The sequence below is a fragment of the Cyprinus carpio genome, unplaced genomic scaffold, assembly GCF_018340385.1.
Source record: "Cyprinus carpio isolate SPL01 unplaced genomic scaffold, ASM1834038v1 S000006580, whole genome shotgun sequence".
Classification (NCBI taxonomy): domain Eukaryota; kingdom Metazoa; phylum Chordata; class Actinopteri; order Cypriniformes; family Cyprinidae; genus Cyprinus; species Cyprinus carpio.
The window spans coordinates 117,545-189,633 of NW_024879235.1; the positions used below are offsets into that span (position 1 = coordinate 117,545).

The 72,089-nt window shown below is 38.5% G+C and overlaps 3 protein-coding genes across 4 annotated transcripts in view; all 3 read left to right on the forward strand.

The window, feature by feature from the left end:
- Positions 1-8,339: 8,339 nt before the first annotated feature.
- LOC109062843 (adenylate cyclase type 1-like) lies at positions 8,340-50,062 on the forward strand. The gene is made up of 21 exons (XM_042754671.1): positions 8,340-9,064; positions 14,329-14,478; positions 15,203-15,321; positions 18,756-18,867; positions 31,913-32,040; positions 33,608-33,766; positions 33,857-33,998; positions 38,116-38,142; positions 39,759-39,914; positions 40,073-40,267; positions 41,705-41,802; positions 42,165-42,249; positions 42,974-43,063; positions 43,209-43,468; positions 44,019-44,145; positions 44,518-44,634; positions 44,714-44,860; positions 45,734-45,832; positions 45,916-46,030; positions 46,193-46,317; positions 47,669-50,062. Exons 1-21 carry the CDS (start codon positions 8,507-8,509, stop codon positions 47,906-47,908), a joined length of 3,249 nt encoding a protein of 1,082 aa, XP_042610605.1. The 5' UTR covers positions 8,340-8,506; the 3' UTR covers positions 47,909-50,062.
- Positions 50,063-55,532: 5,470 nt separating this feature from the next.
- LOC109062858 (insulin-like growth factor-binding protein 1) lies at positions 55,533-61,124 on the forward strand. Of its 2 annotated transcripts, none has more exons than XM_042754670.1 (6): positions 55,533-55,730; positions 56,202-56,451; positions 56,717-58,195; positions 59,263-59,405; positions 60,232-60,360; positions 60,427-61,124. In XM_042754670.1, the coding sequence occupies exons 3-6, from the start codon at positions 57,859-57,861 to the stop codon at positions 60,544-60,546; spliced, it is 729 nt and encodes a 242-aa protein (XP_042610604.1). In that variant the 5' UTR covers positions 55,533-55,730; positions 56,202-56,451; positions 56,717-57,858; the 3' UTR covers positions 60,547-61,124. The 2 variants fall into 2 exon arrangements, with proteins under 2 accessions (XP_042610604.1, XP_018935476.1); XM_019079931.2 differs by having other exon boundaries at positions 56,720-58,195.
- A 4,057-nt stretch (positions 61,125-65,181) lies between these two features.
- LOC109062836 (angiopoietin-related protein 1-like) overlaps positions 65,182-72,089 on the forward strand; it is an 8,442-nt gene continuing 1,534 nt past the window's right edge. Inside the window, exons 1-3 of the mRNA XM_042754673.1 lie at positions 65,182-65,271; positions 68,819-69,639; positions 70,579-70,772. Coding sequence (XP_042610607.1) covers positions 68,850-69,639; positions 70,579-70,772 — 984 coding nt within the window. The 5' untranslated portion in view covers positions 65,182-65,271; positions 68,819-68,849. The remainder of the gene's footprint in view (positions 65,272-68,818; positions 69,640-70,578; positions 70,773-72,089) is intronic.

Consider the following 72,089-nt stretch of genomic DNA (forward strand, 5'->3'; position numbering starts at 1 on the left):
TGATGCTCTTTCTATTACATCAACAACATAGTGTAAAAAAGACCTATTTGAATTGGTTTTATGAATGCAGAACAATACAGAATCAGAGAGAGAGAAAATAATGTCTGGGAGAGGGAGAGGAGTAGTTGGAGGAGGAAGATAAGTAGTTGGATCAGAAAAAGGGAGACGGGGTATGGGAGAGAAGTGAGAATTCAATTCAGTTCAAGTTTATTTGTATAGTGCTTTTTACGATACAAATCATTGCAAAGCAACTTCACATAAAATTAAGTTTCTACAATTTTTAGTAGTAGCTTAGCAGTGATGACTGTCAGTTTATGTGCATACGGCAGAAATGTTCAGAAAAATCAATAAAAGAAACAAACAGACGATTACAGTTTTTTTTTTTTTCAATTGTTAACAAGCGTTTACCAAAACTACTTTTTCTAAACTCTTAACACAGCAACACACCTACATCACACAATTAGCCAAATTGTTCATTTTCTGGCCAAAACCACATTTTGTTAAATAAATACAAACTCTACATTTCAAAATGCTGAATACCTTTTTCTACATATACCATCTCTATCAAAATACAGCAAACTTGATTCAAAATCGAGTCATTCGCCAGATCATTAGCTCTACATTTCTATCCAATAGGATGTGGATGGTGCCCCACGGTAGCTGATGCCAGTGATCAACAGAAATTACAACATATATGGCCTTTGGTTACTATGCAAGCTTGTTTCCATCACAGGATAAAAAAGTAAAAACAGTAACTGTGTACTTTTTATCTCACAATTTGGGTTTTAATTGTGAGTTTACATCTTGCAATTCAGACATGATCAGAATTGTGAGATAAATTCACAACTGCAAGAAATAAAAGTCAGAACTGTGAGATGAAACAAAGTCACAATTACCCTTTAGCCTTTATATTCCATGGCAGAAATAAGCTTTCATAGGTTCCACATGTGTAAGAGGGAAAAACAAACAAACAAACAAAGTCCTGCACAGTCCAGCACACAGTCTTACCCCTCCCTTACCTCTTCTTCTCCCTTTTTCTGATCCAACTATTCCTCTCCCTCCTCCAACTATTCTTCTCCCTCTCCCAGGCATTATTTTTTCTCTCTCTGATTCTTTGTGTTGTTCTGCATTCACAAAACCAATTCAAAGAGGTATTTTTTTTTTACACTCTATCGTTGATGTAATGGAAAGAGCATCAACACCTGACTATTCCTCCAACTGAGACTGGAATCAGCTATTTCTACATATTTTAGTGATCTGTTACTTAAAAATGCTTATCAGTTGTTACAATATTTTATATAGAGATATTTTTTCAATACTTTTGAGCTGCTGTTGTTGCAGAAGTAGAGGCTTTACACTATATTTAAAGTTTGGAACATTAGGTCTTAATTTCTGTCATGCTGTGTTTAAGCATTTGTAAAAAAGATAAGAACGATCTATGAATTTGGTGTGGGGTAAGCTTGTGTGGAAAGAAAATTTAAGCATTTTAGAAACATGTTAATTTACTGAATATTGTGTGAAAACAACATGAATTGTGTGCTAATTGTGTTTAGTGTTTTGAAAATGTGACTACAGATTGGACAAAAGGATGTTAGCAATTGAAAAAAACTGTAACACTATTACAGTTTTTTACGATCTTTATGACAATTTTTTCAATACTTTTAACAATTTTCCTAAACTCTTAACACAGTTAACACAACATCCATCTGTGTATGCTATACAATTAACACATTTCTTGTTTCTCTGACACAAACTGCATAGAGTTGACACAAATTTAAAATGCTTGAACTTTGTTTACACACAAGCTCAACCAAGACCAAAACAATGTAATTTTACTGGCAAATTTTCGAATGCTTTCACACTGTATTTGAGAACAGATAACATCATGTTCTAATTTATGTTTCACATATTGTGAATTGAAGGACAAATATGTCCCCTGTATTTTATATTATTCCATAGCTGATTGCAAATATATAAGCTGATTCCCATATAGGAAACATACTCAGGTGTTGAGGGTCTTTCAATCCCATGATCATACGGTATACAGTAAAAGAGGACCTCTTTGGGCTGATCTTGTGTGGAAAAAAGCACTCCTGCATAAATGTGAGATTTTAGAAGATCTGTACCAAAGATTGGTAATAGAGAAAAGGAACAGGTGGGAGACCACTTGTCAAAATATGTGATCACACCATTCCCAGTGCAGTCAGAGCCTGGTTTGACACCCATTCGAGAATGATGTTTCTTTTCCTTGCCCTTTACTTCCCTTTCCTCAACCCCACTGAGGAGTTTTACTGAGCCCTGAGATGGAAGGTTTTTCACCATCGTCCCTCCAGATGTCCCTCCAGATGTCCCTCCAGGATGCAATGGATGCTGAATGCCAAGACATCACAGCTGAACAATACAAGGAAGGAAAAGGCATACCAAAAGATTCTTCCCAAGATGCCTTGCCAGAGAAGATATCAGGTGTGATGTGGATGAGAACATGTGACCAAACGCAGAAGACCAGGCAGATTAGATTACATTTATTTTTTTATATACATATTTTGTATTTTCACATAATACAGTTTTTTTCAGTCGCTAACAAGCGTTTGTCCAACCAGTTGTCACATTTTCAAAACTCTAAACACAATTAGCACAGCATCGGTCTTTTGTGGCTATACCATTCACACATTTCATGTCGTTTTCACACAATATGCAGGCAGTGAACACATTTCCACAATGCTCACATTTTCTTAACAGACAAGCTATACCTCCCAACAAAATTATGGACTGTTTTTGTAGTATTTACGAATGTTAAAACACAACATCCCACAATAGCAAAAACAATATTCCAAACCTTAGATACAGCATAAAAACCTCTGCTTCTGCAATGATATCAGTTCAAAAACAATATATCTTAGCTGATAATAAACAAACAATTGAACAATTTACACACAGCTGATTTATGTTGGGTAAATTGGACCAACCACAGCTGATTCCAGTCTGGCTTAGACTCAGTGGCAGGGGTTATATTTTTCTATTACATTGACACTTATACAGTAAAAGGAGGACTTTGAGGAGTGATGTTTTGGAAACAGAAACAGAAAAAGACAAACACTGTAATGTCTGGACGAGGAAGAGTAAGAGCAAGGGGCCCAGGGAGAAGAGCAGGCCCAGTGAGAGATGCAGTGAGAGATGCAGTGAGAGATGCAGGAGCAGTGAGAGATGCAGTGAGAGGTGCAGGTGCAGTGAGAGGAGCAGGGCCAGGGAGACGAGCAGGCCCAAGAAGAGGGCAAGGTAGACCATGTAATCAACCACCATGTAATCAACCTCGGTCTTTCACTAAGAGAGGCTGGTGAAAGAGTGCAGCCCAATTTGAGGCGGTCAACGGTTGCCTCCATTATACGCATCTTTCAACAAACCAGCAGGTAAGAATTGCATTGTACGTGGATTGTTTCTATTCTCACTTGACATGTCAATAATATCATGCAGTAATGCATATGTAGAATTTTTTGTCCCTCTAAAGAATGTGATATCTTCCACTCTCTGGGGGAAGAGGAAAGCTCCTCAATAATGATCAAGAGCTTGCCATTGTAGAAATGGTTCTTGCAAATAATGCAATAAAACTGCATGAAATTAAAACTAGAATTGTGTAGGACCATGAGATATTTGACAATATCCATAGCATCAGCCTCACAACCATTACGCGGACATTGTCCAAACACAGAGTGCGGATGAAGCAGCTCTACACTGTTCTCTTTGAGAGGAAGAGTGAGAGAGTCAAGGAGCTACGATGACAATATTGCCTTTCTCAATGATCTCCACCAGCGCCTGGTTCCAGAGCAGGATCAGGAGGAAGAAAACATGCGGACCTTTGTAATTACCTGGGACAATGTGGCTTTCCATTATTCACAAGCAATAACAACATGGTTTGAAGTCCACCCAAGACTGTTAAGTGTCTTCCTTCCACCCTATTCACCTTTCCTCAACCCCACAGAGGAGTTATTTTCTGCATGGAGGTGAAAGGTTTATGACCATCAGCCACATGACCAGATGTCCCTCCTTGAAGCCATGGATGCTGGCTGCAGGGACATCACAGTTCATGATTTCCAAGGGTGGATCCGACATACCAAGCGGTTTTATCCCAGGTGCATCACCTTGGATAATATCAGATGTGATGTTGATGAAAACATGTGGCCTAACCCTGAAGATTGCAGAGTTTAGATACAGTAATTTTGTGCTTTTTTAGTCCCCCCCCCCCCCTCCTTTTTATCTGGGCTTTTTGCTGTTTTATTTTTTATTTTTTTCTCAGAATGCTCTTGTGTGTTTCATGGATATTTTGTTCAGTGTAAGCAATACTGTAAAACTTTTTCTGTTCTATCATACTGTGTTTCTACTGTACCTCCTGTAGTAAACAGTAAAGGAAAAAAAAAACTGATTTGCTTTTTACTAGAATGCTTTTGAATGTGAACATTACTGTACATGTGGACATACAGTTCCCAACCAAGATATTTAGTGTAAAAATGGTGGATTGCATGTTTTTGCATGCAAATACCTGTAAAACTGAAACATAAAAGTCTATGCAGTTTTTGTAATGTCAACAATAGCCAGTATTTTGAAACCTGGTGTACTTTGATTGACTGCATAAGAGTTTAGAAAAAGTATCTAAAGTATGGATAAGCGCTTGTTAGCGATTGAAAAAAAACTGTAAATGACTGCTATATTGTAATTTTTTTTGTCATTGTTGTTGTTTTCATGCATTCTTTTTTTTTTTCTAATGTCCTGTTGCAAATAAAGCCTTTACTGCAGCAATTCTGTCTCTATCTTTGTTCCCCCCATAAACCGCTCATTCTATAAAGCTACTCTGAGATGGATCATTAAATTTTTGAATTGAATTTCTGCAGCAAAATCAACAGAATACATGTATTTACTAAACTCAAAAAGAAAAAGAAACTGTAGTGTAAAACACAATCTATGATCAATGCATTATGCTGTCTATTGTATAAGGTCAGACCTGACACCTAAAATAATGCAGTTTCTGTAATTCCATTTGATGTTAAGAGTTTTTTTATGATATTGTGTTATGATTGACTAAATGTTCCTGATGAAAGAGAATATGTGTTAGTGTTTTGGAATAATGATTTGATTTTGAGACATGTTTGCAGTGTTTTGGTATAGATGTAGTGTATTGTGTTAGTGCATTATTGTAATTTGAATATTAGTGTTGGAGTTTAGTTTGCAATGTGTGATTTTGAGCATGAAATTAACTGTTTTGTCAATTGTGTTGTAGATGTGTTGGTGCGTTAAGAGTTTAGAAAAATTGTTAGAAGTATTGAAAAAATGTCATAGTGATCGTAAAAAACTGTAACAGCGATTATGCAATCAAACTTATAGCAAAATGTGGTAGTTCTGTATGTTGTCTCTGGGTTAGCATCATCTGAGGTCCTCTGAGGGGTTGGCATCATCTCTTCTCAGGTTCAGACTTGTGTGAACGTGTGAATGTGTGCTGGACTGGGCATTGTTTTTTTTTGTTTTTCCCACATGTGGAACCTATGAAAGTTATTTCTGCCATGGTATGGGTAATTGTGACTTTATCTCAGAGTTCTGACATTTTTCTTGCAATTGTGAATTTACAGTATCTCACAATTCTGATTAAGTCTGAATTGTAAGATGTAAACTCGCAATTCCAATAAAAGAAGTTTGAATTGTGAGATAAAAAGGTCACAGTTACTGTTTTTAATTTTTTTAATCTGTGACAGAAACAAGCTTGCATATTAACCAAAGGCCATGTATGTTGTAATTTTTGTTGATCTCTGGATTCAGCTACCATCCACAAACCAACCCCCAACACTGGAGAGCAACTTCAGTCAAGGTTCCAGTTGACTTTCTGCATAGAGGACCCTATTTTTTTCTATTGTACATGGATGGATCATTAAATTTTTGTATTGAATTTCTGCAGCAAAAAAACAAAACAAAAACAAAATACATGCATTTACTGAGTCCAAAAAGAAAAAGAAACTGTAATGTAAAACACAATCTATGATCGATGCAATATACTGTCTATTGTATAAGGTCAGACCTGACACCTAAAATAACACAGTTTTTGTAAATCCATTTGATGTTAGTGTTTTTATGATATTGTGTTATGGTTGACTAAATGTTCCTGTTGGAAGAGAACATGTGTAAGTGTTTTGGAATAATAATTTGATTTTGAACACTGAGTTTGCAGTGTTTTGGTAGATGTAGTGTATTGTGTTAGTGTATTATTGTAATTTGAAAATTAAATCAAATTTGAAATTTGAAGTTTAGTTTGCAATGTGTGATTTTGAGCATGAAATTAACTGTTTTGTCAATTGTGTTGTAGATCTGTTGGTGCGTTAAGAGTTTAGGAAAATTGTTAGAAGTATTGAAAAAAATGTCATTGCGATCATAAAAAAAAAAAAAAAAAAAAAAAAAAACTGTAAGACTTGGTTATATTGATGGTTGATAGAAGAAAAAACACAACTAAGTCCAAAAAGCAAACAGCTCTAGGTGTATTATGCAACCAACAAAAGAAAAGTGACAAAAACACAGGCACCATATATACACAGTTTATACACAATTCACAACTTTATGTGTCCAATATATAAATGTGTTATAGTCTTGTGTGTGTGTGTGTGTGTGTGTGTGTGTGTGTGTGTGTGTGAGAGAGAGAGAGAGAGAGAGAGAGAGAGAGAGAGAGCTTGATCTCACATGCAATCACAAGAGTCGGTGAGATTGAAGGAACAGTTCTGTCCTGTGAAAAGAAACAATCATGTTGTTTAATTAGTATTTTACTGAATTTACACAAATTATTGAGGGGTTATTTATTTAATAATAATAATGACCTATTTATGTTTTTATAATAAATACATTATATGAATATTTATGAACTTTTTACCTTCAAATATATTGCACAATTTCCTCGAAGGGGCAAAAAAACATCAACAAAAAAAACAAACAAACAAACAAACAAAAAATATATTAAAATAGTTGACTGGTGCGGGTTTATATTGCACAGATCGTTCTGCTGCTTCTGTTTAGCAACAGCAGACTCGTCTGTGTTCATCTCACGTGTTTCACAGCGCTGCAGTGACAGCTCTATTTATAGCATCTCTTAAGTGCTTCACTTGAACCTGTTGAGCTGGTTTTTCAGGGGAGATGAGGCAGGTGTAAGAGCTTCATCTTGTGTGATTTTCACATGACTGCACTATTATTCCAACACGTGGAAAAGAGTCTTAATACACAATCAGTGCAAATGCTTAACAGGTGTAGTTTCATCATGGATTAATAACAAAGCAGATTATTACATGTTGAGAAATATATAACAGGCAACACTTTATATTAAAGCTATGTATTTACACGTTACATGAACTTTAATGACAATAAATGATGCATAATCACAAGCAACTAATCCTAAACCAACCCAAAGCCTATTAACCACACATGTAGTTCATTAGAATTGCTCAGGATTATTTGTGTAATTACACTGTAACAAACGTCACCTTAAAATGAAGTGTTATCTGTGCTGTTATAAATCATCAAATGACCATTTATCTCATCTGAAGTCATGGTGAATTATATGACACATATTGTGATATTAAATTATTGTATTATTTTCACATATTCGTGACCCTGGAGCACAAAAGCAGTCATCAGTAGCACAGGTATAATTGTAGCAATAGACAACAATACACTGTATGGGTCAAAATTATACATTTTTTTATGCCAAAAATCATTAGGATATTAAGTAAAGATCATGTTCCATGAAGATATTATGTAAATTTCCTACCGTAAATATATCAAAACTTAATTTTTGATTAGTAATATGCATTGCTAAGAACTTCATTTGAACAACTTTAAAGATGATTTTCTCAATATTTAGATTTTTTGCTCCCTCAGATTCCAGATTTTCAAATAGTTGTATCTCAGACAAATATTGTCCTCCTAACAAACCATACATCAATGGAGAGATTATTTATTCAGCTTTCCTAAATGGACTCTTATGACTGGTTTAAAAAAAAAAAAAATAAAAAAAAAATGGAACATTATGACTGCTTTTGTGCTCCAGGGTCACATTTATTGATTTATTTTTGGTAACACTTTATTTTACTTATACTTTACATGTGATAATAAAAATCTTAAATCTTGATTTATTGTCAATGGGTCAAGGATGCAACTGAAATCACGTAGCTGTATTTCTGAATGATCCCTAGTGCAAACACATCCCAATGCATTTGGTTTCTGAATGGCATGCAATGATTTACACTCTTCACGTGTCAGCTTTGCTGAAGCTTAGCGCGTCAGACGCGCGCTTCTCGGATATCAGCAGTATTATCGCGGCGCGCAGCGCGCAGGCGTGATCCAGTCTGAGCCGCGCGAGCTGGAGGCCAGTCGCTCGTGCAGCGCGTCTCTTCCGTTTCCTGAGCTCCACCTCTCCCGCCGGACATGCCCTCCGGACCCCGGCGACGCTCCGCGCCTCTCCCCGGCGCGTGAATGGCCCCCCGCCATGGACGAAACGCCGTTCCAGAAAGTCAAGACGCGGCGCAGGAGGAGCCACTGCCCGCCGGGGGTCATCGTCTGCGAGGACGAGTTCGACTGCAAGGAGCTCGAGTCGCTCTTCCGCAGCTACAGCCTGAAGCTGGAGCAGACGCGCACGCTGACGGCGCTGACGGTGCTCGCGCTGCTGGCGTCCAGCCTCAGCCTGCTGGAGCTGCTGCTGTCCGGCGCCAGCCTCACCGTTGCCAAGGGCTCGTACCCGGTGCACTCTGTTGTCTTCGTCTCGCTCTTCATCGTCACCAACGTCAAGTACCTGCGGGCGAGCCAGCTGCAGCAGATCGCGCACCTGAGCCTGCTCTTCTGCTTCAGCTTCTCGCTGCTGTGTTGCCCGTTCGCCGCGGCTCCGGAGCACGGCGTGTGGCAGCTGCTGCTGCTGACGTTCGTGGCGTACGCGCTGCTGCCGGTGCGCACGCTGCTGGCGCTGCTGTTCGGTGTGCTGGTGTCCCTGGCGCACACCATCGTCACGGCTGCGTCGGTGACGGCGAAGACGCAGCGGCTGTGGAGAGCGGTGAGTTCAGCACTGGACAGCGAGCAGTTACACAGAGAGCGAGCAGACTCACATATGTGACCCTGGAGCACAAAATTATCCATTTTTCTTTTATGCCAAATCTTTAGGATAATTAAGTAAAGATCATGTTCCATGAAGATATTTTGTAAATTTCCTACCGTAATTTCCTTACCAAGTCAATCAATCTAACCAAGTCTTACAGGGATATTTTTTTCTTTTTTTTTTCTTTTTTTTAATGATCGCAATCGCAATGACATTTTTTTTTTCCAATACTTCTAACAATTTTCCTAAACTCTTAAGGCACCAACACACCTACAACACACAATTGACAAAACAGTTAAAATTTTTGATTAGTAATATGCATTGCTAAGAACTTCATTTGGACAACTTTAAAGATGATTTTCTCAGTATTTAGATTTTTTTGCACCCTCAGATTCCAGATTTTCAAATAGTTGTATTACGGCCAAATTGTCCTCCTAACAAATCATACATCAATGTATATATATATATTTTTTTACTTTTATTAATTTTTTTATCCAAATTTCAGATGAATAAATCTCAGTTTAAAAAAAAATAAATAAAAAAAAAAAAAAAAAAAAAAAAATAGTGTATCCTCATGACTGGTTTTGTGGTCCAGGGTCACATATACACACACCTTACCCTCATAATGCATTCATAAGGGTGCACTGCATAAAGCACAGGACAAAAATCAACAAAAAACAAACAATACATGAAAATTATATAAAGTTGAGGCAAAAACCTAACAAACAAATACCAATATCTGCAAAATGTTAACTATTTTACAAAAATAAGAGAGATCACACAAAACAGATTATTGTTTATTTAGTACTGACCTGAATAAGATATTTCACATAAAAGATGTTTACATATAGTCCAAAACAGAAAATAATAGCTGAATTTATAAAAATGACCCCGTTCAAAAGGTTTACATCCCATTGACTCTTAATACTGTGTTGTTAGCTGAATGATCCACAGCTGTGTTTTTGTGTTCAGTGATAGTTGTGCATGAGTCCCTTGTTTGTCCTGAACAGTTAAACTGCCTGCTGTTCTTCAGAAAAAATCCTTCAGCTCCCACAATTTCTTTGGTTTTCCAGCATTTTTGTGAATTTGAACCCTTTCCAACAATGACTGTATGATTTTGAGATCCATCTTTTCACACTGCGGACAACTGAGGGACTCATATGCAACTATAACACAAGGTTCAAATGCTCACAGATGCTCCAGAAGGAAAAGATCAACCATACCATGATGGAACAGCAGAATCTCGATGAGCAAGTTACTTAGTTGACATGTTTGCATCAGCTACTGTACAGTAAGTCTTCTTTAAATCGCTGTGGATGGCTAGTTTTGACTGTTTTATTCTGGAATAAGAACAGGTTGAGTATGTAGGACTGAGCTCTTGTGGTCTGTTGTCAAATCTTCATGCATGTGTTTGCGTGACATACACTTCTGATCTTATTCTGATGCCTTCACAACAGAGAAGGAAACACACTGCACTTCTGCTGTAAGGGGCCTCCACACAGAACACATTTTGCTTTGAAAAATCTTGTGTCATGTGTGAGACACTGCAAAATACATGAGATGTGAGTGCATGGTCAGATATGTTCATCTAGCAAGAGTTTACATACACTCAAAAAAATAAAAAATAAATGGTCTAACTTACAGTTTTTTTTTTAATTGTTTAGACACTAAAAGTGATACTTGAAGCCCACTTAGTGGAACCATTCACTCATATATATACTATTTAAGTCCGCAAAACTACAAGCACATTACATTTTGCTATTGTAAAACAAACTTTTTGCAAAACTCTAAACACAGTTCTCTACATTACACACATCACTAAAAACTATTTTTGGGAACATTTGGGAAACACTGCCATTTAAATGCCACACTCATTTACTGATGACCACTTGTACATCATTTGTTCTCTTAGTAATCAGAAAACAGGTTTTTTTTTAGAAATAAATTATTTTTACCCCCTTGCTGTCACAGTTATGATCTGTTTTGGTTTAGTTTTCTGTGTCTCCGTTATCCTGCCTGGTTAGTTTCCATGGTTTTTGATTAATTAGCTCTACACCTGTTTCTGTTCTTCTTGATTACGCTCACTGTTTATAAGTCCTGTGTTCTCCCCTCATTCCTTTGTCTGCTATCGTTTGGATTTGTGTTTGGTTGTGTCCATTCTCTCCTGTAGAATATTAAAATAACTATTTTGTTATACTCCTTCGTTGTGTGCTTTGCAACACAAAACAACACACAAAAAAAAAACAAAAACTAAAAGCAATTAACATTATCATCTTTTTCCCCTCTCTCTTGTATTGGTTTTTCCCCTCTCCCGGAGTGGATATCCCAGCTGGCCATCTCCGCTGGTTCTGCCCAGCACCTGTCCTCCAGTGTTCCCTCCCAACCTCCCTTAAACCAGCCAGTTCCTCAGCCCCATCTCCGCTGGTGCCTGTCAGCCCCTCAGCTCATCCTCAGCATGCCATGTCCGGTGGGTCGGCGGTGTTTCAGGACTTCCTGTCTCCGCCTCCAGCCTTCGAGACCCGGACTCCACCTTGGCCCTACGACCCATCGGCTCCACCTTGGCTCCTGGCTCCCTTGTCTCCACCGTGGCTTGTCATCCTACCAGCTCTACCGAGCTCCCTCGTCCCTCCGGCTCCACCTTGGTCAGTCGTTGACCATCCGCCGCCTCGGGACTCCACTCCTCTGGCTTCGCCTCGTCACTCCGTCCCTCTGGCTCTGTCAGACTCCTCCTTCCCTCTGGCTCCGCCTCCATCCTCAGTCGCTCCAGCTCCGCAGCGGTCTTCTGGAGCCCTGCCTCCACCATGGTCGCCTGAGCATTCAGCTCTGCCTTGGCCCTCCGGATCCACAGTGTCACCCTGGCTCTCCGTCTGCTCGGCTCCATCCTGGGCTCCTCATTCTTCGGCTCAGTCTCCGTCAGTCGGCCCCCTGGTGTTATCGACTCCTTCTCCACCATGGCTCCTCCCGCCGTAGACTCCACTGTGGGCCGATATCCTGCCCGGCCTCTGGAGTTACATCTGGCTCCTCCTGCTCTGGGCTCCTCACTCCATCCACTCCACCCTGGCCATATGGACTATGCTGCTTGTCAATTGCCTCCCTCACGCCCGCCTCCTGAACTCCCACCCTCCCTCCTCTGTTGGACTATTTCTGTCAGTGCCAGGATGCACCATTCCATGGTTATGATCTGTTTTGGTTTAGTTTTCTGTGTCTCCGTTATCCTGCCTAGGTACAGTAGTTTCCATGGTTTTTGATTAATTAGCTCCACACCTGTTTCTGTTCTTCTTGATTACGCTCACTGGTTATTTCTAAAGTCAGCAGAGTCATTCTACAGCTTGAGTCAGTTCAGCATTGATTCAGTTCAGTTGCATAACTGTGTAAAATTCATCAGCTGTGCATACATACAGTATATACAGTGTATATGTGCATATGCCTGTGTGTGAGTGCTGCGACAAACTCCTGTTCTTCACTGCACTCTGAACAAGCAGAAGACACACGAGAGCAGTGTTCTACATCGCTCACAACAGTTTGTAGATTATCTTGCAAATTACTAAATATTATTTTTTTGTGTAGAGTTACTATGCAAAAATAAAATTTTTAGAAGAGGTAAAATATTTTTTTAAAGAAGTGTTTGCTTTTGCAAGATGTGTGTATTTTGTATGTTTTGTGTGTGTAGAGTTTCGAGAAATGCATAGTTTCAAAAACTGTGTAAGCATTAAAAAAAAAAAAAAAAATACATAAATTATGACACCTATTTCCACACAACTGATTTATTTGAACTTAAGTTAATTGTACTGATGAGTAAAATTCATGCTAATTTTATTTAAAGTTTTATTTTATTTCACACCAATTTTATTTGATGTGTGAATGTTCCCTGAATATAATTCACTCTTGTTGATCAACCAGTGCTGTTGCTGGTGCCTTTGTGCAGAGTTAGCCATGAAAAACAATAGAAAAGAATGGTTGAACATGTTCCATGTGAAGTCAGAAGACGTGAAAGCACACTTCTTGTTCCTCTAATCACTTCAGTTCTGTTGATCTGTTTGTATGTAAATCAGTGAGTTTTTAGCATGTGAGACAGAGAGAGAGAGAGAGAGAGTAAGGCATGCTAAATAAAGGCTCTGCATGTGCGTGTGTCCTCTGACGAATCTAATCCAATAAAGAGCAGATATACTCACGTCCCTGAAACCAAACCAGCTCTGTCTTTGCTGAAGAAGACAAACACATGTCAGAAGACACTACACAAACTACAGCACACATACATCGAGCTCCACTGACACACACACACACACACACACACACACACACACACACACACACACACACACACACACACACACACACACACACAAACTGTACTAGTGTCAGAATGGCTGTGATGGAAATCAAAGGACAGCTGCAATGTAAAAACACTTTCTAGCGACTGGGTTGTTTAACCCGATGTCTAACCCAACCTGCTGGATAGTTTTTTTTTAACTTAACTTTGTTTTAAAATGACTATATTTCTTGCTTAAAATGAACCCAAAATAGGTTGGAAATGAACATATATTAATATAATAATAAATATAATAATAAATAATAATAAATTAATAAACATTAATTAAATTGCTTATTAATAAATATTCACCTTTTAATTACTACTAATAAATGTCTAATTTAATTTCCAACCTTTGGGTTCATTTTAAACCAGCCATATATTACTTTTTTAAACAATAGCTGAGTTTTTCTTACTCTACATATATATATATATATATTAATATATATATATCTATATATATATATATTATACTATATATCTATGTATATATGCACACACACACACACACACACACACACACACACATATATATATATATACTGCATATATATAAGAACCTTGCTGCGTGTACTGCGTTAAACTGTAAAAAAAAATTTACACAACATGCATATCAAACATCTATTTGTTGATTTTGATTGCTTCTATTATCCTCATTTGTAAGTCGCTTTGGATAAAAGTGTCTACTAAATGAATAAATATAAATGTACCCAGCAGGTTGGTCAAACATTTAACCCAACCAGTAGCTGGGTTTGTTTTTAGCCCAGCATTTTTAAAAGTGTACGATATCTGTACAGACAGCAGTGATCTATGGTCATCATTTATATTGAGCCAGTCACTCAGAAGTTTATATCCTGTGAGCATGTATTATGGTTCAGTATGTGGTTTCAGCTGTAGTGTTTGTGTTTTCCAGCTGGTTGCGAACACGCTGCTCTTCACCGGAGTGAATCTGTCGGGTCTGTTTGTGCGGATCCTGATGGAGAGAGCACAGCGCAGAGCCTTCCTACAGGCCCGAGACTGCCTCGAGGAGAAACTGCGCATGGAGGACGAGAACGAGAAGCAGGTCACAGTCAGAAGATACACAATAAACACTATCAAAACCTCACCGTAAAGAACTGCACTCTGAAAACACTCATTAAAAAAAAAAAAAGAAAGAAATTAATATAATTTGTTCTAACAAATAAATTCCAATAAAACAAATAAACCAAATGAACCAATTAATCTGATCTAGTTCTGGTAAACTGGCAAACATTGCAGAATTAAACAGCAAATTAATCTGATCTAGTTCTGGTAAACTGGCAAACATTGCAGAATTAAACAGCAGGTCATTCTCTTCACTTAAACTGCATCAAATAACTCTTAATTTCAATATTTATTCTCCTTATACTGTCCTATTGCAAAAAATGCTTGAAACTTGAAATCCACTGGCCAATTTACAAAGTTATCAAGACGATTTAATTAAGTTACTAGCTTTTATTTATTTGTTTGTTTATTTAAAACCAATCAACACAGAAGTTTAAGCCTGAATTACAGACAATATTAAGTTAATGTAATGACCAACAATATTATTTCAACAGAACTGTTTGCAGCTTATAATGTATAATTAAATCAGTAAATTAGAATTTGTAAACTTGCAAACATGCAATAATTTAATTTATGATAACAGGTCCCATGAACATCATTGTAGAGTGTATAATATTCATTTAATTTCCTGGGAAAGGTTGATTTTGATGCTCTTGCTGTCTCATGTGTCTCTGATGGTGGTGATGATGATGATGATGATGCAGGAGCGTCTGCTGATGAGTCTGCTGCCCAGAAACGTGGCCATGGAGATGAAGGAGGACTTCCTGAAACCTCCAGAGAGGATCTTCCACAAGATCTACATCCAGCGCCATGATAACGTCAGGTTAGGGTAACACCATACGCTCCATTTCCAGGGTCTGTGTAAATGCAGTGGTTTCCTGTGCGTAAAGGAACTGCTTCAGCAGTTTTTATTTTTTATAAGTATACTAAATGTTCAGATTGATAGCTCTTAATTATACTGCAGTGTTGAATGGCCAAAGCCAATGTTTAAATATTAGAAAAAAATAATTTCCTAGAGACATCAGTAGTATTGGTATCAGTGATACTCGCCTTTGGTCATAAAAAAAGATGCCATTAAAAAACATATATATATATAAAAATATACTCTCTTTATGTTGTTTCTACATTAATTTGAAGATTGAATGTGAAATCATTGCAATATAAAAGTATATTTAAAATTTTTTATGTTAGGTGGGATTAATCTTGATCTATTTCAGAAAAAAAACAACAATGCAGTTAATTAGTTATTTTTAATTGATGGACAGCACTAAACAGAACAGATTATGCTTATTTAAAAACACATCACGTAAACATTAAAGAGGATTAATTAGTAAGAGAACTAAATGAAATATTTACTAACAAAATGTTTTACTTTTATCTTCACTCTTTATCTTTAAGTGAGAATTCTACTTTAATTTTATAATTATGTTGTTCATTGTTAAGTGGTGAAAAAAAATATAACTATTTTTTTTTTTTTCAGATTTTACATAATTCAATGTAACATTTTTTTTGTATGAAAGTTTTTATTTTTGAGAAAATATGTATTTTATGATTAATGTTAAATAAATATTTACCAAAACATATGAACCAAACCATACCAAATCAACTGTTTCAAATTAGAGGTTTTTTTTTTTTTTTTAGTTGGTCCAAAACATAATTTTAGTCAGGACAGGATCACAGGACGGCTCCACAGTCTGGTGTTGTCTCTTATACTCATTGGCTCTAGAGTGTTTGTAACTGTCCTATGTATTTCTCAGTGTGTCTTTAGTGTTTTCTAGTTTATTCAGTGAGTTTATTGCCCATGTTCTTTGGATGATCATGTCTGGTCTTGTTCTGGATAGCATTATTACACTCAGTGCATGAGTCTTAAACCTAGAGCTGAGTTTGGTCTGGTTTAATCTGCATGTTACTGGATATTATATTTATGAATATTCCTGGATCATAGGTGTATTGAGTAGACATGTAATAGTGAAACTAAACCAAGCAGCACTGATGTCAACTCAAACATGATGTGACACTTTGACCCGATTACTGTTTGTTTGGATCTTAGCCAACATGAAATCAGCACAAAATAAACATAATAACAAATGTCTGCATGTCAGTGGTAAAGCATATCTATTTTTATTTGCTATATTTAATAATTACAAAGCATTATCATGGTTAACTCATTATAGGTTCATTCCATGTCAGTTCAACCAGAGGTTCCCGGCAATTTGCTCAATTTTTTTTTTTCTGAAAAAAGATAAACATGTATAGTGATGAAAGTCAAAATATTAAATATCGTGGATGAATATTTAATGAGTAGTCCACTGTTTTGTAGAGGGGGGTCAAAATGGCAATTTTCACCTGAGATTCAGAGCCAAATTACAGGAGGGTAAATATGACTTTAGAAAGATGGCAGCATCATTATGTTTCTTTTACACAGAGATTGGTAGGTCTGTTAGTAAAATCTGTTGACTTTAGCAATCTTTGTTGCATTATGTGCCAATGGTGACCATTCCAAAATGGGCAAAGAGCACTTTTCAAGTTTTTTCTCCAAAGTTTGCAGGCCTGTAACTTAAGAAGTTTTAAAGATATCTTAATGCCCTTTTAGATATCGGGTCTTGACAAACATTTCTTTTAGCATTGTAATTTCTCAGGCCCTATATGGTTCAGTTCCAGAGATATTGGGATCTCAATATGGCTCCAGGAGTAAATTGTTAAAATGTACACATTTTCCGTAGTCAAAGACCAAACGTGGGTTGCATTGAACATATCTAAGTGCCATATATATTATTTTTTCAAAGTGTGTGTGGCTATAAATCAAGAAGTATTAAAGATAGATAACACAATATAATTTTAGATTCTAATTCTTAGTAAACTTTTCTTTTGGAATCTTCATTTCCAAGGCCCAACATCATTCAGTCCCAGAGATATGGGGGTCTCAATGAGAACTGATGGTTGAATATTACCCATTTTCAGCGGTCAAAAACCAAATGTTGGTTACTTTGTAAACAGCTTTTACTTATTGTATTTATAAAAACCATTACGCCTATGGAGAGCCCCCGTAAACCACATACAACAATGTGTGTGTAAGGTGAGTGTGTGTGTGTGTGTGTGTGAGAGAGAGTTTGTGTGTGAGTGTGTGAATGTGTGTGTATGTGTTGAGACGTTACTGAGACACCTTCACCGGCCCTCACATTAAACCTCAGTAGGGATTTACTACTATGGACACTAAAGAGTGTTGCGTAACGCTGGCGCTGACAGATATTTCTGGAGCAGATCAGAGACGCTCCTGCTGGAATATAAGACCGGTGCTCTCCATAAGGTTCTGGACCTGTGATCAGAGCCCACTGATTTCACTGAAAAACTATCAACCAATATTTATCAGCATTTTTGACAAGTGTTATGTGCAGTATATAATATATAATAATTGTGCACTGCACTCATTTACCGTAAGGAACTACAGACATCATGTGTGATCTTCATCATGACTCTTTATTTGATCAGACTGATAACAAACCTTTTAGACAATATTGAACTTTTACACTCCCTGATCAGATGCACTCATAACACCCTAGCAACCACATAGAAACAGGTTAACAATCACTCAAACACCTTAGTGATCACATGATCTGTCACTCAGCAGGACTGAAGGATTCTGCTCGTCCTCGGCGTGATCTCTGTCACAGATGGAGCCGCATTCAAACATTCACAGCAAGCTTGATTCATCTAAGCGTACACATTTCATACATAAAACATAAAACAGCTTCATACATAAAACATACCATACTAAAAACACAAAATTACTCTAATAAAAAACCAAACTTAATCAACTCTCAACATCTACTCTGATATAAAACTGAACTTAATCAACGCTCAACTGACTGAATCTGAGTAATGACTCTGTCTTCTGTAGAGCTGCTGTACAGTTGAAATTGAATTTGCCTCATATTTGATAACGTTTACATCATATATCACGGGACAGACCCTCTGTGACTGAACCTTCACACACACCTGAGCTGATGTCTCCTGACAGTTCACTTCTTACATTAATTCACTGAAATCTTAATCAGATGGAGCAATTAATAAAACTCTGACACCCAGATTCAAATAAAACAGCACATATAGAGTATAAATACAGTATAGATCTCTTTTAGTCTGAGCTCCTGATGGACAAACAGCAGATTCTTAAGAGAGCAAATACATGTCTTTGTGTTTCCTCATGTGAAGTGTTCGGAAGCGTCTAATGATTTTCCGTGTGTTTTTTTCCTGCAGTATCCTGTTTGCGGATATCGTGGGCTTCACGAGTCTGGCGTCGCAGTGCACAGCGCAGGAACTCGTTAAACTCCTCAACGAGCTCTTCGGCAAGTTTGACGAGCTCGCCACGGTAAGTCGCTCTCATTGGTTAACACCTGTTGCTATGGCTTCACACCCCGGCAACAGCAACAGGAGGAGAGGTGTGAGTGCAATATGTGATAAAGATGAAATGATGACAGTGGTGGGATCATGTTAGGCTGATCCTTCAGAGTTATATGTGTGAAAGAGCTTCACAAACATCTTGTCAAGCACACAGTATCTTTATTTGTATCTAAATTCACAGTAGTATTAGGATAAGAGTGCATATCTGAGCACTGACTTCTACAACAGAGACTACAAACAGAGGAAATCACCTTTCCAAAGGAATTAGATGCTTCATTGAGATTATTAGAGACACATTCTCTCAGATTTTAGGAATACTACTTCAGTTTGAGAGGCTTTTCTGGCTTTCTCTGCATTACGTGTGAATAAATATAGCTGTGTAATCACTTATCTTACTGGTAATAATGCCGTCTTTAATAAAGTATTCTATAAACTGAGATTTATCATTATTCAAAAGAACAATTAAAATGTTATTTGTAAATTAACTAAGTGTTTTCAAAAAGTAAATGAAAAACAATTGGGGGATTAGGAATTATTTGTTAATATGATATTGTTTATGCACACAAGTACTATTTTACTACTATTAATATACTTTTATATTTGGTATGGTCTCGTACTCTATCGCATACGTTGTCAGTGTCGTGCGCTTGCTTAGACCTTTGTTGTGAAAAACAGTAAAGTGTGTTCAAGCGCTAGCAAAGACAGTGTAAAGAAATACCCTTTGAGAGAAGCAGTTAAATCAGCGGAAGTTAAAAGCAGATCGTAAGTTGTCAGTGTCGTGCGCTTGCTTAGACCTTTGTTGTGATAAACAGTAAAGTGTGTTCAGCTGAATTCAATTTCCCTTTTTGTCTGACGGGTATACAAAAAAAGGTTAGTAAACCGCGGCAGCGGTTCGCAGAAGCCCTCCTGTTAAGCCCTCCTCGTGTGAAGACCGAAGAGTGTAAAGACCATCGACTCTACCCGTGCGACTCCACCAGGCAGGGGACACCGGCAAGGGATATAAGTATTGTTTTGATTAGTCCTTCCTTTTTTTTTTTTTTTCCTTCTACTTGTTTCACTTCTATTTCAGTTTTTTATAACCAATTATTAATATGTGTTTCCAGATCCCTACTCTCACTACCACTCGCAAACCACGCATCACACAATGTAGGCAGCGCAATCCTAACAACCTGCACCACTCTGCCTATGTCTGCTAATACACTATCTTTTTCTATTGGTCTCTGGAATTGCCAGTTAAAGCTGAACAAGCCGATTTCATTACTTCTATTATTAGTCATTCAAAGCTAATCTCATGGCCCTGACAGAGACCTGGATCAAACCAGAGGACACTGTTACACCTGCAGACCTCTCCAATAATTTCTCATTTTCCCCACTCCCCCTGATTGACTGGAAGAGGTGGAGGTACTGGTCTGCTCATCTCTAATGATTGGAAAATTTAATCCTTTACCATCTTTGGGTATCAACAGTTCCTTTGAATCTCATTCCGTTACTGTTACCTACCCTCTTAAAATACATTTTGTAGTTGTCTATCGACCCCCAGGACCACTAGGTAACTTTTTGGGATGACTTAGATGTGCTGCTCTCAACCTTTCCTGAGGATGGTACTCCCCTAGTTATGCTTGGAAATTTCAACATCCACCAAGATAAACCTCTATCTGCTGACTTCCACACTCTGCTTGCCTCTTTTGATCTCAACCGAGTGTCAACTACTGCTACTCACAAAGCAGGCAACCAAATGGACCTTATTTACACACGACACTGCTCCACTGATCATGTACTGGTTACTCCACTGCACACCTCAGATCACTTCCTCCTCACTCTTAACCTCAACATGGTTGCTGACACATCACTTACCCCTCCACATGTCACCTACGCTCACTCTCACCCTCCCGGCTATCTGCAATGGTTTCATCTTCGCTTCCTTCCCCTAAACTGTTTAGCATCTTTTGATGCTAACAGTGCTACTGATACTTTCTACTCCACTCTTACATCTTGTTTAGACACTGTTTGCCTCTTGTCTTCCAGGCCAGCCCGTACCACCCCCTTCAGCCCCTTGGTTATCTGATGTTATCTACGCGAACACCGTTCTAAGCTTAGAGCTGCTGAAAGGTTGTGGCGCAAATCCAAAAAATACTATTGACCTTAATGTGTATCAGTCACTCCTCTCTTCCTTTTCTGCTAATGTCTCCACTGCTAAAAAGACATACTACCATAACAAAATTAACAATTCGTCTAACTCTCGCATGCTCTTTAAAACATACTCCTCGCTCCTTTGTCCTCCTCCTCCCCCCCCCTGCTTCATCTCTAAAAGCTGACGACTTTGCCACATTTTTCCATTAATAAAATTACAAACATCAGTGCACAATTTTCCACACCACAATCCATCAAGCACTTCTCACCAGCAAACATACACTCATTCACATCCTTCTCTTCACTCTCTGAGGCAGAAGTCTCCAAACTAATCCTTTCTAATCATCCTACTACTTGTCCGCTTGATCCTATGCCATCTCATCTCCTTCAAGCCATTTCTCCTGCAGTTGTACCTGCACTCACTCACATCATTAACGCATCCCTTCATACAGGTGTTTTCCACATATCATTTAGACAGGCTCGTATAACTCCACTCCTTAAGAAACCCCACCCTCAACCCATCTCTTTTAGAGAACTACAGACCAGTTTGCCGTTCTTCCTTTCATTGCAAAAACACTTGAACGAGCTGTGTTCAAACCAAGTCTCTACCTTTCTCAAACAGAACAACCTCCTTGACAGCAACCAATCTGGCTTCAGAAGTGGACATTCAACTGAGACTGCCTTGCTCTCAGTTGTTGAAGCCCTAAGACTGGCAAGAGCGGAATCCAAATCTTCAATACTTATCTTGCTTGATCTATCTGCTGCTTTTGACACGGTTAACCACCAGATCCTCCTGTCAACCCTACTGACAAAGGGCTTTCCCAGGAACCACACTCCAGTGGTTTGAGTCTTATCAGATAGGTCCTTCAAAGTATCTTGGAGAGGTGAGGTGTCCAAGTCGCAACATCTAACTACTGGGCTGCCTCAGGGCTCAGTTCTTGGACCACTTCTCTTCTCTGTCTACATGGCATCATTAGGTTCTGTCATTCAGAAACATGGCTTTTCATACCATTGCTATGCTGATGACACTCAACTCTACCTCTCATTCCATCCTGATGATCCATCGGTAGCTGCTCACATTTCAGCTTGTCTAACAGACATTTCTTGCTGGATGAAGGACCATCACCTTCAACTCAACCTTGCCAAGACAGAACTGCTTGGTGGTTCCAGCAAACCCTTTGTTTCATCACAATTTCACCATCAATTTAGGCACATATCAACCATAACTCCTTAAAAAACAGCTAGAAACCTTGGAGTTATGATTGATGATCAGCTAACTTTCTCAGACCACATTGCTAAAACTGTCCGGTCCTGCAGATTTGCTTTATTCAACATTAAGAAGATCAGGCCCTTTCTTTCGGAACATGCTGCACAACTCCTTGTTCAAGCTCTTGTTCTGTCCAGGCTAGACTATTGCAACGCTCTCTCTTGGCAGGTCTTCCAGCCAGTTCTATCAAACTTTACAATAAATCCAGAACGCGGCAGCAAGATTAATTTTTAATGACCCGAAAAGAATACACGTCACACCTCTATTTATCAATTTGCACTGGCTACCAATAGCTGCTCGCATAAAATTCAAGGCATTGATGTTTGCATACAAAACCACCACTGGCTCTGCACCCCTTTACCTAAATTCATTACTTCAGACTTATGTGCCCTCTAGAAGCTTACATTCTGCAAGTGAACATCGCTTGATTGTGCCATCCCCAAAGAAGCACAAAGTCACTTTTTAACGGACTTTTAAATTAAATGTTCCCTCCTGATGGAAAGACCTGCCCAACTCAATCCCAGCAGCTGAGTCCTTAGCCATCTTCAAGAATCGGCTTAAAACACATCTCTTCCATCTTTAATTGACCCTCTAACTTTTTCACTCACTATTCTAATTCTATTTAAAAAAAATGAACTACTCTAACTACCTTTCTAATCTTTTTGTATTCTATCTATTTTCTTTTCATTTATTATACAATTATAAAAAAGACCTCTAACACTAGCTATTTTTTTTTCTATTCTATCTGTTTTCTTCTTTTTATTTATTATATTATTTAAAAGCCCTTGCTACGTATACTGTGTTTAGGCTAACTGAGACTTGTTATAGCACTTATATATCATTGCTCTTTTGTTGTTTTTGATTGCTTCCATTGTCCTCATTTGTAAGTCGCTTTGGATAAAAGCGTCTGCTAAATGTAAATGTATCTAGCACTTTCTATTATATTTGGTAATATTTCTAATATCTGTTACATCTTTACTCTAACCCCAAAACCTACCACTCTATATTCAATCTAAATTATAAATTAAACATAAAAACAAAAAAAACAAAAAAACAACAACAAAAACACACTAGCTTTCCATTTTTTCAATTCTATCTGTTTTTATTTGTGTGTGTGTGTGTGTGTGTGTGTGTTTGTGTATATTTACATTTACATTTAATCATTTAGCAGACGCTTTTATCCAAAGTGACTTACAAATGAGAACAACAGAAGCAATCAGATCAACGAGAGAACAACAACGGTATACAAGTGCTATGACAAGTCTCAGTTAGTCTAGTACAGAACACGTAGCCAGGGTTTTTTTTTTAAGAATATGATAGACAAGAAAAGTAAAGGTAAGTACTAGTATTAGTTGGTTAAGTGCAGGCGAAAAAGATGAGTCTTAAGATGTTTTTTTGAAAATGAGTAAAGACTAAAGATGTTTGAATTGAGATCGGGAGGTCATTCCACCAGCTGGGCGCAGTCCAGGAAAAAGTCCGTGAGAGTTATTTTGAACCTCTTTGGGATGGCACCACAAGGCGTTGTTCACTTGCAGAGCGCAAACTTCTGGAGGGCGCATAAGATTGAACTAATGAGCTTAGGTATGTTGGTGCCGTGCCAGTGGTCGTCTTGTAGGCAAGCATCAGTACCTTGAATTTGATGTGAGCGGCTACTGGTAGCCAGTGTAACCTGAAGAGGAGAGGAGTAACATGAGCTGTTTTTGGCTCATTGAAGATAACCCTCGCTGCTGCATTCTGGATCAGTTGTAGAGGCTTGATAGTACATGCAGAAGGCCAACTAGGAGAGAGAATTACAGTAGTCCAGTCTGGAGAGAACAAGAGCTTGGACAAGAAGTTGGGTGGCTTGCTCTGACAGGAATGGTCTAATCGTCCTAATGTTGTATAAGGCAAATCTGCAGGACCGGGTCATTGTAGCAATATGGTCTGTGAAGCTTAACTGATGATCCATCACAACTCCTAGGTTTCTGGCTGTCCTGGAAGGAGTTATGGTTGATGAACCCAACTGTATAGAGAAGTTGTGATGAAACGATGGGTTAGCTGGAACCACCAGCAGTTCAGTCTTAGTAAGGTTGAGCTGAAAGGTGATGGTCATTCATCCAGCTAGAAATGTCACTCAGACAGGCTGAAATGCGAGCAACTACCGTCGGGTCATCTGGTTGGAATGAGAAGCAGAGTTTGAGTGTCATCAGCGTAGCAGTAATAGGAAAAGCCATGCTTCTGAATGACAGATCCTAATGACGTCATGTAGATGGAGGAGAGAAGTGGTCCAAGTACTGAGCCTTGAGGAACCCCAGTAGCAAGTTGTTGTGACTTAGAAACTTCACCCCTCCAAGACACCATGAAGGATCTATCAGAAAGGTAGGAGTTAAGCCACTGGAGGTGCAGTTCCAGAGATGCCCATCTTTCTGAGGGTGGACAGGAGAATCTGTTGATTAACGGTGTCAAAAGCAGCAGACAGGTCCAGCAAAATGAGTACTGAGGATTTTGAAGCTGCTCTTGCCAGTCGCAGGGCTTTGGTAACCGAGAGCAGGGCAGTCTCAGTTGAGTGGCCGCTTTTGAAGCCAGATTAGTTGCTGTCCAGGAGGTTGTTCTGTACAAGAAACATAGAGAGCTGTTTGAACACAGCTCGTTCAAGTGTCTTTGCAATGAATGGAAGAAGGGATACCGGTCTGTAGAGAATTTTTCACTGATGGTTTCTTGTTTTTATTTGTGAAGAAAACTAAAAAGTCGCCAGCTGTAAGAGTCGATGGAGGAGGAGGGAGAGGAGGACAAAGAAGAGAAGAGAAGGTTTTTGAAGAGTGTCCGACCCGTCACAACAGTTGTTAATTTTTGTTGTGGTAGTATGATGTTTTAGCAGTGAAGACATTTGCAGAGAAAAGAAGAGAGGAGAGACTGATACACACTGAGGTCGGTAGAGTTTCTTGATTTATGCCATTTCCTCTCTGCAGCCTTTGAGTTTAGAGCGATGTTCACAGAGAACATCGGACAGCCAGGGGGCAGATGGGGTGGTGCGTGCTGGTCTAGATGACAGTGAACCAAAGTTGTCCAAGCAAGAGGTTAGAGTGTAGCAAAAAGTGTCCGTAGCACTGTTCGTGTCCAGAGCTGAAAAACTGTGAGAGTGAAGGAAGTGAGGATGAAACCACAGAGGATAGGTGAGATGGAGAGAGTGAGTGTAGGTTCCCGTCGAAAGGTGACCTGCATTGGAGCGATGTGCCGCTTCAGGAGTAAGTGCTAGTTTAGCAGTAATGAGGAAGTGGTCTGAGGTGTGCAGTGGAGCAACTAAAAGTTGTCCATGGAGCAACAGCACGTGTAGATGAGGTCCAGTTGGTTGCCCGATTTGTGAGTCGCTGTAGTAGACACTCGCTTGAGATCAAATTAGGCGAGCAGAGTGTTTGAAGTCAGCAGCCTGGGGTTTATCTAGGTGGATGTTGAAGTCACCAAGCAGTACCAGAGGAGTACCATCTTCAGGATAGTTTGATAGCAGCACGTCCAACTCCTCCAAGAAGTTTCCCAATTGACCTGGGGGACGATAAATGACCACAAAGTGGATTTTAACAGGGTGGGTTACAGTAATAGCATGTGATTCAAATAAAGCGTTACCTGTATGTGGTGGTTGAAGATCAAATTTCCAATCTTTCGATATAAGGAGACCAGTACCTCCACCCCTCCCAGTCGTACGAGGGGTGTGGGAACAAGTGAAATTAGCAGAGAGGGCTGTGGGAGTGGCAGTGTCCTCAGGTTTGATCCAAGTCTCAGTCAGTGCCATGAGGCTGAGACCGGAATGAGTAGTAATAGAAGAAATTAAGTCTTCTTTGTTAACAGCGGACTGGCAGTTCCAGAGACCAACTGGAATAGAGAGCGTAGTAGTAGATGTCAGAGGGACAGGCCGTAGATTTGTCGGGCAGGCCTTCCTTCGACGTACATAGCGTGCTCTCCGAGTGTTTGTAGTGATAGTAGAGATCTGAAAGAACATAGTGAGTACAAGTGACCGAAATAAGCAGTTGAGAACAAGCTATAAAAAAAGAAAAGAAAGGTGCGAAAAGCAATACTCAAGTGCCCTGTTGGTGTCCTTGCTTGGTGGAGTCGCGCAGGTAGAGTCGATGGTGTCGCGCAGGTAGGTATGGTCTTTTCACTCGTCGTCGGTCTTCACACGAGGAGGCTTCACACGAGAGCTGCTGCGGGTGACACCTACCACTTATATATTTGCCCTGATTACCTGTGATTGAAGTCAGCTGGTCACGCCTCCCTATTGTAGCAGACCGAAACTGGCCAGTCCCGTGATAGGCAAACGCAAAACCAAGCGCAACTTCAGCACGTATTTACCAGGGTAAGACACACAGTAAATAAAGCAGAGTTTTCATAGCAAAGACGATCACGCAATAGTCTAATGAGAAAACGAGGCAAAACACTTACAAAAGGCTGCTGTCCTCTGTTTGCTTGACTGTTTCTTCTGACAAGTGCTTCCAAAAGAGCTAGTTAAGTACTTTCACTGGCTTTGGTCACGCCTCCCTATTTACCGAAACTGGCCAGTCCCGTTATAGGCAAAGACAAAACCAAGCGCCACTTCAGCACGTATTTACCAGTGTATATATATATATTCTACATGTACTGCGTTAGGCTAACCATGACTTGTCATTTGCACTTTTATATTGTTGCTCTTTGTTAGTTTTGACTGCCTTTATTGTCCTCATTTGTAAGTTGCTTTGGATAAAAGTGTCTGCTAAATGACTGTTCCTTATAAAAGTATTGAAATTCAGCTTTTTTTTTTTTTTTCATTTTAAATATATAAAAAATATTGGAATGTCAGATATTTTCTGACTTGGTGATGTTCTTTCTGAATATTATTTAGTGATATTTTAGGTAAATATCAATATGTTACATTGTGTGTATTTTCAGCTTGCTCATGGACGAGTTCAATCAGGGTCGTTTTCAGTCTCTTGCACACTCTCACTGGTTAAATCTCTCCTGTCTGTCTTCATTAGGGTTTGTCAAGGTAAAGGTGCTCTAATGTGAAGACGTGTGCCTGTTCAAGTAAACATGTAGATGTATCTCAGTGTAATCTAGACATTAGAATAGCTTACATTCACATGTGCCTATGAAATCCGTTAATCCATGGATTACACAGACATGTTTCTGTCAGCGTCAGAAGGTCTTTCAGCAGGTCTGTGCTCAGAGTTTCAGTGTGATTGTCGATCTATGGTGTAAGTTTGTTTTATTGCAGGGTCAGTTTGTTCCACGGTTCATTTGATCCACTTATACTCCTTGTGTTTGGACTGTCTGCTGAATCTCACACATACCCATCAGTATAATCACTCTAGACTCGGTCTCCATTCTTATGCTGTGTCTGAAGTATGTGTACTAGATTTGTTGTTAAATTGTTGTGCATTATGTTTGTACGTATTTACTGATATCTCAAAAAAGTGTGACCCTTTAGGGGTACAGTATATATATATAAATAAATAAATAAATAAATACTATATACACCACTATAAACGTGTTATATATGCAGTCAAATGTGTAAAGACTATATATTTGTCTAAAGAGGCATTCAGTGTCAGTGCAACCAGAGGTCCACAGTTAAATTTTGAACTTGAAAAATACTTCTTCCCCATGTTTGAACTTTCACCATTATCATATAATGCAACAAAGATTGCAAAAGTCAATAGATTTGACTAACAGAGTTACCAATCTCTCTATGAAAATAACATAATGCTGTTATCTTTCTAAAGTCATTTTTTTCCCCTAAGGTAATTTGCTCTGAAAATTTTTATTTTGACCCTCCTTTACAATATAGTAGATTACTCAGTAAATATACATCTGAGATATTTAATATTTTAGCTTTCATCAAGTCTTTATGTTTGTCCTCATTCAGAAAAAAATAAACAATAATAATAATAATAATGTTGACAAAATCAAACATTTTAGCCAGGGAAGTTTCTGAAATATGGTTGACATAAAATATCCCTATAGCACTGTCTGTTTCTGTAAGTGTACAACTTTTAGAATTTGAAGAAAAATGTACTAAATGCAAATTAAACAAAGATATTACAAAAATATTGGTTACTTTGGAAATAGAGGCAATTTATCCTAGAGATGTCAACAGTATTAACAAAACCATATTATTGTAGTTCCGAGACAAACCTGAACTTGTGCAGTAGTGAATAGAACAGGAAGGACAAAGCAGGTTACTTTGGAAATATACATGAAATAAACATGAACAGTGCCTGTATTTTTGGTGGTTGTGGGTGAATTAAGTGCCTGTGGAAGATGAGTATCTTCAGCTGGCTCTTGAGAGTTGTGATGGGCAGATCTGGTGGAGTTTTGCAGGAACAGAAAGAGTTTATGTTGTAGTTGGCGTCGTTTTGACCTGGTTATAATGGTTATATGAGGTGAGCTCATACATTCAGTTCTAGATGCCTGAAGGTCACACAGAGATGAGATGATGGGGTTGCCAGCTATAACGACAGGTAGAGCTGTGTATCATCTGTATAGTGGCAGTAGGGGTTGTGTATATGGACAACTGGAGGAGACCAAGCACTGAACCCTGTGGTACCCCAGTGTTTACCCTCTGCCTCAACAAACCCTAAAAAGATCTGCTTGTGTCAGTGAACTATAGATCCTCTGACAGCAAGAAGCATCTTATGATTCCCTCTGTTGAAGGCAGTGGACAGGTCTAGTATAATGATTTGGAGTGAACTTATGCCAGCTGCAGAGTTTTAGCTGTTCCTTTCCTCCTCTCCTGAATGTCCTATGAAAGAAATAAGAGATAGCTGACTGCACACAGTTTTGACAGGAGAGGGATCGATCTGCAGGGCTAAGTATTGTTTTTTCAAGTCGTCAGGTTAATCGAGTGGTGGGAAAGATGCCAGTAATAAGACATGTAAGAGGATTGTGGAGTGGAACGCTCTTCATTGGGCAAAACCACTTCAGAAGGTTCAGTTTGATCCAATTAAGTGTTTATATGGTGTGACGTGCAGACTCACTGACTTGGCATTGTGGGAAAGTAGTTGTGATTGTAGCTGACCCTGGATCAGTTATGGATCAGGATTAGAGTGAGGATGTGTTTCATGAGACCACTTCACTAAGCATACACAAGATCTGTGATTATCGGAAAGGTTTGATATGTTTCCTACTGTAAAGCATGTGCATTTTCCTGGAGCAATGACACATGTTGATCTAGGACACTAAGGATCCACTTTCTTCTCATCATTGTTTAGATTAGCACTGAAACAAAATCTACTTCAATATCCAATAACTGAGAGCCTCTGCAAACAGTTTGTTGCTTCTGCTGGTTTTAAACATTCTTCTCTGCACTTCTTCTCTTCTCAAGGTTGCTTTCTAATCTAGTTGTCCAAAAATGATGTATTACAACTATTGCATTATGTATTACGATTCTTGATGACTATTTGATTAATTGTTTTGTTCCTCTTTTGTGAGTCACTTTGGATAAAAGCATTTGCTAATTGCATAAATGCAAACGTGATGAATTTTGTTTTAATGTGAATATGGACAATGCAGTGCTATTAATGTAAGCCAGTGAAACTACAGAATCTACATGTTCAATACATTAAATAGTCTCAGCTATAAAGAGAAAGCACTGGAGAAAAGCAGCAGATGCATGAGGACTGCAGAATTCAGTAGATCTGTCTCGCATTTTCAGTAATGACAACCATCCTGATGAGTCTAAATTGAAAACCTCAGCTGCAGAAATCAAGTGAAAAGCTCTGGATTTATTTTGGACTGGATTGTAATGTAGATTGTGTAACACCTAATAAACACTTCAAGTGAAAGGACAGAGCTAGAGCACTTCTGTTGTAATATACGAGCCCCAGACAAGAATGAGATTTACTCATTACTCATTTACTCATTTTTCAAATGTTTCGCGTTCTTTCACAAAACTTTTGCATTCCTTCAAGAAACTTTTGCGTTCTCTCGGAAAGGTATTTTGCATTCTCTTGCAAAACCAGTTGAGTTTGGACAAACACTTCCTGTTTATTATAGCCTACAGCTTGCAGTGGTTTATTAAATGCTTAACACAGCTTAATGAAGATGATAAAAAAGACCAAATGTGCTATATTATGTATTAAAAATATGTACTGTGTACATGCAAGCAGATGAGCCCAAAATATGAGCAGAATTGCACCATAAGCATTTTCTCCCCCATGGAAAAGTATGCTTAATGTGGCTTAACATAAAAACAATGATAAAAAGCCCAACTTTTAAATTTTACATTTTTATTTATAGCTCAGTAAAAAATCTTTGTGAGATAAAAAAAAAAAAAATTAATTAATTTAAAATTGTTTGTCTGAACTGGTTTTGCGAGAGAACGCAAAGGTTTTGTAAGGGAAACGCAAAAAAAAAAAAAAAAATCTTTGTGAGATAAAAAAAAAAAAAAATTAATTAATTTAAAATATATTTTTTCCACTCACCCAGATATTTTTCCACCACCACCATGTCCCTTTAGGGGCTCTGTAATTAAGACATAAGTATTGTATTTTATGTACTGTTAGTTAAAATATTTATTATTTTTTTAAATGCAGTTGTATTACAATATAAAATATTTCTGTATTCGAGATAATAATAGTAATAAAACCAATATAAGATTATTTATTAATATTTATAACTATATTTATTGTTGTATTTAAATTATTTGGCTTCCTAAAATCACTATGTGATGTGGACTGAATGACAGAGATCACATCAGACTGCACCAGGTTGACCTGCATTTAACTTTAAAATGTACAAAAATGTCTAACACTGTTCTGATTTTATGCCCTTAATGTTGTAGTAGATTTTCACCATGGTATTGGAAATTGTATTGACTATTGATATTTTACAAGGTAGAGGTATCATATCAAAGATATAAATTCCAGCACTAGACTGTGTTAAACTCGTACTGCAGGACTCAAACCAACTGTCAAACTACGCTCATATGAACCCTATACAAGAAACCCAAGACTTAATTGGCAATGGTCCAGAGGCTTTAAAAGCACATATATGTGCAGAGTGAATGCATATTTGTTATCCTTGACCACAAAACCAGTCATAATGACAATTATTATTTTTTTTTTTAATTGAGATTTATATATTTATAAATACATCAATTGGTTTATACATCAATAAATAAATACATAATCTCTCCATTGATGTATGGTTTGTTAGGAGGACAATATTTGTCTGAGATACAACTATTTGAAAATCTGGAATCTGAGGGAGCAAAAAAATCTAAATATTCAGAAAATCATCTTTAAAGTTGTTCAAATGAAGTTCTTAGCAATGTATATTACTAATCAAAAATTAAGTTTTGATATATTTATGGTAGAAAATATACAAAATATCTTCATGGAACATGATCTTTACTTAATATCCTAATGATTTTTGTCATAAAATAAAAATGTATAATTGTGACCCATACAATGTATCGTTGACTTTTGCTACAAATATACCTGTGCTACTTATGACTGCTTTTGTGCTGCAGGGACACATTTATACTCAAATCACTGTGTTGTCAGAAAGTCACATCAAATCAGCCATGACAATCCTTATATTTTCTGACTCTGGCGGAGTGTGAAACAGGCCTCATACTTCATCAAGAGTTGCTTTTCCTCATCTGCAGGAGAATCACTGTCGGCGGATCAAGATTCTGGGCGACTGTTACTACTGTGTGTCCGGCCTGACGCAGCCCAAGACGTATCACGCTCACTACTGCGTGGAGATGGGTCTGGACATGATCGACACCATCACGTGAGTGTGAGCCGCTGATGAAGGCTCTTCTCAAGGGCAGCTGGATGATGAGTTTGCTCTGTAAATCTGGTGTTCAGTCACACACGCTTCACTCTAGTGTGTACTATATCCAGCACTGCTTCCCCAGTCACTCCTGTGAGGATTGTTCTGGCTCGTTTCAGTCAAAGTCTCATACATCTGAATTATGATTATGAAGGTTATGTACTTTTCCTAGAGTGATCATTGAATCTTCACCAAATCATCATCAGACCCATGTGGACTAAAGCTGTTGAAAGATTTCTGATATATCAGTGAAACTCTTTGAACTTTTGAAATAAAACTTCAGCAACATGTCCTACTTAAAATTGAATTTTATTCTTATTTATTTATTTGGCTTTTAACTTCTTAAAGTGTTAGTTCACCCAAAAATGATCCTTCTGTCATCGTTCACTCTCCCTCATGTGTCCCCTACCTGAATGTCTTCTGAAGGGATATGTTGGAAAATAAACAGTGCAACAAAATGAGGGTGAGCAAATTATTTTGGGTGAACTATCCCTGACGAAGGTTTTTTTTCACACATCTCTATGTGGATTTGATTTTATTTCAAACCGCTACAGTCATGATTTAAAAAAGCAGTGTCACTTTATCCTCCAGGAACTCTTTGCATATTTTGTTGCATATCAACTATTTTTATATACTTTAGAGTTATTCTCTAACCCAACAACAAATCTGATGGCAAAGCAACAATAACGTGAAACTCTGCAACTTCTGGAGTTATCACACAAAATTGTATTTGTGCAGCACCACCTACTGTTTACAGTTAGACATAAACATATCACAATATACACAACCTGCATTTATTTGATTAAAAATACAGTAAAAACAGTAATATTGTTAAATATTATTTAAATTTCAAACAGCTGTTTTCTGTGTTAATCTGTATTTATTTCTGTGATGTGCAGCTGTATTTTCAGCATCATTACTCCAGTCTTCAGTGTCACATGATCTTCAAAAATCATTCTAATATGATGATTTACTGCTCAGGAAACATTTCTGATTATAATCAATGTTGAAAACTGTTGTGCTGCACAATATTTTTTTCATGGAAACTGTGGTAAATTTCCATTCAAAAGATCAATGATTAATCAATGATGCATTATACTGATCAAAAGTGGCAGTAAATACATTTACAGTGTTACAAAAGATTTCTATTTCAAATAAATGCTGTTCTTTTGAACTTTCTATTCATCTGTGAATCCTAAAAAAATAAAATGTATCACGGTTTCCACAACAATATTCGGCAGCACAACTTTCAGTTTTCAACATTGACAATAATCGGAAAAAAGTTATTTTAAATTGTAAATGCAAATTTTACAGTATTACTGTTTCTACTGTATCTTTGATCAAATAAATGCAGCCTTGGTGAGCAGAAGAGACTTCTTTTAAAAACATGTAAACAATCTGAATTAGTTTAGTACTTTTGACAGCTAGTGTAAACAGTTTGACTCATGGCTCTTTAAACTACTTTTCATGTAAATCTTCATTTATTGATTAGGGGTGAGCTGTTGAGTGTGATTGTGTTCTTCAGGTCGGTGGCTGAAGCTACAGAGGTGGATCTGAACATGCGTGTGGGTCTGCACACAGGAAGGGTGCTCTGTGGTGTGTTGGGCCTCAGAAAGTGGCAGTATGACGTGTGGTCCAACGATGTGACGCTGGCCAACGTGATGGAGGCTGGAGGACTGCCGGGGTGAGGAGCTCATGCAATCAGCATCACACTCCTCTCCAGAACCCTGAGCTGTTTGAGAGCTGTTTCTCCTCTCGTCTGGTTGTTCTACAGGAAGGTGCACATCACTCCCTCCACGCTGGAATGTCTAAATGGAGATTACGAGGTGGAGCCAGGAAACGGCCGTGAGAGACACTCGTTCCTGCTCAAACATGACATCGAGACCTTCTTCATAGTGCCATCTCACCGCAGGAAGGTGTGTGTGCAGATAACAGGGAACATTCTCACAAGTTCCACTAACATATTTTAAGATATTATTTAATAATGTTGTTTAGTAAGCATTCTTTAATGTTTGATATACATTCTCATAATGTAGAGAAAAACATTTTTAGAACAACATTCTTTATGATTTTATTTTTACTCAATGAATGTTCTTGTAGTGTTGAGAGAATTTTTTTATGATATCAACATTCTCAGAGCGTCTTTATGATGTTATTTGTAGGTAATGAACATTCGCAATGTTGAGAGAAAACACTCTTAGAATAGTAAAAAATAAACACTCAAATGTTATAGTTTGGGTGAAAATAAAGTTAGAAGAATATTTTAAGATTTTTTTTCCTAAGTTTTAATTAAAGTTACAATCACAAGAAAAAAAAACTAACTTACTAACTTACTCGGTTATTAACGAAACCCGTCAGAGCCCGCCAGAATGGGCGGGGCCATCTGGCTATATAAGCAGGTATATCGCCATAAGATCCTCAGGTTACCTCAGCTCGACTGAAGCGAAGGCTGAGTCAGGCAGCTACATAGCACGGCCAGTTACGCAGTACTTGTTCCCGTATCTCAGGGAACCAAAGTTATGTTAGTAACTACTGAGTACATTCCTTATCGATACTTCACTAGTACTGCGTCTGCTAAGACGCTATGGGGAACCAGTGCAATCCCGCTGTGCTATGCTAGAGAAATGACTCATACTTAAACTTGCCTTAAGCACCACAACGGGCCCAGAGTCAAGTCAAGTCAAGTCACCTTTATTTATATAGCGCTTTATACAAAAGAGATTGCGTCAAAGCAACTGAACAACATTAATTAGGAAAACAGTGTGTCAATAATGCAAAATGACAGTTAAAGGCAGTTCACCATTGAATTCAGTGATGTCATCATCTCAGTTCAGTTTAAATAGTATCTCTGCAATCATTTCCAATCAAGTCAACGATATCGCTGTAAATGAAGTGTCCAACTAAGCAAGCCAGAGGTGACAGCGGCAAGGAACCAAAACTCCATCGGTGACAGAATGGAGAAAAAACCTTGGGAGAAACCAGGCTCAGTCGGGGGGCCAGTTCTCCTCTGACCAGACGAAACCAGCAGTTCAATTCCAGGCTGCAGCAGAAGAATCATCTGTTTCCTGTGGTCTTGTCCCTGTGGTCGTCTGAGACAAGGTCTTTACAGGGGATCTGTCTCTGGGGCTCTAGTTGTCCTGGTCTCCGCTGTCTTTCAGGGCTGTAGAGGTCCTTTCTAGGTGCTAATCCACCATCTGGTCTGGATACGTACTGGATCCGGGTGACTGCAGTGACCCTCTGACTTGGATACAGACTGGATCTGGTGGCTACGGTGACCTTGGAATAAGAGAGAAACAGACTAATATTAGCGTAGATGCCATTCTTCTAACGATGTAGCAAGTGCATCAGGTGTTATGGGAAGTGACTACAAAATTTGCAGGGAAAGCCCTGCAGGAGGCAATAGGGCCAAACTCACAGAGGTCAGCCTGGCCTAGAGTAATCGTTCCAAGATAATTTTGTACAGCCTCGGCACTCAGTGAGGGCCAAGAGCGTACAAGAAGGAAGGCAAAGCCTAAGTACTAGTTTGCCCTAAGGCACGAATGAGCCCATTATGTAGAAAGGACCCAGGCCTGTAAGGCCGGGACGTCCAGATTATAGAACCTGGCAAATGTGGACGGCGAGGCCCAGCCGGCAGCCACACAGATCTCTGCAATGAAAACACCACTAGACCACGCATAAGACAAGGCCACGCCTCTAGTCGAGTGGGCTCTTACTCCAAGGGGCAGTGTAGCCCAAAGAGGAGCATGCTAGCGATATAGCGTCAACTATCCATTTGGACAGATCCCCTGTGGGGACTGTGATGGGGCGAGGCGGGTTAAGCCTCCTAGACCCCTTCAAAAAGCAAACAACCAAACTGTTCCTGCCCACCAATTGGCCAGCTATAGGAGCGTGAGCTGCTATGGCCACTACATAGACCTTGAGTGTGGACGGGAAATGGCCCTCGTTCAACAGCTCTTGCAGGAAGGACAATATCAGAGATATGTCGCAGGAAGCATTTAAGGGCGTAGGGGTGTATCGTAGATGGTGCTCTAGCTTGAGAGATTGCATTTAGTATGCTCTCTGGGAGGTTTGCGGGCTCCCATCGAGAGGACAAAGGTGCAGATCCCACAGCCTGAGCTGGGGATGCCATATCGTTCTGTTCAACTGAGAGAGGAAGTCCCGTCTCAGGGGAAGGGGCCACGGAGCTGCTACAAGCAGCTGGGACAGCTCTGTGAACCAGCGTTGGTTCCTCCAGATCTGGGCTACTAACAGAACCTTGTGGTCTTGCTCCCTGATTCGCCTGATTACCTGCGGGATCAGGGTGATCGGGGAAAAAGTGTAAAGGAGGAGGTTGGGCCAGCTGTGGGCCAATGGTCCGTGTCCTTCGAGAAATAAGTTGGGCAATGAGAGTTGTCTTTTAAGGTGAAGAGGTCAACCTCCGCCTTGCCAAAGATTTCCCAGATTTTCTGAACTGTTTGTGGGTGGAGTATCCACTCTTCTGAGGGGACATTGCTCCGAGACAGCATATCTGCTCCTTGGTTCAACATGCTCGGCACATGCGTCACTCTCATCAAACACAAGTTGATCTGAGCCCATTCCAAGAGGAGCTCTACTAGAATAAAGAGGCACTTTGAAGAGAGTTCTCCCTGGCGATGTAAGACACTACTGTCATGCTGTCTGATCTGACCAGGATGTGGTCTGGCAAGAATGTTACATACCATCTGTCTGGGTCTGGCTGGGAGAAGAGGGCGGGAGAAGCCTCTCTAGACGAGACAGCCAGGCATGTGGGGACAGGGGCAGCGTGTGATCGCTTGTCTCGGGGCACCGAGGTCTTCTGCAGAAACGTGCGGCATTTGCAACAATGCTGTGTAAAATTTGCTCTTTTAAAAGCTCTTTTAAAAATCACTGGATGGCGGTAGGGATCTGGAAGACCGGCGCTGCTGCGGGCGCTGAAGGCGGCTGCGAGAAGCGATGAATCAGCTAAGCAGAGAGGGCTCTTGATCATCTGAGAGGCGTTTCCACGGCGAAGTTTCAAGTCTTGTAGTATCAATGAAGATCCTCGTCATTGCTGAAGGAGAAGAAATCTGAAGAATCCTATGGCAATATGCCCGCTTATATAGCCAGATGGCCCCGCCCATTCTGCCAGGCTCTGGCGACTTCGTCACCATAGGCTCATGCAGCTCCCCTGTGAAGCCATTGGTATGGCTGTGCAGTTACACTGTGCTATTAAAAAAGGCTTCAGTCATCGGAGAAAAAGGAGTATTCCCCATAGTCTCTTAGCACACACAATATGCGTGAAGTATTGAAAGGAAACTGGAAATGTTAAAATTTTAGTAATTTTTTACACTTTATATTAAGGACCAATTCTCAGTATTAACTAGCATGCATATTACTAGCATGTATTGTTAGTTCTTATAAAGCACATATTAATGTCTTATTCTACATGAGCATAGTTTAGATCCCTTTATCCTTAAAACTCATTCCCAAACCTAACAACTACCTTACTAACTATTAATAAGGATTTTATTGAGGCAAAAGTTGTAGTAAATAGTGAAAATTGGAGCATAAAACGTTTTTAAAAATAATGCTCACAATGTTTTTATAATCTAAATTTGTCACTTGGGTGCATTTTTTCATGCCATGGTATATTATCAACAAATTGTTGACCACAACAATGGTCTACTTTACATGAACTACAAAAATGACAAAGAATTACTAAATGTACAGTAGTACATTTGTGACCAGAGGCATTCAAACTGAGGGGGCCCAAGTGGATTTTGAATGTAGCTTTCAAAAGACAAAAAACAGCCGAATAATATTATTTATATTTGATACAATCAGACCGGTGTGATTAGAATATTCATCACCAGCTGCTAAATTCAAATCTGCATTCAATGTTTTTACAGCGCTGCGCATTATAACCAATCACACACGATTCTGTTGAGCTTATGAATGCAATGTCCAATTAGATGCATTCAGATGAGTCATCGCTCAAACACCGCTGTTTTGTTCACTCACTGGCTGACTGAATTCTCTGGCTAATTCTCTCATCAGAAACAAAGTGCAGATGTGCGTATGAATGTAAGTAATATATTCATTTCACACTGTACACAGCTTTAGTGATTATAATGGGAGTTTTTAAGAGTGCTTGAACTCTGGCTAGACTGAATGAAAATGCTGTTTGATAATGTAAATATTCTTTGCTTTCTTTCTGTACAGTGAAAGTGTTCTAATTAGTAACTTAAAATGTTTTTATTAAATTCACATTAAACAAAGTCAAGGTCAGTCTTATTAAAAATATTTTATGGCATAACACCCATATCTGGTACTTAAGTATAAAGACGGGTTTTTATGTGTAGGTTATAGATTACACTATTAGGCTACTTTGCCCATTGCCCATTATACATTATATCAGCTAATATAATCTATAATGGTGCAAAATGTACTAACACATTTGAGAATCAAGATATTTCATGAAATAGTTAACACTTTTGGGAATATTTCAAATAAAAAGGAAAAAAAAAAAAAAAAAAAAAAAAAAACAAAAAACAAAATCATTTAAACAGTTCTAACAAGCCTAATACTGAAAGATGAACATGCATGATGAGCCACCACCCCCCTCCCCCCCACTCATGCCCCCTCAGAAATAATGAGTGCTCCCTGTTTGTGACCCTGGACCACAAATCCAGTCATAAGGGTCCATTTTTTAAATTGTCTTATACAGAAAGTTGAATAAATAATCTTTCCATTGATGTATGGTTTGTTAGGATATGACCATATTTGGCTGAGATACAAATAATTATCTTCACTGAACATAACAAAAAAATCTAAATATTGGAAAAATCATTTTTAAAGTTGTCCAAATGAAGTTCTTAGCAATGCTAATCAAAAATTACATTTTGATGTATTTATAATAGGAAATTTACAAAATATCTTCACTGAACATAATATACAGAGTTCTGGCATGAAACTCTGATGGCAGAGTCCGATAGGTCTAACTCAATCTTATAATGACATCATTATCACATGGCACAGCTGATTGGTTCTCTCCTGTTTTGGTAGCCAATGAGCTCGCTGATCAACATTCAAATATATGACTAGTGCTTGCCGTAGCAGTGCAGCTTGCTTCAGAAACCCTCCACCTTCCCCAGCTCCACCTGTATAGATCTGCTACCAGGTGATTCATGTATGCTATGGGGTTATTTTATGTATGTTTATTTGCAGCAGCAATATTTCTCACATGCTCACAGCAGCATGTTGTGGATGTATTGGCAGTAGCAAGTCTCGGTACCTGCTCTGCTGCAGCAGCAGCGTAGCAGATCTATTCCGCCAAGACCAAATACCTTAACATTGTCATGTATATTACCATGTCAATCTCTCAGAGAGTTGTCATGACAGAAATGTACTTAATATCCTAATGATTTTTTGGCATAAAAAAAAAAGCAATAATTTTGACCCATACACAATGTATTGTTGGCTATTGCTACAAATATACATGTTCTATTTATGACTGCTTTTGTGCTCCAGGGTCATATTTGGCTTTATAATAAATTCTCCCCAAAAAGTAATTTGTAATTTCAGAATACAGCATGAATTTACAAATGATGGCAGCGCTTTACAATCTGTTTTTATTGTAAATATATGCCATTGTTCAACATGGCTGACATAATTTGAGCGGTTTGTGTGTGTTTTTCCAGATTATTCCTGGTCTGATCCTGTCAGACATCAAACCTGCCAAAAAGATGAAGTTTAAGACGGTGTGTTACTTGCTGGTGCAGCTCATGCACTGCCGCAAGATGTTCAAGGCTGAGATTCCCTTCTCCAACGTCATGAACTGTGAGGACGGGGACAAGGTATGATGAGACTCTGAGAAAACACATAATGCTGAATGAATCCAGAGCGGTTTGCCTGTGTCTGCGGATACTGACGAGTCTGAGATTTGCTGTTCAGCTCATGCTGTCACTCTCACAGCCTCATCATGTGGTCATGTGATCATGTCTGTGATTGGCAGAGGAGGGTGCTGCGCTCGGCGCCAGAGAAGCTGAGGAACCGGACCTCCACGACGGCTAACGCGACCCAGAGCAGCCCGGGGACACGGGTCAACCGCTACATCAGCCGTCTGATCGAGGCCCGGCAGATGGAGTCCGACACGGCTGACCTTCACTACCTCACGCTCACCTACAGAGACTCGGAGCGAGAGCGCCGGGTGAGAGTCCTGTGCTGAGCTTAACCTAGAGTTACTGTGGTAAACAGGACTGGTTTTGACCCCAGTGTATGACGCAGTGCTGATCTGTGACCCTGGGAGCCTGGCATAAATAACCTTATGACTGGCTTTGTGCTGCATGGTCACATTTCTGTGTGCACTGTAAGCAAGACCCTGTGATTCAAACACTGTAACACTGTGTCCTAGCCAGAATAAGATTTAATAAGATGCAATAAGATTCTAGTGACAAGCATTTGTCTGTCCACACCAGATGGGACTTAGAGCCTGTTTACATCTGGTCACTTCATGCGTTTTTTTCTGATCGGATAGCTATCCAAATCATGAAAAGACCAGATGTAAATGCCCTCCGAAACTCTTCCGGTCACTCAAACTACTTCAGGAGGTGTAACTACTTCATTGGACAAGTGTAAATGCATCTGGTTGTTGAAAACACATATGTAAATTTTACTTTTACTAAGATCAGATTTATCAGAATAGTGTGGGGACGGAGTCTCTCTGCAAGTGTCCTGCACTCACAACAACATGGAAGTACATCATTGAATTCATAATTATTAAACAATTTTACTATTATTAACATATACATACTGACTGATACAAGATTAATCATTGAATACACATATTTATTTGCACTGAGATGATGTACTTGTTTCCCCTAGTTTATTTTAAAAATTTTAAGTAAATTATTCATTGTCATGTTCAGAATGGCTATAAAAATCATGCAAAATGATATCCAAACTCTATTAGACTTGTTTAACATGAATTAACCAGCACATAACCAGTACTTGAGAATATCATTATCCTGTTGTTGTAGCAGCTGCAATGTCACAGGAATAAAAAAATGATTTTAAAGTAGAATCCTCTGTTGCTCGTCACGTACCGCCACTGTGGCTGATTAGGACAAAAATTTATATGGAAATGATTTTATCACGTGTCGTGGTGTCACGTCATGTTTGGTTAAGACACGGTGTAAACCTCAGTCATCCCAGCTAAATGTTTTGGTTCAGAACAGAATATTTGTTTCTGATTAGTGAGGAAAGTTATTTTTAGGTGTGCAGAACATTCCCATCTACAGTGTTTGAACTGTAGGTTATAAAAACAAACCTAACAATAACCCGTAGAAAACTTTCTGTATAGGTTTTTGATTGTTAAAATATATATATATATATATATATATATATATATATCTCCCTGCAACATTCTGGAAAGGTTGGTTTTAGATTACAATTAAACAAACCTACAGAGAATGTTCCCAGAACGTTAATGTTTGGTTCCCACAGAATAACCAAATGGGAATGTTGTTTCTGAGTTTGCTGGGATGAGTGTGTGTATTTGATCTGCTGGAAGAGGTCAGAGTTTTTCAGCATGTGTAAGCTGTGGATACGTGAGTGTTTGAGCGTGATGTGTGCTGTGTTTCTCCAGTATCATCAGCTGAATGACGAGTACTTCACCGGCGCTGTGCTTCTGTCTCTCGTCCTCACGGCTCTGATCGCCATCCTCTACCTGCTCATCATGCCACAGTACGTACAGCAGAGCGTCCCTCCATCACACCGGATCCTGATCTGCCACAGAGCCAACGAACAACAAGGAGAATGAAAAAAAAATTAAAATCAGAGAACAGTCACAGTTTATTTATTCATTCATTCATTCATTCATTCAAGCTTCCATACCTTACACCTGGTACTCTAAAAATGTTAAATTGCATAGTGATAGTGAAGTCAGATAGTTTAGTTAAAGATGAAGAAATGTGTTGTGGAAGCTGCTATTGAGTTTGACAGAAGTGACTGTAGAGTTTGACTAGAAGCAGGCGTCCTCATCACACAGTGTTCACTCTTGTGAGTGTTTCCTGTTATTGTCTTTAGTGTTGTGTTGTTGTTCTCAGGGGGAGGCTCGTGTTGGTGTTGCTGGTCTTCTGCATCTGTTTCCTGGTCGTGTGTATCATGTACCTGCACATCTCAAGAGTTCAGGTAAAAACTCACTCAACACCATCTTCACCAGTCCAGCTGTCATCTTCAGTTTCACCTCATTTTTAACCATTTATGAGCCAGATTTACTAAACAGAGCAAATGAGTGTGAGAGCACTATAATAAAAGAAAAACACAGATGAGGGTGGAAGGTTCTGCTGATCTACTGACAATGAGCAAATTAAATAACACAGATGCTGTTCATTTCCATAATGAACAACACAATCTACCGAGAGCAGCACAAATTATTGTCGCTGATGATAATTAAGTGTGTGATCAACTAACAACACAGACACACAATGAATTAAACATGCTTTACTGGGTGTTAAATAACAACACAAATACCAATAAACTGAGCAAACCTTAACAAATCACGCTGCATGATTGATTTAATTACTCTCCTCTGAAAGGGAAACATATGCATACGCAATAAGATCTGTGTGCACGTCTCTTCATCACTAATGTTTCACTGCGTGTCTTTAGTGAATCCTGACAGTGGATTTTTATCACCAAAAGAAAGTTTGTGCTGGAGCAAGCTCTTAGTAAATCTGGCCATAAATATGTTAATATTTGCAAATATTAAGATTTTCTTAGCATGTACTGTGGTAAAAGTTTTTAGTTTTTTTAAATTTCATTTTTTTAAAAATTTCAGAAGCTGACTAATTCATATCCGTAAGCTGATCTTCCACCATGCGGGTCGTCATTAATCTCTGTCTGTGTGTGTCAGTGTTTTCCAGGGTGCCTCACCAGACAGATCCGGACCGTGCTGTGTGTGTCCATAGTGCTCTTAATATACGCCGTGGCCCAGGCCTGTGTGGTACATCACTCTAACATCACTCTACTGGAGCTGAACTTGCAGCATATCTCAGATTGACTTTGTTGCAACCTATAATTAAACAGCTGGTCTCGTCTGTTTTCTTTTCATTCTCAGTGCATTAAAGCTTTCTCTCTGTCTCTGTCAGGTGGGCTGCATGCCGTGGCTCTGGACGTCTAACTCCACGCGCTCCATCGTGATCATCGACGTGTCCGCAGGGCTGAACCGCACCATGGCAGAGCTGCCGTGTGAAGGAGCGCAGTACTCCCTGCTGTGCTGCATGCTGGGGACGCTGACCGTGGCGCTGTTCCTGCGAGTGTCCTGGCTGTCCAAACTCCTGCTGCTGCTGCTGCTGCTGCTGCTGTACGTCACAGTGCTGGAGCTCAGCGGATTCAGACGCTCCTCGGGGTGAGAGACTGGATACACTGAAAAACACACAAACCATCACAGCTACTGATCAATGAAAGATACGCTCAGAATCTAAGCTTTTTATTTCAGATAAATGCTGATCTTTGGATCTTTCTATTCATCAAAGAATACTGAAAAAAAAAAGTTAACTGTTTTAAATATTAATGATAACAATATAAAGAATGTTTCTTGAGCTGCAAATCAGCATATTATTATGATTTCTGAAGATCATGTGACACTGAAGACTGGAGTAATGATGCTGAAAATACAGCTGCACATCACAGAAATACATTACACTTTAACAAATAATAACACATAAATCATACATTTTAAATAGTAAAATATTTTACAGTATTACTGCTTTTGCTGGACTGTGGATCAAATAAATGCAGGCTTGGTTAGCAGAAGAAACTTCTTTAAAAAATCTGTTCAAACTGTTTAGAAACTTTTGACTGCTAGTGTATGACCTGACTCTTTGCAGCTTCTGTCCATTAAGAGCTTGTGTTCTGCTGAGCTGATTGTCTGTGATCGTGTGTGTTTGTGAGTGCAGGACGGTGTTGATGAGCGCTCGCGGTCTGGAGCCCATCCTCTCTCTGCTGCTGTTCTTCACCACTCTCGCCCTTCACTCCAGACAGATGGAGCTCAAGCTGCGCCTGGACTTCCTCTGGGCCACGCAGGTACAGCAGAGCGTCACAGACCGGGGTCAGACATCCTGAGACTGCAGTCACAACAACACCCTCCCACCGCTGTCAGCCGTTCATTCTCAACACCCCTCATCTTCTGTAGGGTCGCTGGGACATTAAAATGTTTGAATGTTTTTAGAAAAGAAGTCTCTTCTGCTTATCAAGGCTTCATTTATTTGATCAAAAATGCAGTAAAAACCAGGGTATTATAGTTTAAACTAAAAATGAACAGGGTTGGTGTTGAGTGATAGAAATTACAATTCGTACAGCATAACAACCATTACGCCTGTGGAGAGTCCTCATAAACCATAAAAACCAATGTGTGTGTGTGTGTGTGTGTGTGTGTGTGTGTGTGTGTGTGTTCAGGCGGAGGAGGAGAGAGACGGCATGGAGAAAGTCAAACTGGACAACAAGAGGATCCTGTTCAACCTGCTGCCGGTTCATGTGGCTCAGCACTTCCTGCTGTCTAACCCCAGAAACATGGTGAGAGCTCGCCGCAGCGCTGTTTGACAATGAGGTTGTGTCATAAACACAGAGCTGACGTATGCTTCTGGTGTAACAGGATCTGTATTACCAGTCCTACGCTCAGGTCGGGGTGCTGTTCGCTTCCATTCCCAACTTTAATGACTTCTACATCGAGCTGGACGGAAACAACATGGGCGTGGAGTGTCTGCGGCTGCTCAACGAGATCATCGCCGACTTCGACGAGGTCATTTTTCCTAAACCTAAAAAAAATGAAAGCAGAATATATATATATATACATATATATATATATATATATATTTTAAATAATATTAAAAATTATAATAGTATCTCAATTATATTAACTCTTTCCCTTCCAGCATTTTTGAAAAAAGTTGCCAGCCACCGCCAGCAATTTTGATGATTTTCACTCATATTTGATGGCCTACAGTATATTTTGCTGTATGAATATTTGAATATGCAATACACCAAAATAAAGATCAAAGCCTCTACTTTTAAACAAAAAATCTTTCATTCTAGCTTAAAGCATTCTTTTTTTTTTATCAACATTTGAATACAGGTAAGTTTCATAAAAATTTATAATTTTGAGCAAAAATGTGAGAAAATCACATTTTTATCAAAAACTAGATCTGGATAATATTCAGTATGATTATCAAAGCATAAATCCAGTAATCGCTTCCATCAACACCTCCAAAATTTGCACAGACATATACCACCTCCTGGATCATCATTTTCTCCGTAACATTATGCAGTTTTCATTTATATGCTGTCTATTGCTGATGATTGCATTATTTATTATATGCATCTGTTTACATAAGAGATCACTCGTTTCTCCGTCCTGTTCGTGTGTGTTTCTGTTCAGGACGTTTTGTACTCGGTCAGAAGATGCTGTTTCAATTAGTGCTTCTTATAACAGTGAAAACATGAAAAGCCGTAAAAACTCGTCAATGGTGGGGAAGCATTGTCTTCGAAATGACGAGATAACTCGTCAAGGGCGGGGAAAGAGTTAAAATAACTCTGTTTCAATTAGTGCTTCTTTTATCTCAAGCAATGACAATCCAGTGAATCCATTTCATTTTGTATTTCTACCATTTTGCAGCTCATGGATAAAGAGTGTTATAAAGACATTGAGAAGATCAAGACCATCGGCAGCACGTACATGGCAGCGGTGGGTTTAGTGCCCACCATCGGAACCAAGGTCCCTAAACCAGCTACACGGGACATGATGCAGAGTAATACTTACAGAGCATCTGTGAACAGCATTCGTTTACTCCTTTACAGGAAAAGAGATCCACGGCAGAGCACCTGAGCACCATCGCAGACTTCGCCATCGAGATGTTTGACGTTCTGGATGAAATCAACTACCAGTCATATAATGACTTCGTCTTGAGAGTGGGTATGTTTTCACACATGACTCCGATCCTTTAGCACATCTGCAATTTTTCTACCATTTGTAGTTTTCAAACCTGTTTCTAGCTCTGTGTCATCACGTCCTCATTCTCAGTGAATACAGAAGGAGTGGTGGATGTTTTCTGATGGTTTATGTGTGAATGCTCAGGTATTAATGTGGGTCCGGTGGTGGCCGGGGTCATCGGGGCCCGCCGGCCGCAGTATGATATCTGGGGAAACACTGTGAACGTGGCCAGCCGCATGGACAGCACCGGAGAGCCTGGGAAGATACAGGTACTCCTACAGTCACTCAGAGACAATTCTGTGACTGTCTAAATATCACAATAATTCATACACTCTCTGAATGTCATGCAAGTGATTGTTTGAGCTGGACATACCAAAATAAATGGCTAAAAAATTATTATTATTATTATTTTTTTTTTTATTTACACCTATTCTTTGTTTTTGTTTTTTAACTAAAATAAATTAGTATTTGACTAACAAATAACTTTAAGATGTACTGCATATTTTTGTTAAATTTTAATCAAAATATTTGAGAAATTATACTGATCAGAATTATAATTATTACTTATTTCATATCAGTATTCTTCAGGTTTAACAACAGCTTAAGAAATTCTGAAATCTTATTTCCCAGCATGCTTTGATAATGACTATAAGGAGAGTTGATGCTGAATTGTCATTTTGTGTGTTTTTGCACAAAGTAAATAAAGCAAGAGATGTTTTAGTGTAAGTATATTTTTCATAATTCCTATAACCTCAAATAGCAAAGGAAATATTTTCACTAGTTTTTGTATGCAATTTGATGCAATGGTAATATAATAAAAAAAAAATAGTGTCACGATAGTGCTTCCGTGACTTTCATCTAAGGAAAAAAAATTTACCATCCCTCCCATAGACGGTGTTTTTAAAAAAAAAAAAATGTAATAAATATAATAGTTTTTGTATGCAATTTGATGCAATGGTAATATAATAAAAAAAAAATAGTGTTATAAATGTACATACTGTACAATTTTTTAAAAATACAAATATGGGAAACTTTCAAGGATTTACGACACCGATGACCGTTAAATGCATCATCACAGTCTTGTGAAAAGGGTCCATTGAAATAAGATCACATTAATTATAAATAAACTCAAATATCTGAGTTAGTGTAACTTTTTGTCATAGTAACAAATGTAGTTATTCAGGCTCACTTAAATTGTTTACTTGCATTTACTCTATATTTACACATTTATTTATATGGTGTACCGCGATTCACTCAGTATTTTAAGTGCACAAACGTTTCACCAAAAATTAGTTTTTAAAAGTGCATATGATATATAATACATGTCTGTATGGGCGAATTTCAAAAAAAAAAAAAAGCTAAAATACAGCTCAGAACCACCCCAAAAAATAAATAAATAAAAGATTTTGCATGTAAAATATAAAGCCTGTTTTTAATTTTTATAATTTGATGTCATAGCAATAAAGCATTCCCCCCTAAAATTGTCATTATTGTAATGCAAAAACAAAAAAGTTTTATCAAATTTATTTTTAATTACATGTACTGTATGTATCTTGTAGCATAGGCTGTACCTTCTTTCGTATGTACAGTATTTTGATTTGAGCATGGCTGATCTTCCAGGTGACGGAGGAAGTGAACCGTCTGCTTCAGAGCGACTATGATCTGGTGTGCCGTGGCAATGTCAGCGTGAAGGGCAAAGGTCAGATGCTCACATATTTCCTGGAGGGTAAAGCGCAGGATCCGGGGACCCGAGCGCCGCATCACACCGGGGGCCTGGAGCGCAGGGTTCACGCCATCGCCCGCTCCAGCAGCACACGCACCAAAGCCGGCAGCACCGCGTCCGTGGCCGGGTCGGCGTGAGCAGCAGCACTCAGGGGTCACGAAGCACCGCCGCTAATGTGCCTACGCTAGGAGAAGAGCAGGAGGTCAAAGGGGGGAGATGTAGGACCAATGGTCTGCAGGAGGAAAGAATGAACCCTCATCTTCTCCTAACACATCCCTGCTCCAGCTGTGAACAGATCTTCACTGCACGCTCCTTTAGAGACTGTCTTTGCCACTTTTTACCATCACATCAGTTCCTCCTGCATAAACTCAGGTCCTGTCCTGCATTTCTTTCCTTCGTGGATCATGACATTAGTGTGGCTGTGAAAGTTATTTCAAGTCGCCATCCATGAATTCACAAAGAATTCTGTCTCCATGGAACATCCAGGTTAAAAAAAACACTTCTGTAATGTACTTAAAGTCCTCTATTTTCACTCAGCTATTTTGTACTTAATATACTAAAAATGATTATTTAATACTTCTTAAGATAAACTTAAGATCAACTAAGCGTACTCAACCCTGCTATTTTGGGACACCATGAATATGAACTAAAACGTGCTTTTAATGTACTATCTTTGTGTTTGAAAAATGTATTTATTTACCACTTGTAGTACACTTGAACCATCTTTCATACACTAATACACTCAAGTGTACTACAAGCAGTGACTAAATACAGTTTTTTAAATACAGAGGTAGTATGTTAAAAGCACATTTTAGTTCATATTCATGGCGTTCCAAAATAGCACAGGTATATCATATACTGATATTATATATCAATACACACTGATTCAAAGCAGCATGTGTGTATGTAGAGCTGGAGAAATCAGGGAGTTTGATGACAGCTTCATCATCATCATCATCATCATCCTCGGCTGCAGTCACACTGATAGACTGTTCTGACACTACAAACTACAATCTGATGTTTATATTCATACATACACTGGAGTCCAAATCATCTGACACTACACTGAAAAAGCTTCAGTTTCACATTCTCATGACTGAATGTAATTTTCAGTACAAATTTCATTAGCAGAATCAAACAGAGTGAGGTGTAGTTACTGGAGTGAAAAAAAAATGAATGTGAAAGTGTCAGATGATTAGAGACACTCGTTTACTTGCGGTAATAGAATGTTTGTTATCTGGTGTTTACTAATGCTCTCAACATTATTTATACGTCATTCATGGAATGTTTTATTTCTGAACCGTTTTAATTGTTCATCTGATGTTTTTTAAGTCACCACTAACTACTCAAAACATCCAAAGAACATTAAAAAAAAATAATAATAATAAATAAAAACAAAAAACATTCCCATTAATATTTTGTATCTTAGATTGTCAGTGTGGTGTCAGGCATTTGGACGCCACTGTTTGTGTGTATGTTGTGATAAAGTGTATGATTAACAGGGACAAGTCTCTACATACTGAATATGTGCCAATTAAATAATATCTCAATCTGAAGTGTAATGATTGGACATGATTTTGTCATCAGCATTCACTGTAATAATACCAGTGTGACATTCAAATGACTGAAACTGTCAAATACTCTGTTTTAAACAGTAAGAGAACTATGTGCACAAGAGGTTTTCACTCATGAATGTGTGACGTGTTACTGAGGCTTTTACCAGAGCCAGGCGGATGGTTTGATGTTAAAGAGGTCAGTTATGTGAAGTCTGTATGTGGGCACAAGGGTACAGTGACCATCTACTGACACAGAGGTCAACAACCCGTCCATGAGGACAACACACACACACACACACACACACACACACACACACACACACACACACACACACACACACACACACACACACACAGCATATAGATCTCTGTGTTTTTACAAGCACAAAACTCATTCTCTGATTCTGTACATTTCTGAGACTGTCTGTGAGGAGAAACACTGACTCTTTCTATATTTCTATGGCAAATGTTTATTTTCATGCTGATGTTTTGAATCATGATGCTTTTCTTCTTCAGGGTATGAATCGATCTCTCAGTTGCTCTCTGTACTGTCGATACAGTATTCTTGCCTTATTTGACACGCTTGCGGTGCTTCAAGTCATTTGCCTTTTTGCTCTTTGATATACAGAAGTGTATTTTGTAAATACAGCGATGTATGATATACTGTCCTTTGTACAGCGTTAACCTGAGTAATACAAGATTTTGTAATAAAGAGAGTATTGAAGTATAACTGTTCTTAATGGTTGACTGTTGTTTTGCTTTTTTAATGTGCATCCTCAAAGACTCAAGTCTCTGAAAAGCCCATGTCTAGTGGTCTTAGTTCAGTGCTTCATAGTACCAGGGTCCCACACTCCCTACACGGTTAAAAAGTTGTAAATAAAACAACCATTATTGGAGTAGGTTTTACAAGAAAATAGTTTTTCTGTCTTTAAACATCTTTGTAATTAATTGTGAAATTTGCTAGTAATTTCTGAGTGAAAATTGTTTCTACTCCATTTTTTTTCTCTCTGAGTTCTCTATGTTTCCTGCCAGAGGTCTCCCACTCGGTTGGCTCTCCTGAGTTCTGTCCTGCCCTGGTCCTTCCTTCCACAGGATCCGTCTTGATCTTCTCCTCCAGCTCCATTTGGTCATCTGTTCTGCTGGCTTCCCAGAGGTCTTTTGCTCTATGCCAGCACCACCCTGATGACCTCTGTCTCCACTGGTGCCCCCTTGGAGTTCTTCCTTTTCACAGTCCTGGCCCTCTGGTTCTCCCCTTCACCACTTTCCAGTTGATTTTTTTTTTTTTTATTTATTCTGTGTATATTTTTGTGGGGGGCTACATCATATATTTTCTGTTTGTGTTCATTTGTATTTGTTTTGTTGTCTTCAGTTTGTAGTTCTGATTTGTTCCTGTTTCCACCTTGATTGTTTGCTAGTGTATCTAGTCCTATTATCCCCCTTGTATATAACCTCTAGTGTTTCTGGTGTTAATTGAATAGAATTGTCTTTCTGTAATGTTTTTTGGTCTCCATTATTTGACACACTTAGTTCAGTTCATGGAGTCTCTCCAGAGTTAAGAACCACTGCATGAAATAGTTTCAGTAATGTTCAGTAATAATCATGCTGTGATGTTGCAGATATTTAATTGACAGACGCAGCAGATGCTTCATGCTGGGGTTAATGACACCACGCTATGGCAAACGGAGACACTGAAGAGGGACTTCAGGAGCCTGATCGGTTCGCAGCACGACGCCCGCGGCGACAACCATCATGTCAAAACTGCTCCCCACGTATCGATGAGAACACAAGAGGTTGAGTAGACATTTCGCTTTAAATGAATGGTTATTGTCATGGTGTAAAGAACAGAAACTGCTCTTTGTTAATAACTGGAATCTTTTCTGGGAGCGACCTAGGCTTTTTCGCGCTGATGGCCTGCACCCCAGCAGAGCCGGAGCGGAGCTGCTCTCAGACAACATCTCCAGGACTCTACGCTCCATATGACTAGTAAGCCAATTCTCAAATAACTGCTATGATGGCTTTTGTTCTACCCGCTTAAATGACAGAAGTACTTCCGCTGTCCAATCTATTAAGACTGTGTCTGTTCCCCGAATAGTGAGGTCAAAATATAAATTGAATGTAGGATCTAGAAAAAATCTTATCGTGATTAAACCAGAAAAAAAATTAAATAAATGAACAAAAACGATTTTTAAAGTTTGGGCTCATAAACATTAGATCACTCACACCAATAGCACTTATTGTAAATGAAATGATCACAGATAATAGTTTTGATGTACTCTGCTTGACTGAAACCTGGCTAAAACCAAATGATTATATTGGTCTAAATGAGTCTACTCCATCAAACTACTGTTATAAACATGAGGTGTTAAATACAGGAGGTGTTGCAACAATATATAGTGAAACTCAAAGTCTTGAGCGCAAATGGAGAAAAACTAACTTGGAAGTTTTTAGAATTGCGTGGAAAAACAGTATGTCCAGCTATAGACAGGCTCTAAAAACTGCCAGGGCCGAGCATATCCACAAACTCATAGAAAATAACCAAAACAATCCATGGTTTTTATTTAGCACAGTGGCTAGATTAACAAATAACCAGACGCCGCCCGATCTAAATATTCCCTCACAGTTAAATAGTAATGACTTTATGATTTCTTCACTGATAAAATAGATAACATCAGAAATACAATAACAAATGTAGATTCCACAGAATCTAATTTTAGTTTTATCCATCGCACCAAAGATAACCAGTGCTTTAAACTATAGGACGAAATAAACTTATCACTGCATCTAAACCAACAGCATGTTTATTAGATCCTGTACCCACTAAATTACTGAAAGAGTTGTTACCTGTAGCAGAAAAACCGCTTCTCAATATTATTAACTCATCGTTATCTTCAGGTCACGTCCCAAAACCTTTCAGTCTGGTGGTTATTAAGCCTCTTATTAAGAAACCACAACTAGATCCTAGTGAACTGGCAAATTACAGACCCATTTCAAATCTTCCATTTATGTCTAAAATTTTAGAAAAAGTTGTGTCTGCTCAATTGTTGCTTCTTCCTGCAAAAAAATGATCTCTATGAAGAATTTCAGGGTTTCAGGCCCCACCATAGCACAGAAACTGCACTTGTTAAAATTACAAATGAGTTGCTTCTTGCTTCAGACCAAGGCTGCATCTCATTGCTAGTTTTACTTGATCTTAGTGCTGTGTTCGACACCATAGATCACGACATACTCATAGATAGATTACAAAACTATACAGGTATCCAAGGGCAGGCTTTAAGATGGTTTAGATCCTACCTGTCCGATCGCTACCACTTTGTTTATCTAAATGGGGAGTCATCTCATTTATCACCAGTAAAATATGGAGTGCCACAAGGATCTGTCCTAGGTCCTCTGCTATTTTCAATATACATGTTGCCCCTTGGTAATATCATTAGAAAATACGGGATTAGTTTCCACCTTTATGCTGATGGACTGTGGAAACAGAGGCTTTTGAAAACGATGAAGCATGTTTAGTCTTGTAACGCACTGTACCAACAGGCATGTTTATACCAATGTTAATTTTGTAGTTATGTGCTATTCACTTTTACACTCTTGCTAAAGATATTTATTCTGCACGCTCTTCATATTACAGTCCTAAAAAGACTACAGAAAATTTACTCACAATTGCTGTCCTGCGGCAAACACAAGGGCAGTTGCATTTTAGATCAATTGTTTTAGATCAATCTGAGTGAGCGCGCCAGTGAATGGTGAAATATTTCCATAAATCAATTGTTCCTGCCAGAAGAATTGCGTGAAACTTATGTCTGTTCATCTCAGTGAAGTTTATACATGCACAGTAAGGCAAATGTAATGCTTTCAGACATTTCAGTCAGGATGATAAACTTTGGAAAAACCCCTTGTTGGCTTCATGGTTAAAAAATGGCATCAACATCCGACATAATTAGGTCATAACGCCATTTAACAAACTTTAGCCGCGAAAACCTGCATTTAGCGACTTCACCTGAAAATTAATTAATTTGTAACACACGGCCTGCGCCGCTAGCGGAGACAGCCTCAAACTGAGCTGCGGACGGAAGAGCCACGGTGAAAGGCTAAGCCGCAGCGGGAAGCGAGTGAGGCTTTGCTGCAGAGAGATCTGGGGCGTGGCCCAGGCTAGTTGAAGGCCTGCTGCTGCGACCCAGCGCTCGAGGAGAGCCGGGTCTTGAGCGGGAAAATGGTTGTGTTGAGCGAGGCGAGCTCGGGGCTTTGCACGGTCTATTGGCCACAGCGTGTGGCTGGTCGAGAAGAGCAGTGGCCGCGATGAAGCCTGGTGCTCGGCGGCCGTGTCTGGCGGGATAGGAGTGATCATGGGGCCGGCAAATTGCGGCAGATCTGAAAAATCCCTGGAATAGTTCGTTGGACGGGAAATTGGGTGTGTGATAAGTTGGCAAACAGAGCAGACTGAATGCTGCAAGACTAGAAATAATGAAGGTAGAACTGCTTTGATTATTTATAGGGGTTCTCTCTTGCGCTGATTGGATAGATTGATGTGATTACTGATGATGAATTGGCCGTGTTAATTATCTGTGCATGCTCCTCCCGAAATTTGTTAATAAAACATCACTAAATTCGGATAAGACAGAGATATTACTTATTGGACCAAAAAACATTACATTTTGTAACTAGATGGATGTACTGTTACTTCCTCTACTGTCAAAAATCTGGGTGTTATATTAGACAGTAACTAGTCTTTTGAAAACCATATTTCCCATGTTACAAAAACAGCATTCTTCCATCTTAGAAACATTGCCAAGCTACGAAACATGTTACCTGTTCCTGATGCAGAAAAGCTAGTTCATGCGTTCATGACCTCTAGACTGGACTATTGTAATACACTGCTACAGTAGTTGCTTGTCCCGCATCCTCAATAAACAAGCTACAGGTAGAACAAAATGCAGCGGCTAGAGTCCTTACCAGGTCCTTAAAGGGGGAAGTTGTGGCCTAGTGGTTAGAGAGTTTGACTCCTAACCCTAAGGGGTGGGGGTTTGAGTCTCGGGCCGGTAATACCACGACTGAGGTGCCCTTGAGCAAGCCACCAAAACCCCCAACTGCGCCGCAGCATAAATGATACCCACTGCTCCGGGTGTGTGTTCACGGTGTGTGTGTGCACTTTGCATGGGTTAAATGCAGAGCACCAATTCTGAGTGAGGGTCACCACTTGGCTGTATGTCATGTCACGTCACGTCAAGAAAATATGATCAGTATCTACAGTTACAAAATATTAGTTCCGTACAGTTACAAAATATTATTACTTATAATAAGGCCCTTAATGGCTTAGCTCCTGCGTACCTAACTAGTCTTCTACCACGCTACAATCCATCACGCTCCCTAAGGTCACAAAACGCTGGACTTTTGATAGTACCTAGGATAGCAAAGTCCACTAAAGGAGGTAGAGCTTTTTCGCATTTGGCTCCCAAACTCTGGAATAGCCTTCCTGATAATGTTCGGGGTTCAAACACACTTCCTCTGTTTAAATCTAGATTAAAAACACACCTCTTTGGCCAAGCATTCAAATAATGCATCTCATAATTCTGGACTGCAGTTATATCTGATCAAATGTGCATTATTATTCTTTAACTTGGGTTAAACTAATTAATTTTACTTGGTTGGAACAGCAGCTACGCTAATTATGTCTCTATTTGTTTCTCTGCTTTGCAGGATTTACACAAGCTCCAGTCTGGATCCAGAACACCTGAGAAGAGACCTCAGATGATGCTAACCCAGAGACAACATACAGAACTACCACATTTTGCTGTAAGTTTGATTGCATCATATAATAATTGCTGTTAATAGTGTTAATTGTCTGTTTGTTTTGTTTATGTCTTTAATTGATTTTTCCGTACATTTATGCCATATGCACATAAACTGACAGTCACCACTGATAAGCTACTACTAAATATTGTAGAAACTTAATTTTCTGTAAAGTTGTTTGCAATGATTTGTATCGTAAAAAGTGCTATACAAATAAACTTGAATTTAATTGAATAAGCTTCTGCATGCATTATTAAATCTGAAATAAATACAGAAGAAAAGGCTATTTGTAAATGTATCTTGTGTCAGTCATCAAAAACATATAAACAATACTGACTCACCTGTGTGTTTTAATTCATCCGGGCCAGTGGAGGCAGTGTTTCTTCTTCTTCTTCTTCTTCTTCTTCTGTCTGCATCTGATGATGTCCACAGGTGACCACAGTCATCAGGTGATGTCAGGTGATGTGTGTTTATAGCAGGTAACAGGGTACAGGGTAACCTACAGGACGTGTGATACAGTTAAATCGAGGATCTGTGTGACCTGTTGGAAAAGTATCTCTGGATTGTCTCAACTATTTATTCTAGTCAGAAGCAAGATTAAACAAAGAGCAAACCGGTCAGTGACTTATAAAAGCCTCCATGCTAAAACTAGAACATTTCATGTGCCAAGTTCTCAGAAATGCACTTTTTAGTATCATGTGGTTTTCAAACACCTTTATAAGTTTTTTAAGAGAATGTTGCACTTGCACAGTTGCACAACAATCTTAACTGAGCTAAATGTGCCCAGTCATAATGGCTCTTTTCTTTCTTTTTGTGGATGCTTTGTTTTAGGCATCTTTAAGTAGTTGCAGCACATGACTTTAAGTCTGCAACAGTTTTTTTTTTTTTTTTTTTTTTTTTTTTAATAAGCAGTGAAGCAGTTTTGATCAAATATTTTTGCAAGAATTAAAAATAAATGATTATGCCAACTACTTAATTTTCAGGAATTTCATTTTTAATTCTTTCATCTTTTTTTTTTTTTTTCTGTATGATTTCAGGACAGTCATTTCACCCTGACATTTTTGAGTTTATCCATATGTTCTTTTAGAGCAAAGCATCCGTTCAGTGGCTGAAGGACGTTCTTGTTGAAGAACAGACTCCCTGTGTTCTTCATGAGTTCCTTACACACCATCTCAGAGCTCGCGGAGCCTGACGAGTCTCTGGAGCTTGCGTCTGGAGCTCAGCGCATCCACCGGACCAGCAAAGACTGGAGTTTAACACATGAAGAGCTTCAAGTGCCTACTAGACACCATGATAGACGGACAACTAAACGGACAAGCAAGTCACCTTCTCATAAGGTGCAAGAGTTTACAACTGACTGTGCTACAGTAGCTTTCATATAGAAACACACTTAACCCAACGGGTCAACAGCTTTCACCTCTGTTCATGTATCGACTGTACATAAAAATATCTAGGGGTCAAAAAGGTTATCCAAATGTTGTGATGAATCTTATTTTTAAATATTTCTAAAATTAAATTTCCAGTTTTCTTGTTGTGATTATAAATCCTATTTAAAGGTTACACAACCCTGGTCTGGGCATCACAGTTTAATCTGTGTTTCAGCAGGTGAATCTGCCGCAGTGGCTGGTGAATCTGATGTGGGACATCGAGGAGGCCACGACACATGAGCTGACCATTGAGTGAAGATCCCTCAGACTGTGAGCTTTAACAGCCAACACATCTTCTGCTTTCGCCTCTCTTGACATCTGAGGTCATCATTGGTTTTCGTATAATTTTTTTATTTTTTTCTGTAGTTTAATTCTCCATCTCCAGAGGCCTGTTTTTGTTCTTCTTGCACAAGCTATGGCTGGACTTGTGTGGGTGGGATGTAAATGATTTGCTCGTGGTGTGTGCGTATAGGCACTGATGGACCTACAGGAATCCTGAAGAACCTCAGCCGTGTTTGTTAGAGCAGATAAACAAAGCTTGAACTCATAAGATTTGCTCACCATTAAAGCTTGATTTAATTATTAATGCTACTGGAATCACAAATCTGTAGTGTCTGAAAAACTGACTGAACTATTGGTTGACCTCATGCAAGAGATCTTGGTGTCCAAAGTTGGACTAATACTACACCAGGAACTCTTAATTACTGCACAGGCACCTCAAGATAAACATGTTATGATGGCTGAAGACCTCAGATTAACCCGTCCTGTTATGCAACGACCACATGACCTTGTTTTTGTGACCCAACTCAAAGTGTGGTCAAAAACACATGGTTGAGATATGCTCGCATAACTCCTGTTGTGTGACAGGCAAATGTGTTTACATGCTACACTATTGTTATACATGCTCAGAAATGAGACTACAAAAACTGTCACTGGGATGATACCTTTTCAAAAGATTACTGCAGTTACATTTCAGCACTTGGAGTGTGTGTAGTAGTACCTTTTGAAAGGGTGCCATCCTAGTGACAGCTTTTGGAAGGTTTTTTTTTTTTTTGAGAGTGCAGATGATAAACAGCAGCATCATGAACCTGTTTCTGGTGAAACAGGTCACAGATGTTGTTGTCTAGAGTAAACATTGATGTCTGCGCAACCAGAGCAAACTTGTGCGCCGAAAACAGCATAATTAATACAGGCGAGTGTGTCAATGATTAACTCCTCTGAGGTCATCATGTCACTATAAAACACAGCACACACGCACAGAGAGCAGATCTGACACACCGCAGCAGATATTGGCTTCAACACATCGCTTGTTCTGCTATGAGAAGGCCGTGTGTGTTGGTGTTGTTGGTGAGCGTCGTCATCTGTCCGGCTGATCTTTCTCCGGTGATCGGGACTGAACCCATCCGCTGCGCTCCATGTTCTCAGGAGCAGCTGGACTCCTGCCCCGCCGTGTCCTCGGACTGTCCAGAGGTGCTGCGAGAGCCGGGCTGTGGATGCTGCATGTCCTGTGCGCTGAAGAAAGGAGAGTCCTGTGGTGTTTATACGGCTCCCTGCGGCGCCGGCCTGCACTGCGTCCCGAGACCCGGTGACCCGCGGCCGCTGCACGCACTGACCCGCGGACACGCCGTCTGCACTGAGGATGACCAGACAGAAGGTGCGTTTCAGTCAGTACGTTTACATGGACAACAATAACACCATCAAGACAATACTCTGATTAAGAATCTACCATGTAAACAGATTTTTGATTACCTTTATCCATCTAAAGTCATACTCGGAGTAAATGCAAATCAAATTAAGACGTGGAGTATTCCTATTTCAGTCGCATTATTGAAGTGCAGTATAGACTTAAACACACCTTAATCACACTAATACTGTCATGTAGGACTTTTAACCGCATTTTGCGACAGCATACACACGTGGCAGTGGCCAACCGATTGATGGCAAACAAAACAGCTTGGCTTCAACAACTCCGTCGTCTGTTTGCACATACAGTACGTGTCCCTGCAGCACAGAAGCAGTCATCAGTAGCACAGGTATATTTGTATCAATAGACAACAATACATTGTATGGGTCACAATTATACATTTCTCTTTTATGCCAAAAATCATTAGGATATTAGGTAAACATCATGTTCCATGAAGATAATTAGTAAATTTCCTACTGTAAATATATCAAAACTTAATTTTTGATTAGTAATATGCATTTCTTAGAACTTCATTTGAACAACTTTAAAGATGATTTTCTCAATATTTAGATTTTTTTGCTCCCTCAGATTCCAGATTTTCAAATAGTTGTATCTCAGACAAATATTGTCCTCCTAAAAAAAAAAAAAAAAAAACATATGTCAATGGAGAGATTATTTATTAAATCTCAATTTAAAAAAATTTACCCTTATGATTGGTTTTGTGGTCTTGGGTCACAAATAAATTTTTTTGCATTCTCATAATCTAAAAAAAAAAAAAAAAAAAATCTTGTTTACAAAAAAAAAAAAAAAATTGACATATACTCTGCATTAAAAATACCCTCGCATTAGCAAAATTTACTGTCCTTCCCATATACTCTGCATTAAAAATACCCTCGCATTAGCCTTAACTACTTTATTTGTAATTTGATACAATACAAAGTATAGTGTTATAGTAAATGTACGTACATTAAATAAATATTTACGATGCTGATATGAAAAAGGGGTCATTGGTCACAGGACTCATGTTTTGTTTCTAGATGACCTGGACATCACGTCTGACCAGGGCTCCCTGCAATACCTGCTGGGACTCAACCGGCCGCTGGACCCGCAGGACGCAGCGGAGGCTCAGGAGAGCATCAGGGCCAAAGTCAATGCCATCCGGAAGAAAGTGATCCAACAGGTACTGAAACCTGCAGATGCGGTAATGCTTCAGGAAACTGGCTGAAGCTGTTGAGTTTGTTGTATATAAAATGTTCATCCATTTGAATTACACAGTTTTAAAATACACTAATAAACTTAAATGTTACATTTGTCACAGGGTTACTACAGTTAAACTACAAGGTCTCAGTAATTTATCTTGATGTTCTACAAAAACAAAACGAAACCGAAATAAAAATACTAGAAACTATATAGACATTTTAAAATTAACCTCAATTATTTTTTATTTTTTTTTTATATAATCTAATTCAAATATTTACAAAAAATAAAAAAATAAAAATATATATATATTTTAGTACTATTTTACTAAAATGTCAATATATATATATATATATTTAAAAAAAATATTACATATTTTACAATCAAACTATATATATATATTTTAGTACTATTTTACTGTTTTGTCAGTCATACAAAAAAATTATGGCATAGTTTATTATTAATTTAACCTTTTTTTAAATCATATTTTCAAAATTCATTTATTATGTTTAGAATCAACATATGTTCATTGTGAAGTCAATTAGCTAGAATGTATGAGATGGAAACAAACTGGATTTATTGATGATAAATACATAAACCTGGTTATTGTGTATTTAAAACAATTCAGTTTATTAGTACTATTACAGAAATCAGTGCTGAAGAAATAAATCTGTGTTAATCCAAATGGGTGGATATGTAATTCAGATACACAGATCTTAAGTTGTTTAAGTTGAGTGCCCTCTGTGTTCCTCCAGCAGTTTCTCAGGTTTGTATGTTTGGTTGACCAGTGGTGTGTTTCTGTGATTCAGGGTCCGTGTCACACTGAGCTGCGTGCGTCTCTGGATCTGATCACTGAATCGCAGCAGACGTTAGGAGAGAAGTTCACCAGCTTCTACCTGCCCAACTGTGACAAGCACGGGTTCTACAAGACCAAACAGGTGCGTGTCTGCCCCGACCGACCCACCTGAGCTGAAACCGCACACTAACTCTCCTCTGTCTGTCAGTGTGAGACGTCTCTGGTGGGCCAGCCCCCCCGCTGCTGGTGCGTGTCGTCCTGGAACGGGAAGAGAATCCGTGAGGATCTGGCGTCTGATTCCCAGTGTCCTCAGGAGCTCACGCACTGAACCCAAGCTGCAGCTCACGTACCTTGTGTATATGGCTCTTATGTGGTTAATGTTTCTGAACTAGTCTTTGATAGAATTCTACCTGAATGAATGAAATAAACACTAGAAAACATGGTGTTTTTCAAACTCCACCTCAGCGAGATCTGGGTCTTGAAAAACTCAGAGATCAAATCTTTACGCTCCACGATGAGGTTCGTTCAACAGTATGATATTTTGTGACAAGTCTGTGATTCTGTCTCAGTCTTTGTTCTCTGTGGTTTTTCCTGACAACTTTAATTCCGTTAAACCATTTTTGCACAGCAAATGTTCAGCGTGAACCTGTTTGGATGTGGATTTTCTGTAAACCGTTTGATTTGTTTGTTTTCTGTAAGCTCAGTTTTAATTGCTATTTTATTTGACTGTGTTTAAAACAGATGTCTACCTCACATTAGACGTGACGTCTTTATGGACTCCCTGAATGCATTTAACATATTTAAGAGTGCTGCTCTATTTATTCTGAAACTATTATTTTATTGGATATAAATATAATGCATATAACCTCATGAATTTATTTCAATAAAGAGTGAGATTGTACAGGATTTTATTTCTTTTTTATTTATTTTTTTTCTTTTGGTAACACTTTATAATAACGTTCTGTTATAAGTCATTTATAAATTATTAGTTAATGATAGCTATCATTTACAAAACATGCTATATGTTCATAAATGATTAATAGTGGTATGCTAACAATTTACAAATGTGGTGTAAGTTATCTTAAAAAAAGTTCAAATCATGAAATAAATCAAACGTATCATTAGTAATGGTTTATAAGTTATTAGTTGATACATTATTTATCACTTATAAATCATTGAAGTATTTATGTCAAATTGTTTTGTATAATTATCTCAATAACAATTGTAATCATGAACAAATGATGAATATACCATTAGTAATGATCAGTATATGATTTAGTGGCAAAATTTGTTAGCTGGTCCGTGTTCAAAAGCACAAACATGCATATGTTAAAGCACTCTTTTTAAGAGGAGTAATTCATTTGTTTTGAAGTGGATAATTTATAAAATGCTTTAGTCAGATGATTCCAGTGGCTTGTGTTAAATCCCTTCACGCATCAGCACAGACTTGTGTTCTGTGTGGAGTGTGGATCTAGTGATGAAGTGAACCCCTTCCACTGAAGCTCACATCAGGTGCACAGAGTTAAAGACTCCATGTGTGTCAGAGAAGACAGCTGTCTATACCCTCACCAGTCAGTACTTAGTACACACTACAAAGTGTTCACACACCTGTTATAGATGATGTGTAAACGCATGAATAAATCATTTACAAAGCTTTCTGCATCCCCCTAATCTAAAGTGAAAAACTATTCATCACTTGTAAATGTGTTACATATCATCTGTAGACCCTTACCTGTTGTTATTTGTATGTGTACACAAGTCATTTATAACCCTTTCTGCATCCCCTAATCTAAAGTGTAAACTATTCATCACTTGTAAATGTGTTACATATCATTAGCAGATCTTCCTGTAAACATGATCCATCTCATTCCATCACTTTACCCAAGCTTGAACTTAATTTTTTTAAAATAAATAAATGAACACTCTGTCACCATTTAATCAGCACTTAATTGTTTATTTTTTATTTTGTTTCCCTTGGAACAGCTGCTTACCATAACATGAAAACGCACCATAAACGTAGTCCATTATTTTGTGCATTTTATTCCAAATCTTCAGAAGTCGTACGATACCACCGTGTGAGAAAAAGATTTGTTTTCCGTAATGGGCAGTACATGCTGCCGTCTCATCCGTTAAAACTTTCAAAATTGGCGCTCCTACACAACGACACTGGTTTTGCGGCATTGACGTCAAACCTCGCTCTTATTGGCTGTCACTTGTTATTTGCGACCACCATAGATTGTTTGCGACATGCCAAATTGTGTTTCGTGAGATGCGGCGCGACGCTTTGAAGGATGGAAAATGCTCAGGAGAATGTTTGTAGCGGTTGTAAACACTTTAATTTCATTCTGTAACTCACACAAAATTGTTTTGCTGTCAGCACTGGTAATGTAGCACACGCGTCGTTTTATCTGTTCTTTATACTGCTTTTTGTAATGTTTTAAATAAATTATTGTGTGACTAACGTACATTTATCTGCCTGTAAACACTTTGTATATTGTCAAAATGGTTATGTTTAAGATTTATGGTGAGTAGGGAGCTTAAAATGATCTTTTTTATGACAATAGTATATTAACTAAGATAATAGTCACTGTCAATAATATTGCTTTTTATTTTGTGAAGTGGCTAAAACGTTGTGTATGAGGAGTGGGAGGCTCAAATATATCTATATAATAGTAAAATATATTTGCATAAAAAATATTTATAATTTAAATATCATATAAGGGATTTGTATAGATTTGTATATCCTGTAAGTAAAAGACCATACCACAACCTTTGCATATGGCAAATACCAAACTGCTTTCTGTACATAATTTATAAAGATCTGCAAATGAATGTATAACATTTACAAGTGATGGACAGTTTACACTTTAGATTAGGGGATGCAGAGAAGGGTTGTAAATGATTTATTCATGTGTTTACAGCAATCATCTATAACAGGTGGAACACTGTGTGTGAGTACTAAGTACTGGACTGGTGAGGGTATAGTGTCTTCTCTGAAACACATGGAGTATTTAACACTTTGCACCTGATGTGAGCATCAGTGGAAGGTAAAACCAGTTCACATCACTAGATCCCCACACAGAACACAAGTCTGCACTGATGAGTGAAAGGACTTAACGCATTGCAATCCCCTGACTAAGTCATTTTAAAATGTTTATTCATTTGTATTAATTTATTATTCTTAAAAAAAAATAGCTTTAGCATAATGGCATTTTCGTGGGTTTTAACCAACCAACTTACAACCTTAACGATCATCAAAATATGATTATCATCGTTTACTAATGTTTTGATCATCATTTGTTCATGATTAACAAATTGTTTATTGAGATAATGGTACATTGACATTTCAGTGATTAATAATATATTAACTAACCATTTACTAAGGATCTGTTTGATCCTTTTATAATACGCCTATTTTTTTTAAAGATAACTTATGACAGATTTGTAAATTGTTGCGGGCTTATAACTTAATAATCATTTATAAACGTATAGTCATGTTTTGTAAATTATTAGTATATCATTATCTAATCACTTGTAAATAATTTATAACTGAATCTACAAAACATTCAAAAAAGTAACAATTTTTTGAACATTTATGATACGTATAGTCATTTTTTTGTAAAACGATTAGTTACTCATTCATCTTATTACTCGTAAATTACTTTATAACTTCTACAAAACATTAATAAATAATTTACATATCACTTAGAATCATTTGAACACATAGTCATGTTTCATAAATGATAGTTCTTATTTACTAATCACTTGTAAATGACTTGTAACGGCATTTACAAAACATATATAAAATGTTAGCATGTCACTTGCTAATCATCTATATATGTTTTGTAAATGATTAGTTCATCATTAACTAACCACTTATTAATGACTTACAACTGAACGTTATTATAAACAAAAAAAACATATTTTTTTGTAGATTAAGCTGTTGAACAATGTTCATTCTGAAATTCATATTAGCAGATCGAAGGAGATACTGTATACAGTGTTCACAACACAAACATAGACTATTGTACCACTGCAGTTATCATCAAAAATTCTTGTCAATACCATCAGATATTAATGAAAATATTGATGAAATCAGTCTTTTCATTTCACCCGCTGTGAGTTCAGCAATCGCAGTGGTCTCACAGTTTTTGAACACGAGTCATTGTGCAGTACACCTCATAAAACAGAAAACACAGATCGCTGGATGAGGTGATGTTACCTGCAACCCTGGTGTGATCTCTAGTTATCTTGACATCCTGAGGTAGAAACAGAAGAGCAAATGGAGAATAATTAGCGGAGCTGCTGCTTGTAACATTTCAAGCTAAACATATGTGCATGCAGTGAGTTAATAAAACTAAAGGTGATGGTGAAATTTTGGTGAGTTATGTTATTATGATGCATATGTTAACTGGAAAAGCTGCTCAGTTGTGACCTCAGGTTTCTGGATGTTTTGATCTGCTGAAGTATGCATTACCAAGGCTTCTGTTAGCTAATCCTGAAGTTAATCTGCTGTGGCATAAAGATTTATGATGATGGGGTTTGTGCAGAGAAAGGTCTGAAAGGTCCTGAATCCTGCAGGGGGAGGCGTGTGATGGGACGAGTGTCTGAAAGAAGCCCACTCCTGTCATTAAAGATGAAAAACATAATTATCTTCATTAAACCGTGTCCTCTGAGCTGGGTTTGGTCAGACTCAGGATGTTTTCTAATGTCCTGTTTCTCTGGAAGTTGATTAGAAGATCTGCTAACCCTCACTGTCTCTCCAATCTGTTCCTCATAGTCACTCGTTATCATTATTACTTTCTGAAAGAAGAAGATGAAGAGGCATAATAGGTCTGTTTCCTTATTATTTTTGCTGATAAATGAATAGCAATAAAGGTAGATTTTTCTCCAGCCTCTTTTTATCTCTCTCTCTCTCTCTCACACACACACACACACACACACACACACCACACACAGAGAGCAGTATAAGAGGCAGGCGTCTGCCGCTCATCTGCAGAAGGAGAGACTCCAACAGACGGAGGATCGTCAGTCTGACAGAAAGAACACAGAGGTCAGTGACTGGAACTTTATTCTGCTGAACTGTTCATACTTCTCTTGCTTTTGTAATAGACAAAGAAATAAAAGATTACGTATCTACAATACCTTATAAAGTAACAGCTAAAACATTTACCCATTTCCAAGCTTAATTCTATTTATTAGTAGTTATTTAGTTCATGCTTCATGACTGTAATACATAGAAAAAAAATCTGATAATGCATTATAACTATTATGCACTATTAAATTGGTGTGGTGTGGAAGTTTGGAGAACATCAACAGCCAAAACTTCAATCATATTTAAGCTATATTAAAATGAAATGTACAGTCAAAACTGCATGCATATATATTAAATGTTTGCACAATTCATTTAAATTATCTGCAGATGTATTATGTATAAGCCTCAATCTAGGCTGAAGTGTTACTAAACAGACGGTCACATCGCATGATCCTCAGAAATCAGGAGAAAAGTGGCTTCAGACGGATGTAACTTTATCCGATTGGGTATTTTCCACTGAGACCGCAGATTCTTCATCTAGCTCTCAACTACTGTTACTCTGAGTAACTTTTTCCAATGCTTTGTCTTGGTTTGGGAGTCTGTTTGCATTCTGGTATTGTTGAATTAAAAAAAAAAAAAAAAGTGGCATTGCAAAACTTCTGAAAGTCTTGTGTTGTTTGGTAGACTCACAGTTTAGTTTCCATCAGAGTTCTGTCAAATTGAAGTAGTGTAAACAAAGTCTGAAAACTCAGTGTTTATGTTGAATTTGGTTCATATTCTCATAGTAATCTTATAATATCCACCCAGTACGTGCTGTGCTGCTGACATCCACAATCCTCCTTCATGTGCTGCAAATGTGGCCCTTTTTTGTCCTAATTCAGCAGCAGTAAGGTTCCAAAACATCCTTAATGATTGTGTTACTAAAGGTTTTGAGACCTTTTCATGTCTGAGAAACACTTAAATAGTTCATGTATTCCTACAAGCTAAGAAGCTTCTGATTTACTGCCCCAGGACAGAGAAATGCATTACAGAAAATTTGACCTAACTTATTTTCTTTGACCCAAGATGGTAACAGAACACTTTCCTCACTCCTTCTGTTTTCTTGACTTTGTGTAAGAAGACACACTGCTGCCAAAGCAGTTTATATAATGGAAAATACTAAAGCAGCCAGTCCTGAACATTTTCACCAAACCACAGGAATAATGCTGCTCAGTGTTTGTAACACTGTGACTGAATCATCAGTCATACTAGTCCTGCTCTATTTAAGGCTGCGGTTCTGCTCGTGTCAAATACATGCAACTACATCACCGCCTCCCTTTCTCATTTCTCTCAAAGGCTTCAGTGAGCCTATGTTTTTTTTTAATTCATCTCTAAGTAAAGCTGCATTAAAGATGCTAAATCATTACTGACATTTAAAACCCAGTTCTTATAAGTGAAGCAGCATTCAGCACTGAAATTCTTCATATTACATATATGAACTACGAATCATTTTGAAGACAAATTTCTACTTTTGAATGACTCCATTCCATACGTACGCTGAAGGAGTCACTCAGTTTATTATAGAGAAACCCAACCTTTCATGGTTGAGGGGCACAGAAGGGAAAAACTGGGCCACTAATGAGATGGAAAGCAAACTCACCTGACCCTGAGCCGTGAGGTAGAGTGTGGCGTGACAGGTAAACAAACCACAGAATGTAGTCTGTAAAATTGTCTGGCACCAAAATCTACCCTCAAACTCAAATAGTTAAAATAAACATTCTGTCATCATTTGAGCTTTGTTCTTCTGTGAAACACAAAAGAAGATGTTGTGCAAAGATGTCTCTGTTTGTAAAACTAAAACTAACACCTTCCACCGCAGCAGTCAGATCTCATTTGTGCCTGACCATATTCAGACTTACACTAGTGTTAATGATGCTAAGCACTGACTGAATATGAAACAGCAGCACTTATTTATGAAACACCTTTAAAAAAAAACATAAATAGATCCAAAGTGGAACAGATAGATGTAAATAATTAGACAATCTGAGCACTCTAGCCTACTCAACCCTGAATTTAAGCCAGTGGAGGAACACTAATAAAAGGAACGTATGGTCCCTGTTTTTAGAATGTGTCAAAAGCCTTGTGGCTGCATATTGAACAACTTGCAAGCGAGATGATGTAGATTGGATTACAGTAATGGATGACTAATTCCAAATCTTTGCTTGACAGAATATGCTTTAGTTTTGCAGTAGAGTCATGTCAAAGAAGTCAAAGATCATGCCAAGGTTTTTGCAAATTTAGAATGGAACTAACTGGACTTTAAGGACAGGGAAAGAAGAGATGGGACAACCTAAAATTAAACATTTGTTTTATCTTCATTAAGATGCACTTGAACAAGACATTAAGTGAAACTGTAGTGCCATGCCTTACTGGAAGGTAAAACTGGGAATCGTTAGCATAACAATGATAATCAATATTATTTTCCTGAAGAATGTAGCCAAAAAGGAAGTATATAAAGGGGGAATAATAAAGGTCCCAAAACGGATCCCTGGGGCATGCCACAATATAAAGGAGCAGATGATGAGGAAAAATTGCCCAAATTTACAAAAAAAGTCCTGTTCTCAAGGCAAGAAGCAAACCCTGTGCAGTGCCCTAGATACCTACCATATGACATTTGTGAAGAATATAAAGGTCAGTGGTATCAAATGCCATGCTTAGATCCAAGAAAACTAAAGCAGCGCATGAGCCTGAATCCAGAGCAAGCAAAATATAATTTGAGAATATATAGGAATCTAAAACCAGATTGAAACAACCAAAAAGTTAAAAGAATTCAAACAGCCATATATATATATATATATATATATATATATATATATATATATATATATTTCTGTAATTGCATATTCAGCAGAGTTTTTTTTTTTTTTTTTTTTTTTTTATAAATAATAATTTGCATGTTTAAATCTAGCTGGCACAAAACCTTTCACTAGACATATGTCTTTACTACAGCTGTCACCATAGTACTAATAATAGGATAAACATCTTTAATATCCAACAATAACAATATCCAACTTGGAGCCAGAACACTTAGATAGCATTAGCAGGAGGAAACAGATGTTAAACATCTAATTCAGAATAGCACAAGGCTGGGAACTGGTGGATTAAGGGAGAGAAAGGGTGAGAGCAATCAGATTCAAACACAACTGGATAGTGGTCAGACATACATGGCTCAATAACCTTAATCTCTTAATTCTCAAATCTTGAAAAAAAAAAAAAAAATCACACAAGATCTAATGTATGACCACAGTTGGACTGGTGTTAAAATCCCCAAGAATCAATTGGCTGTTAGCACGAGTCAACATTTTTGGAGCTTGACAAAAATGTTGTCATTGCATGGAAAACATAGCATGAATATTGTTCACAGCACCTAATTTTTGGAATTAAATGTATAATAATGAATTATAATTGTATGATAATGACTGTAATTATTGTGTTACCGTCCAACCCTGTCAAATCTAAGCCACAGATGTACAGCACCATAAGTACAGTGTACTGTATATGACTCTGTGCTGTTGTTTTGCCTCAGGGTTCATGGGTCAGATCTCCTCTCTGCTGCTATGAGTCCTCATGCATGGATCTTTTGTGCCCTTCTCTGCATCCTCACTTGTGAACGGAGCAAGAGTGCATACAAAGGGCCCGTCCTGAGCCGAAAGCGGAGACTGGTAGAGGACGCAGCTGATGGGGCCCAGAGGAAGTGCTCTTATACATTCTTGGTCCCAGAGCAGAAGATCACAGGGCCGATCTGTGCCAGCCAGGGCCCTTCTCTGCCAGATAAAGAGCGCGTGACGCAGTTGGATATAGCTGACGTCCGGGAGCTCTTGACCAAGCAGAGACGTGAAATGGACACACTCCGAATGATCGTGGACGTGGATGGAAACATGGTTAACGAAATGAAACTTTTACGCAAAGAGTCGCGCAACATGAACTCCCGCGTCACCCAGCTGTACATGCAGCTGCTGCATGAAATCATTCGCAAGCGTGATAATTCGCTGGAGCTGGCGCAGCTGGAGGGACGGATCCTCAACAGCACGGCGGAGGCGCTGCGGCTGTCCGCTCTTTACAGGGAGCTGGAGGTACGCTTCTCCTCGCTGGCCGCGCTGGTCAATAGCCAGTCGCTGCTGATCGCAGCTTTGGAGGAGCGATGTCTGCAGGTGTACGGGAATCACAGACGAGAGCCGCTGCCTCCGCCTCTTGTGCAGGTCGTGCCTGAGAACATCCCAGTGTATGTACCTCGCTTCTCCAATGAGATCCAGAAGAGTCAAAGCTGGCCCGTTCCAGAGGACAGGAGTCCCAGAACAGCTCCGGCACCCACAGGAGGTTCTCCTCAGGGGAACGTCAGTCTGGAGGGTAATGACGCTATTACACAGCAAAACACACAGCATCTGTGTTTGCCAACCAACACGCTTGTCATTTCCATTAGTGTCACTAAACTGCATTAAAAATTAACACTCATATGCACACCAAACGCATCACATTTAAAGAATAAATCAAATTTAAGCAACAGAATCATCCTGAAATACAAAAAGCTGCTGTATCAGGTCTGCGGACCCTAGTTTATTTGTGACAGTGCCACCAAGTCATTTCTACTCCATAAGTCCTGATTCTAACCTGAAGCAGACAGGTGCAAAGACTAGACCCATTAGGATTATATTTTAAATAGTCTTCTCATCATGTTTTTTTTTTTTGTTTTGTTCTTTATGTAAGAGCAGCACAGCCATTTGTTATTTTGATGTGCAAGGCTTTAGGTGTTTGTTGCTTCCAGTTATTTTAGCTGGACAAAACTCTGTTAAGGTGTTTGATGTTCCACAAGTTTAGTTTTCTGAGACATGCAAAATAATCAGATAATATAAAGTAATTGCAAACTTATGTACGTCATAGAGTAGAGCATTGTGCTTGCAATGTCAAGTTCATCAGTTCAATTCCCAGGGAAAGCAAGAACTTATAAAATGTATACTTTGAATAAACTGGATAAAAACATCTGCCAAATGCTTAAATGTAAATCAAGAGCATATCAGAAATGTGCAATATTTAATGTACAAAAGCTTATAAGACCCAATAAAACAATTAAACCATAGGCCTGTGCAGAATATTACTCAATCAAGAAAACTGAGCTAGTTCTCTCTTGTTAGCCACTAACCTTAAACAGGTTAACAGGTATCTGGTAATCTAAATCTGAAAGGCAGAAGACCATAACTAAAGATATATGTCAGCACTGAAGAGCTTTACTGATGCTCGTTCCTCATCAGTGGAGTGTGTTCACTCATTTGTGTGTGCTGGTGTCTCGAGGTCCCTTCCGGGACTGTCTTCAGGCGATGCAGGCAGGACACTCCACCAGCGGGACGTATCTTCTGAAGCCGGACGGGACGGAGACACCTGTACAGGCCTGGTGTGAGCATGACGTGGACAGAGGCGGCTGGACGCTAATCCAGAGGAGGAAAGATGGATCTGTCAACTTTTTCAGAAACTGGGACAGCTATAAGGTAACAATGTCTGATTCACAATGAATTGCTCTTTTGAACCAGTTGTTTTGAACAATACAATACCACATTACCATCAAAAACACATAACAAAATAACACAATCCAATCAAAATAAAATCAGCACGTCCACTCCCCTACCCTATTATATTAATATTATATGTTTTGCAATACTGAAAAAATTCTAAATACAATCCCCTACCACACAAAGTATGATTTACAGGGCCAGACTTTTGATTAAGAAAGCCTAATTTTCACTCAGTTCCTTGCACAATATTATTGGGAGAAAGTTTTTAAGAAAAAAAGTTTACTCAGTTCCTTGCACAATATTATATTACACCACACAATATCGCCACAGTCACATGAGAGCGCGTTTTATAGCCACACTCGGCATAATACACCACAAAAAGAATTTATTTAACTCAAAAACAAAACACAAAAAAAACAATAAATAAAACACATTATATCAATGCTGCAGAAACTTTGCCGCAAGCACATATTTTCAGTGAGCCTGGGTTGCTTGTTCATCATTATAATATACACAAATGAACAAAGCTTTTATGAAACTGCAAAAATAAAACTCAAATAACAAAAAAAAAAAACAACAAAAAAAAAACTAAATAAAACACAAACACACCACATCATCACCAACAAAAATAAACTGTGACAAGTATTTCTAGAAGTTTGAGAAAGAATATTTTGATTCGAAACACAGCGACTAGTGAGTAGATGAGATCTGTTTGGCATCATGGTGTTCAGTGTCTCGACAAAATCTGTAGTGCCATTCAGACACTTTTCAAGACAAGTAAAAGCTTCAAAAAACACACGCTCAGGTAATCAAGTAAAACATGGAAATATCTTAATTTTGTGTTCAACACAGACCTCATTTCAGGCATTTATCCAAAAAAAAACTGATCTTCATGATGATGGAACTGGAGGTGCTTAAATGAAACTGGTTTCCAGTTTGTGGCCTATAAAAACACCTCATCCCTGCAGCACTCTGTACAGACAGTTGAACGATTATATGAGGTAGACCTCTATGATTTTCTTCAGTAAACAGAGCTTCGTGAGCTGCTGTCAGAGAATCAGATTGACGTTGTTGGTGAACGTGTCTCATAGAAACACTAGTAATGAGGGTGAAGACGATGGAGCTCCGAAACATCTATATCTTTCTCACAATATTCACATCACAACATCCTTTTTTTATTACTCCCCTCCTTCTTTTTCATCAGTTCTTCCATCATTCTGAGCCCCACACTCACACTCACACACACACACACACACACACAGTGAAGCCTCCTAAACCTCAACGTCACACACT

What these genes read in the sequence shown, in the direction of transcription:
- LOC109062858 (XM_042754670.1), top strand. Translation starts at nt 57,859, where the DNA reads ATGAGAAGGCCGTGTGTGTTGGTGTTGTTGGTGAGCGTCGTCATCTGT. An exon ending in TGAGGATGACCAGACAGAAG is followed by an intron (nt 58,196 to 59,262) that starts GTGCGTTTCAGT and finishes TTTTGTTTCTAG; the next exon opens with ATGACCTGGACATCACGTCT. An exon ending in GGAAGAAAGTGATCCAACAG is followed by an intron (nt 59,406 to 60,231) that starts GTACTGAAACCT and finishes TCTGTGATTCAG; the next exon opens with GGTCCGTGTCACACTGAGCT.
- LOC109062843 (XM_042754671.1), top strand. Translation starts at nt 8,507, where the DNA reads ATGGACGAAACGCCGTTCCAGAAAGTCAAGACGCGGCGCAGGAGGAGC. An exon ending in ACTCGGAGCGAGAGCGCCGG is followed by an intron (nt 40,268 to 41,704) that starts GTGAGAGTCCTG and finishes GTGTTTCTCCAG; the next exon opens with TATCATCAGCTGAATGACGA. An exon ending in TGCACATCTCAAGAGTTCAG is followed by an intron (nt 42,250 to 42,973) that starts GTAAAAACTCAC and finishes TGTGTGTGTCAG; the next exon opens with TGTTTTCCAGGGTGCCTCAC.